The sequence below is a fragment of the Sminthopsis crassicaudata genome, chromosome 1 (genome assembly GCF_048593235.1).
Source record: "Sminthopsis crassicaudata isolate SCR6 chromosome 1, ASM4859323v1, whole genome shotgun sequence".
Taxonomy (NCBI): Eukaryota; Metazoa; Chordata; class Mammalia; order Dasyuromorphia; family Dasyuridae; genus Sminthopsis; species Sminthopsis crassicaudata.
Window position 1 is genome coordinate 122,556,421 of NC_133617.1, and position 72,089 is coordinate 122,628,509.

The 72,089-nt window shown below is 32.3% G+C and overlaps 1 pseudogene; it reads left to right on the forward strand.

The window, feature by feature from the left end:
- The first annotated feature begins 38,756 nt into the window (after positions 1-38,756).
- On the forward strand, positions 38,757-44,461 carry LOC141552189 (very-long-chain enoyl-CoA reductase pseudogene; annotated as a pseudogene).
- Positions 44,462-72,089: the final 27,628 nt, after the last annotated feature.

Genomic DNA, 72,089 nt, shown 5'->3' on the forward strand with positions numbered 1-72,089 from the left:
ATTTTGCTGCTAAACAAGGCCATATAGAGGAAGATTTGTCTAAATATATCTGAGGGTCCATAATAGACATTCCAAGTCCTTGGAAATTAATTAACCTAAATGGGTTCCAGATCATCTAAGTTTAATATTGTACCAGAATACAGATATCAGGAGGCAGAAGTGACCCAACAATAGTCCATCTAGAATTAGCAATGAAAATTGTATAAAAATTACCACAAGCCCTCAAGGAAATAAGACATCTAATGGCACATATAGTGGCCATTTCTTGGCTCAACTTTGAATACCATAATCTTAAAGTAAGCTTTGTAAAGCCTTGACAATCTATGTGGTATTAATTTCTTTTGATGTATGATTTTCTTTTTTTTTATTATAGCTTTTTATTTACAAGATATATGCATGGGTAATTTTTCAGCACTGACAGTTCTAAATCCTTTTCTTTCAATTTTTCCCCTCTTTCCCCCCATCCCCGCCCCAAGATGGCAGGTAGACCAACACATTTTAAATATGTTAATGTATATATTAAATACAATATATGCATACATGTCCATACAGTTATTTTGCTGCATAAGAAGAATCAGACTTTGAAATAGTGGACGAAATTAACCTGTGAAGGAAAGCAAAAATGCAGGCAGACAAAAAATAGAGGGATTGGGAATTCTATATAGTGGTTCACACTCATTTCACTTTTTTTTTTCACTGAATATAGCTGGTTCACTTCATTATTGCTCTATTGGAGCTGATTTGTTTCATCTCATTGTTGAACAGGACAATGTCCATAAGAATTGATCATCATATAGTATTGTTGTTGAAGTATAATGATCTTCTGGTCCTGCTCATTTCATTCAGCATCAGTTCATGTAAGTCTCTCCAGGCCCTTCTGAAATAATCCGGCTGATCATTTCTTACAGAACAATAATATTTTATAACATTCATATACAACAATTTATTCAGCCATTCTCCAATTGGTGGATATCCACTTAGTTTCCAGTTTCTGGCCACTACAAAGAGGGCTGCTACAAACATTCTTGCACATACAGGTCCCTTTCCCTTTTTTAAGCTCTCTTTGGGGTATAACACTGCTGGATCAAAGAGTGTGCACAGTTTGATAACTTTCTGGGCATAGTTCCAAATTGCTCTCCAGAATGGCTGGATGTGTTCACGATTCCAACAACAATGCATCAGTGTCCCAGTTTTCCCACATCCCCTCCAATATTGAGCATTATCTTTTCCTGTCATCCTAGACAATATGACAGGTGTTTAGTGGTATCTCAGAGTTGTCTTAATTTGCATTTCTCTGATTTGATGCATGCTTTTCAATAGGATTTCTACAAATAAACTTGGTGGGAACACAAATAGTGTGAAAGTGAGAAGTAAATGAAACTCATCTTCACGTCAAAAAAATTATAAGCTCATTCATATATATATTTTTTTACATACACATACCCACAAATAAATTTACATGTAAATGTGGCAATGTGGATATGGACTTGGAATATGAGAGACTCATCATCATGTTTTGAAATTCTGTCTTAGACATTTATGAACTATAAATCCTAAGCAAATGACTGAACCCTTTTACTTCAGTTCCTCATATGAATAATTAACTAAAGAAGGCAATAACAAACCACTCCAATATCTTTTCCAAGAAAGCTTCAAATGGGGTCATGGCAGAGGAAGTTGGAAACTACTAAAGTGACTACACTATAAAAATATGTGTGTGTGTGTGTGTGTGTGTGTGTGTATGTGTGTGTGTGTGTGTGTACATGTGTATATACCAGTTTCTGCTGTCCCAGAAGCAGGTATTATAAGTATATACCAACAAACCTGTAGGGAAGCTAGTGGAACAATGAATGTAGTGTCAAGCTTGGAGTCATGAAGAATCATCTTTATAATTTCAAATCAGTCTTCCAATACTAGCTGAGAGACTTTAAGTGACCCAGTTTGCCTCAGTATCCTCATCTGTAAAATGAGCTGGAGAAGGAAATGGCAAATTACTGCATTATTTTTGCCAAGAAAACCTCAAATGGGGACATAAAGAGTCAAACAACTAAACATTATTGAATCTTCTTTATCATGAGATGCTTCAGGCTTGTAAGACCTCAGTATTTTCCTGATATAAATTTCCCCAAATATCTCATAACCTGACTTTGACTAGTTCTATTTCTCTTATTAAGAGGTGCTTTGTTAATGTTTTGAGTATGCTTTTAACCTCCAAGCTCATGATTATTCAGGTTCTTTTGCAGTCTGGTCAGAAACTGACACATGAACAACATTTGGAAGTTTTCCAATTTTCCTTTTAGCAACAGGCTAACTTTATTATTTTCTCCCCTCAGGTTTTTTACAAAACTTCCTTTTCTTCTTTCCACCTCAGTTTCTCTGAGCTCTGGTCTTATTATTTAAGTAGATGGCCTGTGGTAGGAAATTCCAAGGGCATCCTTTCTTTCTCCCATCTGTGAAGCTTCTTCTAGTAAAGCAAACCATATGGCCAGGAAATGAAGCAAGTGAAACTTGACTTATGTTAATTATTTTGATATAGAAGACACCATTGTAATGTCTTTAGAGAAAATAGATAATGGGCAGGAAATGAATTCAATTCAATTCAACAATATAAATTAAGGGTTTACCATTTAAGCTATGAGGGATGCCACATAGTTATGATCTTCAGCAGGGAGACTGCAGCTGGTATTTTAATGAGCTCAGGAGTTCTGAGTTATAGAAGCCAGTATTGATTTATTTGATCAACAAATCTAAGTATCTTATTTTCTATTGGTAAGAAATGAAATGTACATGAATAAGTTAAAAGCAGATAATTTGTGGAGAGAAGAAACACTAAGAATTTATATTATAAATAAATGTTTTCTGCAAGAGACAGCTGCTGATCTGAGCCTTGAACAAAGCTGGAAGATAACTAGGAAGTGCACCATACATATGTAGGATAGATTTATACAAAATGTAAATTAAACTTATAGTGATTATATTATTATAAATGCAAGGAATTTGTACTTATCTTTCCTTTGAATTGTTCTGATCAGTTGAGACTTGGCTACAATTTTCAGTATGCTTAATATGAACACTATCGTTTTAAAAATGTAACTGGAAAAGATTAGTTTTGTTTAATAGCTGGATTACACATATAGTAACCTGTAGCTGGATAGAACTCTGAAAGGGTGTACTTGAATGGAAGACAGCAGGGTGCTTGTAGTTAAGTACCTACTTGATGTGAGATGGTGGTTCTCTAAGCACATACTTGAAGTAAGATAATGATGTGGTCAATCAAGTTGCCATATACTTAGGGTAATGTGGTGATGTGATGTTCTACAGCTCTGCATGCCCAGTGTGGTGTCTAATGTAGTCATGCTGGGGTATTTAAGGGAGTCTCAGGGACAGAGTGTTTTCTTGGCCATAGCAATCTCAGCCACAGAGAAGACTTAAGGCTCTAGACTCCAGAGTCTAGACGCCATCTTTGACCAGCCACATGGTGGCAGTTCTCTTGCCTCCTTCACTTCACTCCCCCACTTAGCCCAAGGTCTCAGGATGATCTCCAAGGCTCACCAGCGAGCTGGCCCGGACATTACAGTAACCTCAGAACAAGTCTTCTAAATCTATTTCTGACTGCCTTCTATAATTCAATTACTTTAAAAGCTCAGATTTTTAGTAAATTTGCTTTATGATATATTCACAACAATCATTTAAAATAGATGAACTATTAATTCTTGGCTACATCCCATGAAAATCTCAAAGTATTTTCAAACAGCAGTGATTTAAAAAAAAAAAATGACCAATTATTATCACTTTCCTGTCAGAAACAACTTGGTAAATAATAGGAAAAACTGGAGAGGTCCTAATTTTCTCCAAATACTTCAAGTTAGCAGTTTATTTCATAATTAAATGAGCCCTGGGGAAAAAAAAAAACATAATGAATGCTATACTCCACTAAGTAGAACTATACTTTTATCTTCAATGTGTAGTTAATAAGCCCATATGAATATGATTATGCACTGCTCTGGGTGTTTTAGATAAAAAAGGGACTGTATAAGTACTAATTACAGATGTGCAGATTGCTATAAATTTCTAAACCTAGCAATCCTTTTAAAAATGTAATGAAATCAGTGATTCTTCTTCCACAATTGTGCAGTCTCCCATATCACAACTGCAATTGAAATTACATTAGCATATTCATTTAAGTCATCCTTTTTGAAGAGTTGATAACTTGATTTTATAAACTTGGAGGTTAAAATGTGTTATGACCATGCATAATTTGAAGAAATTGTATCTTTTTAGAATTCAGTTTTAAAGTATTTTCAACCGGAAAAAAAGATTTAAAAATTAAATATTTAGACTGGCATGTTATTTTGCCAACTTTGTAGAATAATTTCATTATCATTTTGTAGGTGTTGCATAGCTCAGTGACATTTTAAAACAGACACACGTATACATACAATTGCATTCATCTCTATGGAACATATTTTGAAGTGATGAGAGCATTTTACATTATTACTAATATGTAATGACATTTGCAAACACTGTTACTAAGCTGTACTACTAATGTAACTCATAAAATGATACTGAAGAATTATCAAATAATTATGATAATTTATAGTACTCATCATCATTCCATTTTAAATTCTCATTGATTTTACAGGAATCATTTGAGTAACATTGTAAGAAAGTGATTAAAAGCTTTGGAAATATGACAAAATTGTTCATAGTGAACGTTTAAAAAGTAAATTTGGCATAGATTTCTCACCCTTGAATAAACATATGCAAACCCCTTTTGCTTAGAATATTAGAACTCTAAATATCAGAGTTCAAATGAATCTTAGAGATCATCTAATTCATTCCCCTCATCCTCTACCTTACTTCAAACTAAGCTTGAGAGGTACCTTTGAACAGGAATTGAAGAGATCATCTTATAGCCAGGGAACGTGCATTTCTGTCTAGAATATGTCACATCTTGCCTAAGGAACCAAGGGCAAGTCAGTTAAATTCTCCCAGTCATATCCAACTCTAATGGAAGGAAATGGAATTAGCATTTATTGAGTGCTCACCTTATGTCTGGTTGGGTAGTGAGATGACACAGTGGATAGATAACTGAAATTGGAAAAAGGAAAATCCATCTTCCTATGCTCAAATGTGGACTCAGACACATTTATTTGTGATCCTGGAGAAATCATTTAACTCTGTTTGCCTCAGTTCCTCATCTGCAAAATGAACTGGAGAAGAAAATGACAAATTACTCCAATGTCTTTGCCAAGAAAACACCAAATGAGGACATCAAGAGTCAGACATGACTAACACAACTGAAAAACAACAATAAGAACACTTCACAGGCCCTATATAAAAAGTGAAATTTCACTCAGTACCTTGAGTCATACAACAGCCATATTTTGTTAATTTATAATTACCCTTACTTAAATTTGAGGAAACTGAGGCAAACAAGTTAAGTGCCTTTCGTAAGGTAACACAGCTGGTAAGTGTCTGAAGTTCAGATATGAATTCAGATCTTCCTGATTCTAGGTCTAGTGTTCCATCCACTATGCCAGCTAGCTGTCATCATTTGAAGACTTTAGGCTGTATATCTAAAGAGTATTTACAAAATTGTAATGTTTCATCCTCCAAGGAGTTCTCTATGGCACTGTAAATATATTTGGGAGGAAAAAGCATGAGGCTTGATGACTTGAGAGTGACTTGCCTGAGATCACACAACTGTTTAAAGATGGTCCTTTGAAACAGAAGCATGGACAATATGTCATGAATTATTTTTTTTCCTCTTGTTCAATTGCAGCTTTTCTCAAAATGATATTTCCTAATGGTCTTTTTCAAAGTATTATTATTTTCTTTTAGTATCTTAATAATGTTAATTCAGAAAGTTATTTACTCTAATAGCATGTCAGCAGATATTTTCCTAGTAAAATTCCCTTGTGATTTATAGCTACTTCTATTAACATTTATCTTTTTTTGAAAGGAAAATCTTTGGTGTTGTGATAGCCTGCCCCCCTTTTTTTTCTTTTGTTATGTTTTGGTTTGTTTTCTTTGTCTCATAGGTCAGTCATCTTTTTCTTTCTTTTCTTTAAATGCTGGCTCTTACAAAGGGAATTATCGCTTACTTTATACATTAGTTATTCTCAAAGGGTAAGTTATGCCTTGCTAGTTCAAGTTTTCTGTATAGACCACTAAATATGGTTTATGTAACAGGAACATGTAGCTTATTTCTCCAAAAAATGAAAAACATTTCATAAGATCTAGAAGAGAGTTAAAATTGTAGATGAAGAAAGCAAGACTCAGAAGAATTAAGTGATTTTAAATTAGTTGTGGTAGATTGGAGATTGTAACTGAAGTCCAGTGATTTTATGTTTAACACATTTTTCATGAGAAGCATAATTTATTAAATTGTATATGTCTTGATAGTATGCATCTATATGATAACCTATCATAATAGAAGTTTCCCCATGTCAGTTAAAGCAAAGATTATAATTTTTAAATGAGTGAGGAACAATAAGAATCATTCACAAAGTATATTATACAAAGTAATCATAAGCAAATGTATACTATTTCTAGCCAAGAAGATGAGGAAATCATTTGAGAAAAAGAAATATTGGTAAGATTTATAGGTTGTTAATTGGGATTCTAGGTTAAGGAAACATAAATGATAATGATGATGATGATAGTGAGTCAGGATGGAGTGCATAGTAGAGATGTGCAAATATATTTTGGGCAAAATTTCCTGGAAACCTTATTTTTAATTAAGAACAGCAAAGCAATGTAGTCTAAAAAGGAAGGGGCAAGAACCAAGTTGATGGAATAAAGTCAGGAACTTGCCCAATGTCTCTGTGAAACTGCTCAAATTCCTTTAAATAATGGCTCTAAACAAATTTAAGAGCATCAGAACACCCAGAAAGATGGAGTAGAACATTTTACAGACAAAAGCAACTTAGAAGCTCAGCAGAAAATGTCTGTGACACTAGGATGGGAATCCAAGGAGTAGCAAGTACAAGGAGCACCAGAGCATTCCCACACCCAATTCGAGCCCAAGAAAGTCAGAAAAGTCTATGGAACCTGGATGCAAGTCTAACATGCAGTCCCAATGAAGCCCTAGCCCCACAACAAATCCCAATCAGTCCCAGACCCAGACCCCACCAGACACCAGCATAGAGATATGGGATCTCTGAGTCAGCAACTGTGCTGGAGGCTTCTGAAACTCTCAGCCCAGGGACACTAGGGAAATCTTGGAAATTCAGCAGAGAGGTGGAATTCTGGTGTGCAGTCCCAGCCCTAGTCAATGAAGTCCCAGCTCTAGCCAGCATACTAAATGTTATAGCTACAGTGGATAGGTAACTCCTAAGAATTCCACAACAGAATACAATGCTTGTGGTCAGATTCCTAGAAGGATCTCTGAAATTGTACAAAACTCTGAAGCTTAGGATAGTGGGCCATAGAAAACATTATTACAGGGGGTAAAAGCAAAAATATAGATAAAGAAAATGAGCATATAGCAACAAAATAAATTTCTGACCATTAAAAATTATTGTAGTGATAAAGAAGATCAAAACAAATGAGAAAATAACAAAATCAATAATCCTACATCCAAAGTCTGCAAGAAAAATAAGAGATATAGAAGAAAAATTAGGGAAAGAATTGAGAGAAGTGCAAAAATTTTATTAAAACACACACACACACAAAAAAAAACAAAAAAAACAAAAACAAAAACTAATGAGATGAATGCCTTAAATACCTTAAATACCAAAAACTCTGTGAGTAAAATAATTCCTTAAAAATAGAATTGAGCACATGGAAACTAGTGATTTTGTGAGAAATTAAGATACAATTAATCAAAACAAAAATGAAAAAAATAGAAAAAAAAGTGGAATACCTCATTGGGAAAAAAATTGAACTGGAAAATAGTTCTAGGAAAGATAATTTAAAATTTTTTTGTCTACCTGAAAGTCATAATCAAAAAAAGGAGCCTGGACATCATCTTTCAAGAAATTATCAAGGAAAACTATCCTGATATGCTAGAAAAAGAGATTAAAATAGAAATAGAAAAAATTCACTTTCACCTTCTGAATGATTCCAAAATAAAAACTCCAAGAAATATTAGAGCCAAATTCTGGAACTCCCAAGTCAAGAAGAAAATATTGCAAGCATTCAGAAAGAAACAATTCAAATAGTGAAGCCACAGTTAGGATAGCATATGATTTAGCAACTTCACTTTAAAGGGCCAGAAAGCTTAGAATACGATATTCCCAGAAAGCAATGGAAATAGAGGATTTTCAAGCATTCATGATGAAAAGATTAGAGCTGAATAGAAATTTGATTTGAAAATACAGAATTCTAGAGAAACAGAAGAGGGAATGTGGAAAGTAACATCATAAGGGACTTAATAATGTTTATGTGTATATGTTCCAACATGGGAGGATGATATTTATAACTCATTAGAAATTTTTTTATTATTAGGGCAATTAGAAGAACTATATATATAGATAGAGGGCATGAGTTTGAGTTGAATAAGAAATGATATCTTTTTTTAATTATGAAATTAAGGGATGAGAGGAATGTACTAGGAGAAAGGGAAAGGAAAAATGCAATGGTGCACATTATATGACATTAAATAGAGTCAGGAAAAGACTTTTATAGTAGAGGGAAGAGTGGGATGAGAGGGAGAGTGAGTGAACCTTCCTTTCATCAGAATTGTTTCAAATAGGGAATAACATACATCCTCAATAGGAGTATAGAAATCAATGTTAACCTGCAGGAAAATAGGAGGGGAATATGGTATGGGAAGGGGGGATGATAAAAGGAAGAGCATATTGGGGGAATTGGTCAGTAGGAAAACATTTTTGATGAGAGACAGGGTGAAAGGAGAAAGAGAATAAATAGGAGAAAATAAAATAGTATTTATATTAGTAATTAGCAATTAATATAGCTAATTATTATTATTAATAGTAATTGAAAAAATTATCAAAGTACATTTATCTGATAAGGGCACATTTCTCAGAAAGAGGAAAATGAGTCAGATTAATAAAAACTAAGAATCATGCCCCAATTGATAAATGATAAAACAGATGATATGTGCCCAAGTGGCTGTAAATTTATGCATATTCTTTGAACTAACAACACCACTACTACACATAAATACCAAAAGAGATTTAGAAAAACAAACAAACAAAAATGGAAAATTACATGAATGTACAAAAAAGTAGCTCTTTTCTTAGGGTAAAAAAAAATGGAAATTGAGAGGATTTCCATCAATTGGGGGGTGTCTCAATAAACTGGAGTATGTCCTTATAATGGAATATTATCATTTCTTGGAAAATGTTGAGCATAATGCTATCAGGGAAAAAAATTCTTGTAAAGTCCTCTATGAACCAAGAACAATATACTTTATACAAAATAATAGCAATGTTATGGAATGATGAAAGCTAATAAAGGACTTTATTATTCTCAGTAGTATAATCACCCAACAGTACTTTGAATAACATATAATGACAAATCCTACATATACTCAAAGAAGGAACTGATTGTATCTGAATACACATTTAAGCACTCTCTCTTTGTCTTTTTTTCTTATTAATTTATTTTTTCTTTATGGTTCTTATTTTCCTTAGAGTGAGAGATCTGTTTGCTTTCACAACTTGGCTTTTATGGAAAAGTTTTACACAAGTTTAAATGCTTTTTTTTAAAATTGCGGGTAGATATAAGTGAGAGAACCTAGAACTCATAAATCTTAAAAAGAAATGTAAAAAATTGTTTTGAATGTTACTAGGAGAAATATGAAATTAAGAAAGAAAAAAAGAAAGGAACAAAGGAAGGAAGGAAGATAGACAGAAAGATAAAAAGAAAGGCCCTTCATAGTATTGGATGATTGTACTTCTGAGAATAATAATGTCCTTTAGAGTTTGTCATTCCAGAGCAATGAATATAGTATAATGCAAATATCTTATACATACTCCAATATGGTGCTAGTTGGGAAAGGAATAACAAAAATGACAACCAAGACTCAACAACTCAGCAAAACTGAGCATAATCTTCAAAGAATAAAAATGGATATTCAAGGAAATAGGGGACTTTCAATAATTTCTGATGAAAAGACCAAAGCTGAACAGAAAATATGATCTTCAAAATGAAGACTCAAGAAAACCATAGAAGGTAAACAGGAAAGAAAAAAAATGTTATTTAAAAGTGAAACTGCTTAAGCCCCTATTCAAGAAGATGAAACAATTTTTGACAACTCTATCTTTGTTAGGGCTTTTAAAAGGAATATACATAAATAGAGGGAGAGAGTAGAAGTTTACTTTGATTTGATGATATAAAAAATTAAATTTAAATGGTGAGAAAGGGATGATACTTAGATGTAGAGGACTGGGACTCTGAAAAGATGTACTTGAATCTAACACAGAAGAGCACTTAAGGGTAATTACCTATTTAATGTGAAATAATGATTCAATAAACATATACTTAGATGATACGGTGATGTGATGGCTCTTCTCATGATTGTTGCTTTCTGAATGTGTTATGGTGAGGTAATTGGAGGCAAGGTTTGGAGGGTTGAGGGAGAGGATCTTAGTCTCTCTGCTGTAGCATGCTAAGGAGAGAAGACTTCAGACTCCACACTCCAGAGTCCAGGATTCATCTTTGATAAGCTACATTGCCAAGACTAACAGAACAGGGAATAAAATACTTTAATAATGTAACTTTAGAAAAAAAAAAAAACAAAAGAAAAGAAATGGGCAATGATTGATCACCATTTTAAAAAATGTACAGTCCAGAATGAATTTGCAAGTTCATTTTATCAAACATTTAAAGAAAAAAATAATTTCTATACTATGTAAACTATTTTGAAATATAGGCAAAAAAGGAGTGCTACCAAATTCCTTTTATGAATCCTATATGATGCTGAAATCAAATCCAGGAAGAAACAAAAGTAAGAAAGAAAATTTTATACCAACTTCTGTAATGAATAATGATGCAAAAATCCTATATAAAATTATTAATAAAAATATTAGAGCAGCTTATCCACAGAATAATACACTATAATTAGGAATGCAAGACTGATTATCAGGAAACCTGATGGCATAATTGACTGTATAAATAATCAAACTAACAGTAGGTGTAGAAAAATTATTTGACAGGAGCAGCAGTGGATAGAGTTCAAATCTAGCCTCAGACACTTAACACATCCTGGCTGTGTGACCTCAGTAAAAACAAACAAACAAAAAAAAAAAGACAAAAAGACAAAATAATTATTCCTAATTTTTAAAAAATACACTAGAGAACATAGGTATCAGCGGAATTTCCTTAAAATGATAAGTAGCATTTATCTCAAAATATAAGTAAGAAACATATGCAAATGGTATAAGCTAAGATCATTTCCAATAATATCAGGGGAGAAACAAAGATGCTCATTATCACAACTCTTATTCAATGTTGTACTAGAAATATTAGCTTCAGCAATGAGAGAAGAAAAAAAGAAATTGATTGAATTAGGTGATGAGGAAGCAAAACGATCACTCTTTGAAGATTATATGATACTATATTTAGGGAACCCTAGAGAATGAATTAAAAATAATAATATTTGAAATAATTAAGAACTTTAGCAAAGTTCATAAATCTATAAATATCATCTTCATTGGGGCAGCTAAGTGGCACAGTGGATAGAGCACCAGCTTTGAATTCAGGAGGACCCGAGTTCAAATCTGGTCTCAGACACTTCCTAGCTGTGTGACCCTGGGCAAGTCCCTTAACCCCTGGCTCCAAAAAAAAAAAAATCATCTTCATTTCTATATATCACTGAAAATTCTTGCAGGAAGAGCAAAAAAGAGAAATTCTACTTAAAATAACTCTAAATAATGGAATATTCTGAGAATACCTACCAAGACAAACTCAGAAACTATATGAACACAGAACAAAACACTCTTCACATGAAGTCAGATCAAAGCAATTGGAAAATATCAATTACTCGTGGTTAGATTGAGATAACATAATAAAAATGAAAATTCTGCATAGATTTATGAATGTATTAATTTGCATAACAATAAAACTGCCAAAAATCACTTCATACAGAAAGAAAATTAATTGTAAAATTCATTTGCAAGAACAAATGTCAAGAATATTAAGGGAGGGGGCAGAGCCAAGATGGTGGAGTGTAGACATGTTTTTATCTGTCCTTCTTGGACTTCTCTCAAATCAACAGAAGATTAAGTCTCTGAAGTGATTTTGGAGTCACAGAACCACCAAATGTTTGGAGTACAGCACATTTCCAGAAGAAGATACTTTGGAAGAACTCCAGAACAGGTCTGTTTCAATCAGACAGGGGGACAGCCTGTTGTACCCTGGCTGCAGTGTAGGGATCTGGAGCAATAATCTGGGGCAGGGAGCCAGAGTGTTGCTGCTTCAGCTCATCAGGGAATTTACTGTGAAGCTCATAGCTTATTCTGTCCTGGTTGCAAGCAGGTGGTTTAGCAGATTTTATGTAAGATACCCAAAAGCAAATACAAAAGGCAAATTGTAGGCCACTGAGCCTTGGAAGACCCCAGGACATAATTTTTCAGTACTAGAAGTCAGTCAGCAGAACTGCCCCAGAGCACATTAAAGCAGCTGTTGCTCCTTTGCCCTAGAAGCAGAACTCAAACCTTAAATTGAACAAAAAAGCAAAAATATATCTGACCAAAGATAGCTTATATGGAGAGAGAGAAAAATAGACCTCAAACCCTAAGATCAATTCCAGATGAGACCCCAAAGGATGATATGAACTGGTCCCCATTTCACAGGGATATCTTGGAAATTTTCTAAAAAGAATCTTAAAAGAGAATTAGAAGAAAAATATAGAAAAGTAATGAGGTCTTTACAAGAGGTTATGGAAAAGGAAAAACAAATTATCTAAAGAAAAATGCTTAAATATAGATATGATAAAATGTGAAAATTATATAGCTCCCTACAAAATAGATTTGATGAAATAGAAAAACATACAAGTTTTTACAAAATAAATATGAAAAAAGAAACCAATTCATTGAAAAACAGAATTTGTGAAATGGGAAAAAATGCAATGAACAAAATTTATTTAAAAATTTAATTGGCCAAATATAGAAGGAGCTCAAAAAGGTAATTGAAGAAAATAATACACTAAAAATTAAAATTGAACAAATGGAAGTGAATGATTTAATAAGACTTCAAGAATAATTCAAACAAAACCAAAAAGAAAAAAAAAAGAAGAAAATAGAAGAAAATGTGAAATAACTCCCTGGAAAAACAACTGACCTGGAAAACAGATCTAGGATAGACAATCAAAGGAGGAAGGAAGGAAGAAATGAAAGAAAAAAACAATGAAGCTCCCCCAAACCGAAAACAAAATAACAAATCACATCCCTCTTCAGGAGTTCAGTCTAATGGAGGAAACAACATGTGAATAATTATGAAATTTTAAAGGGAAATTGGTGATAATTTCAGATGAAAGGCAGCTGTAATGAGCCAGAACTCTGGAGAAATACACTTGAGGCAAGGATTCTTACAACAAAGTTTTAACTCAGTGGAATTGATAAGACAATGGTTATCTAGTTTTGTATAGTGATTAATAGTTCAGTATGATTGATTTAATCTTACAACAAATAATGGTTCCCTAGTGATATAATGATTGGCTTATACTCAGTATGATGAATTGATTTAATTGTAAGAGACTATAGAAACTGGGGACAAATTCAGCCACAGAGGGAAGACTTGACCAGCCTCATGGTGGCTCTCCTGCCTTCATCACTTCTCCACTAAGACTAAGGACTCAGGCTTATCCTGAGATCCTCCAGAGAGCTAGTCTGGACACTATATTTTAATACATCCTGGTGTTGGGGAGTCTAGAAAGCAATGGTATGTTTTGTCATCCCAACTTGGAGGCTCTAGAAAGCAGGACTTTACATTGAGATGTGCAGACTACTGACTAGCTGACTGGCTGAAACTGCTAATTCAGACTGGGGGACTGAAGGAGACAATAAAGACTTTGGACTTAATCCCTGGCTATTCTTGTGGTGATTATTCTACTGAAATCAGGGCCCATTCAGAGGCCCTGCAGAAAGCTAACCAGAACATTACAGGAAGCAATATTAAGTGTGATTGGGAAAAGCATATTTTTGGAGGTGATATTTGAAGGAAGTCAAAGAAGTTAGAGACAAATAATCTTGAGGGAGAGAGTTCCAAGTATATATTAAAATCCTGATTTAAAACTGCTGCCATTCCTAGATTCAAGTCCAAGTCACAATAAGCCTTTCTAGGAATAAGTTTAACTTTTCTAAACTCACCACCATGTCGTTAACTCAATTTGTAATTGAATCTTCTTTTCTTAGTGTGTTTCCTTTTTTCTTGAAAGAGTGAAAGGTAGAATACAAACTCCTTCCAATATCTTTCTTTATGAAGGGCAGAAACTGAAATTTAGGCTCCTTCTTTCTTACATTTATCACCATACATGGTTTTAACTCCATGGAGCAAGAAGCATCATTTCCTGCTTTCTAGTCTCCATTTTTATATTTTCTTTACCTTTATTCTGTAACCTACTTAAGGGAATGGATTTTTTTTAAATTGTATCCCAACTACTTTGTACAGTACCTGTCACATGTTAGACACTTAATAAATTATTAGATCGATTTTAATTGGATAGGAAAATGACCAGAATAAAGAGATGGACTGTCTTGTGAAATAAATAGTAAGAAAACATGTCTCTGGACCCTAGAAAATGTGATGGGAGAAAGGTAATAAACAAGAAGGTTATGAGAAGATTGAAAAGAAGTGAAAGGAGAAAAGTATGCATGTCATTAAAAATTCAAATAAAAAGCCAAACAGATAATTTTATATTTCATCTTAGAAACACATGGAAGCCTCTAGTATTGGCTGAATAGGAGTAACGAGGGTAGCATGACCAGAGTTCAGTTTAGAAATATCACTTTGATAGAATAGAGAATGAAATAGAGGGAGCATTTGAGTTAAGGAGACTGGCCATCACATTATTTCAACAATCCAACTGCAGTGTGATACATAATCTCATATCACTGTGGTGACAGTGATGTTATAAAGGTACAGTCATTTGAATAGGAACAGAATAATAATATAGAATATACAACTCTTACATAACCTCAAGGACTAGAAATAGACTCTAAATGTCTAATAGAGTGGAGAGGAAATTTTGTGATTATGAAATGGCTATATTATGTTATGTATTATTAATATTATTACTACTTGAGTAATATACACTAAATATTAAAAGCAGTTTTCTGTAAGGGCCTTCTCATATTCAGAAATCAGTTGCTCCTAACAGACATTATTATGGAAGAAGAAGGTGTTATTCAAGGGAAATTACAGTCTTGTGTGACCAGACTTATGAGATCTAGGGATTACAGAAGGGTATAAGACCTTTCATAGTGTTCTATATATCAAGTATAATGGGGAAGACTCAAAGACTTAGTAATTAATACTGATTCAGCTTTTCGTTGTATCTCTTCCAATTCAGATTAAAGCTAAATAACAGAACTATTTTTGCATTCTTTTCTTCTTTCATTGTAAGAATTCCGGAAGTTCATATACACTCAAGTCCAGAAATGCACAAATAGCTTTACAAGTGATAGCCCACTGTTATATCCGTTACAGGGAAAAAAAAATGCATGTGACATGCATTCAGCATTATTGCAATGAACTCACCCTCAATTACAATTCTGACATTGTATTTAAGGATGAAAAAAACACCAGAGTGGACCAGCTGACGACTCAGGTAGAAACCCATCCATCCATGTGTGGCATTTAATGTGTGTGTGTGTTTTGTTTTGTTTTTTTTCTTTTTTGAAAGGCAAGGAAACCATGTAAGGAAGAACTCAGGAGCCTCTGTCCTTTATTTTTCCTTCTCGATTTTAAGATAATATCCCTTTTTCTCCTCACTTACCTACCCCATCACCCTTCCCCTTTCTCAAAGAACCCATATTACCAGTACAGCTAAAGAAATTTGGGGCTAAGGATTATGGTGGGGAGAGTGGAAGTTGAAGTCAGGTTTTAGGTCATTGATTTGCTATTATATTCCCATAAGCTTTTGTTTTACATTAGATGAATGAATTAGAAATTAGAAATTCCATCTCTAGGGAAAAAAAAAAAACAAACACATTATGTTGTTATTAGGCAATTTGTATTTTATTTCAAAGAATACCAAGATGCAAGTTTAAATTAACTTAAATAGAAAAGTGGTACAACTATAAAATAGGATCAATTTCATGTAACAGATATTGAAAGACTTAACAAATTAAATCACTTTCTATAACTGAAAACCTGGAGTGATTTTTTGTTGTTAAGTTTTCTCATTTCACTGCCAAAGACTTTGGAACTTGTAATAACCCAATTTGAAATGATCATGGCTATAAATAAACACCAAAGAGAGATGGTGCCATTAACTTCTCATACTCATCACACACATAAATTTTTAAATAGAAAGCAATAGAGATGATTTATAAATATGTCTCTTAAACAGAATGCTTTATGATAGTTTACAGTAGCAGAATGATTCTCTTCATTTAAGATCATGAATTTTATTGAAATGATAGGTTCTCTCATTAGTCCAGATCCTACTGGCCCACATCTGGAAGAAATTAGTACACTTTAAGAAAAGGCTCAATTCAATTATGAATTTTAAGATTCCAAGTCCAGGATACTCCAACTCCTAAATAAAAGAAGCTTTGACATGTTAAAAGAAAAACCCAATGAATTATCATCATCCCTTTGTAAATGTCAAAGGCCACCTCAAGGTTTTGAGCTGTAACATTTTTTATTTTTATTCCAAATAGGAAAAAAAATCATGTTTTCTTATAGATAGACCCAAAACTCAAACTTCTTCGATATAGAAATCAAAATTGAGCCTGGTGCTTCCCTTTTGAGATGATTTCAATGAGGTGATAATATATTCCCATTTTTTCTCATCATTGTGAATGTTTTATCCAAAGATTCTTATCATACTTCAACCATATCTATACACTCTATTGTCTACATCCCACTTTAATTCACCAGAGATATTTGTGTAATATTCTGGAATACTTTCTTCTAATGGTGTGAGGCTACCAGTAGATCACAAAGATCATCCATTGTTTCACTTTTTACTCTATCTATATGATAACAACATTTTAAATTTGACCACAGAATTTTTTCAGGAGGAGAGGGAGAGCAGAATCATGTTATTTTCAAGAGTTGGAGTCAGTGTAGTAAACATCATATAAGTAAAATTTCAAATTCAAGGAATGAGAATTTAACAGTTATGGACAGTTTATCATATACAAGACAATTTTCAAGATGCTGAGATAAAGGCAGTAAAAAGAAGAGTTCTTGCTCTCAAGCAATTTACATTCTCCTGAGATTAAAAATCTTTGGGGGGCGGAGCCAAGATGGCAGAAAAGATACATGTGATTTTGTAACCTCCCTTCTTCCCTCATTATCAATTAGTTAAATCAGCCTCAAAAATAACACTGGACTGATAGAAACCACAAGGACTGGAAGCACAACTTACCAGCTGAAGAGAATCTGGAGTTTCAACAGAAAAGGTCAGTCCCTGGGGAGGAAGAAAAAAGGCCAGCGCACACAGGGTTAGGTGCTAGCACACGGGGCCGATCCAGCTGGGGAGAACTCTGGGATCAGAGAAGCCATTGAGATAGAAGAATCTGGCACAGGCTGTTAGCTCTTCTCTGCTTATAAAACAGTAGTTCAGAAGAGAAATCAAGCTACTTTAAAATATAAAGCCAGATACCAAAACCACTCCAATCCAGAAGTGACCTAACAGATCTCAGCACGGCTGTGCAGCCGCTTTCTGCTGTCCTGGCTTCACCTTAGGGTAGTTAAGACCTTGAAAAGTGGGGACACAGCACAAGGGAACATCTAATTCACACAGTGCCTGGCTTGGCTGGAGGCTGTGGAACTCAGCCTCGGAAGTCCCAGAGAAGCAAAACCTTTGAAATACAGACTGCAGTTTCTGGGCAGACACTTCCAGTTTGAGCACAGCGGCTTTTCACATCAGCTGCTGACATCAACGCCCCATGGGACACATTGGCTGGGCTTTTTGTCGCCTTTACTGTTCAGTCTTAAACCTCAGGGAAGTCTCTAAGACACAAAGCTGGGTCCTTCACTGGGCAACCCTCACAGCGCAGTTGTACTAATCACCTCTGAGGCACTTCCAGGGAGGGGGAGGGGAGCTCTCTCCCAGAGCTATCTCTTAGAAATCAGGCACATGGGCATTAGCATCCATCAAGTCTGGGAGGAATCTGGTAAAGAAATAAATAAATAAACTTCTTACCCCAAGGACAGACCCCAAAAGATTTTTTAACCATGAGTAAAAAGCTAACGAGTACTATGGATTCCTTCTACACAGAGAAAGAGCGGGTTTCCATCCCCAAGGAAGTTAATAGCAGAGAGTCAGCAGATAACAACCTAAAGGGAAATGATACCTGCCCCCCATCACATAACTCTCTCCTAGAAGAGACTATTAAAAATTAAGAGAGTTTGAAGAAAAATGGGGAAAGGAAAGAGAAGCTATGACAGAGAATAACAATATTCTGAAATTTGAGTTGGAAAAATAAAGAATTCACAGGAGATTCAGGGAAACAACATTTGTGAATTAGAAAAGGTTAAAAAAAATCACAGGAGAGCAGGATGTCTGAATTGGAAAAGATAAAAAAGTCTCAAGAAAGTAGACTTTCTGAATTGGAAAAGATAAAAAAGTCTCAAGAAAGTAGGATTTCTGAATTGGAAAAATAAAATAATTCTTTAAAAAAATTAGGCAAATGGAAAAAAAAATTCAATAGAGCAAAATGATTAATTTAAAAACTCAATTGGGCATATACAAAAAGAACTAAAAAATGTGAATGGAGAAAATAACTCATTAAAAATCAGGACAGAACGAATAGAAATGAATGATTCATTGAGAACCCAAGAATCAGTCAAACAAAACAAAACAAAAATAAATAAATAAATAAATAAATAAATAAATAAATAAATGAATGAATAAATAAATAAATAAATAAATAAAAGCTGGAGAATAATGGCAAATACTTACTGGGAATGTCTATAGAAATGGAAAATAGATCTAGGAGAGATAATCTGAGGATCATTGGACTTCCCAAAAACTATGACCAAAAAAAGAGCCTAGATTCTATATTACAGGAAATCATCAAAGAGAACTGTCCAGAGATAATAGAAACAGAAGGGAAAATAGGCATTGAAAAAATTCATCGAACACCTTCTGAAAAAGATCCTAAAAAAAGAACTCCAAGGAATATTGTGGCTAATCTACAGAATTACCACAGAAAGGAAAAAAATATTGCAAGCAGCTAGAAAAAAAACAATTCAAATATCAAGGGGCCACTCAAGATCTGGCTGCCTCCACATTAAAAGATAGAAGGGCCTGGAACCTGATATTCCGAAAGGCAAAAGATCAAGGATTGTACCAAGAATAAACTACCCAACTAAGTTTAACATTTTCTTCCATGGAAGAAGATGGTCATTTAATGAAACAGAGGAATTCCATTTGTTTCTAAGAAAAAAAAAAAACAGACTTAAACAAAAAATTTGATCTACATCCACAAGACTGAAGAGAAACAAGAAAAAGGTAAAAAGAACTCTTGAGAACTGTATCTCTGTTGTGGATATATAGAAAGTCTGCATGGATAATTTGATTTTACTGATATGAAAAAAAGGGAGGAAGTAGTAAAGGGAAGGGGATAGTATCAGAAAAAGGGGAAGGAGTGATAAAAAGAGGGAAACTACATCCCAGGAAGAGGCATAGAAAATATACCATATCTGAGGGAATTTAGAGAGGGGGAGAAACATTGTGTGAACCTTACTCTCATCAGAATAGGCTCAAAGAGTAAATAATTGACATATTTGTTTTTCAGAGAATTCTCTCTCACATCATTAAAAGGGGGGAAGGAAAAGGAAAAAGGAAAAGGGGAATAAGGGAAAGGATTTGGAAAGAGGGGGGAGGGATACTAAAAAGAGAGGGCTGCACATCACAAGTGGGGCCTATAAATGAAATATTGGGGGATGGGTTCAGGGGGGTCAAGGGAAAAAGCATAATCTGGGGATAATATGATGGCAGGAAATACAGAATTAGTAATTTTAATTGTAAAAGTGAATGGGATGAATGCTCCCATCAAATGGAGACAGATAGCAGACTGGATCAAAGGTCAGAACCCTACAATATGTTGTTTACAGGAAACACACGTAAAGCAGAGAGATACATACAGAGTAAAGGTAAAAGGTTGGAGCAGAATCTATTATACTTCATGTAAAGCCAAAAAAGCAGGGGTAGACATCATTATCTCAGATCAAGCAAAAGCAGAAGTTGATTTAATTAAAAGAGATAAGGAAGGAAACTATATCCTGCTAAAAAGTAGCATAAAATATGAAGTTATATCAATACTTAACATATATGCATGAAGTGGTATAGCATCTAATTTTCTAAAGGAAAAGTTTAGAGAGTTGCAAGAAGGAATAGACAGTAAAACTATAATAGTGTGAGTTTTCAACCTTGCACTCTCAGATTTAGACAAATCAAACCACAAAACAAATAAGAAAGAAATTTAAAAAGTAAATAGAACATTAGAAAAAGTAGGTGTGATAGACCTTTGGAGAAGACTGAATGGCTATAGAAAGGAATATACTTTCTTCTCAGCAGTTCATGGAACCTATACAAAAATTGACCATATATTAGGACATAAAGATCTCAAAATTAAATGCAGGAAGGCCGAAATAATGAATGCCTTCTTCTCAGATCACAATGCAATAAAAGGTACATTCAATAAGAAGTCCTAACTTCTTACCCCTAGGTAAATAGACCAAAAAGTAATTGGAAACTGAATAACCTCATCTTAAAGAATGACTAGGTGAAACAGGAAAATATAGAAACAATTAATAATTTCACCCAAGATAATGACAATGATGAGACATCATACCAAAATCTGTGGGATGCAGCTAAAGCGGTAATAAGGGGAAATTTTATATCATTAGAGGCTTATTTGAACAAAATAGAGAAAGAGAACATTAATGGATTGGGCCTGCAACTTTAAAAGCTAGAAAAAGACCAAATTAACAACCCCCAACCAAAAATCAAACTTGAAATACAAAAATTAAAAGGAGAAATCAATAATATTGAAAGTAAAAAAAAGAAAAAAAAAACTATTGAATTAATAAATAAAACCAAGAGTTGGTTTTATGAAAATCCAATAAAAGAGATAAACCTTTGGTAAATCTGATCAGAAAAAGGAAAGAGGAAAATCAAATTGTTAGTCTTACAAATGAAAAGGGGGATATTTCCATCAATGAAGAGGAAATTAGAGAAATAATAAGGAATTACTTTGCCCAACTTTATGCCAATAAATTTGATAACTTAAGTGAAATGGATGACTTCCTCCAAAAATATAGGCTTCCTAGATTAACAGAGGAGGAGATAAATTGCTTAAATAGTCCCATTCCAGAAAAAGAAATAGAATAAGCTATTAATCAACTCCCCAGGAAAAAATCCCCAGCACCAGATGGATTTACATGTGAATTCTACCAAAAATTTAAAGAACAATTAGCCCCAATGTTATATAAACTATTTGAAAAAATAGGAGATGAAGGAGTCCTACCAAACTCCTTTTATGACACAGACATGGTACTGATACATAAACCAGATAGATTGAAAACGGAGAAAGAAACCTATAGACCAATTTCCTTAATGAATATTGATGCTAAAATTTTAAATAAGATATTAGCAAAAAGACTTCAGAAAATCATCCCCAGGATAATACACTATGATCAAGTAGGATTTATACCAGGAATGCAGGGCTGGCTTAATATAAGGAAAACTATTAGTATAATTGACCATATTAATAATCAAATTAAAAAAACCATATGATCATCTCAATAGATGCAGAAAAAGCATTTGATAAAATCCAACATCCATTCCTACTAAAAACACTTGAGAGTATATGAATAAATTGACTGTTCCTTAGAATAATCAGGACCATATATTTATGACGGTCAGTAAGCATAATATGCAATAGAAATAAACTGCAACCTTTCCCAGTAAGATCAGGAGTGAAACAAGGTTGCCCACTATCACCATTACTATTCAATATGGTACTAGAATTGCTATCCTCGGCAATAAGAGCCGAGAAAGAGATTCAAAGAATTAGAGTAGGAAATGTGGAAATCAAACTATCACTCTTTGCAGATGACATGATGGTATACTTAGAGAACCCCAAAGACTCTGCTAAAAAGCTATTAGAAATAATTCAGAATTTTGGCAAAGTGGCAGGATATAAAATAAATCCACATAAATCCTCAGCATTTTTATATATCACCAACAAAATGCAACAGCAAGAGATACAAAGAGAAATTCCATTCCAAACAAATGTTGAGAGTATAAAATATTTGGGAATCCATCTACCAACGAATAGTCAGGAATTATATGAGCAAAATTACAAAACACTTTCCAAAAAATAAAGTCAGATTTCAATAATTGGAAAGACATTTGGTGCTCTTGGATAGGCTGAGCGAATATAATAAAGATGACAATACTCCCCAAACTAATCTATTTATTTAGTGCAATACCAATTAGACTCCCAAGGAACTATTTTAATGACCTAGAAAAAATAACAACAAAATTCATATGGAAGAATAAAAGGTCGAGAATTGCAAGGGAACTAATGAAAAAAAAAGTCAGATGAAGGTGGTCTAGGTGTACCTGATCTAAAGCTACATTATATAGCAGCAGTCACCAAAACCATTTGGTATTGGCTAAAAAATAGACCAGTCGATCAGTGGAACAAATGAGGTACAAAGTACAAAAAAGGGTATATCTATATCAATCTAGTCTTTGATAAAACCAAAGATACCAACATTAGGGATAAAAATTCATTATTTAAAAAAAACATGTTGGGAAAACTGGAAATTAGTATGGCAGAAATTAGATATGGATCCACACTTAACACCATATACCAAGATAAGATCAAAATGGGTCCATGATTTAGGCATAAAGAATGAGATCATAAATAGATTAGAGGAACCGAGAATAGTCTATCTCTCAGACCTGTGGAGGAGGAAGGAATTTATGACCAGAGGAGCACTAGAGATTATTATTGATCACAAAATAGAAGATTTTGATTACATCAAACTAAAAAGTTTCTGTGCAAACAATACTAATGGAAACAAGATTAGAAGGGAAGTAACATATTGCGAAAATATTTTTACAGTTAAAGGTTCCGATAAAGGTCTCATTTCCAAAATATATAGAGAACTGACCCTAATTTATAAAAAATCAAACCATTCTCCAATTTATAAATGGTCAGATGATATGAACAGACACTTCTCAGATGATGATATTGAAATTATATTCACTCATATGAAAAAGTGTTCCAAATCACTACTGATCAGAGAAATGCAAATTAAAACAACTCTGAGATACCACTACACACCTGTCACATTGGCTAAGATGACAGGAACAAATAATGATGAATGTTGGAGAGGATGTGGGAAAACTGGGACACTAATACATTGTTTTGGAGTTGTGAAAGAATCCAACCATTCTGGAGAGCAATGTGCAGCTATGCCCAAAAAGTTATCAAACTGTGCATACCCTTTGATCCAGCATTGCTGCTATTGGGCTTATATCCCAAAGAAATACTGAGGAGGGGAAAGGGACCTGTATGTGCCAAAGTGTTTGTGGAAGCTCTTTTCATAATGGCTAGAAACTGGAAGATGAATGGATGTCCATCAATTGGAGAATGGTTGGGTAAATTATGGTATATAAGGGTTATGGAATAGTATTGCTCTGTAATAAATGACCAGTAGGAAGAACACAGAGAGGCTTGGAGAGACTTACATCAACTGATGCTGAGTGAAATGAGCATAACCAGGAGATCATTATCCACTTCAACAATGATACTGGATGAAGATATATTCTGATTTAAGTGGATATCTTCAACACAAAGAAGATCTAATTCATTTCCTGTCAATCAATGATGGACAGAAATAGTTACACTCAGAGAAGGAACACTGGGAATTGAGTGTAAAATGTCTGCACTTTTGTCTATCTACCCAAGTTACTTACACCTTCGGAATCTAATATTTAATGTGCAACAAGAAAATGGTATTTACACACATATATTGTATCTAGGTTATATTGTAACACATGTAAAATGTATGGGATTGCCTGTCATCTAGGGGAGGGAGTACAGGGAGGGAGGGGATAATTTGGAAAAATGAATACAAGGGATAATGTTTTAAAAAAAATTACTCATGCATAAATACTGTCAAAAAATTTATAATTATAAAAAAAAAGAAAAAATGTATGAAATCTGTGTATATGAGATTGTTTGAAAAATAAGAGACAATATTAGCAATCACAAACTTACTGTGGAGTATTTCTTGTTTGAGCAAAAACAATTGAATAGTTGCATCTAGAACAATTCAATTCTATGTTTATTTGACCCCAATAAAAATGTGATTAAATTAGGAAGAGACCAGAATTTCATTGTGTAGAGTACAGGCTAACTCCTTGGAGAACTTCAGGGTCAGTCAGAATCAGGATGAATTAAAGTCCTTAGTCTTTAGGGGGAGAAGTGAAGGAAGCAGTCAAGCAAAATTCTGAATCCTAGAGTCTAGTCACCAGCCTCTCTCCTCCTTGTCCTGCCCCCAAGTGCCTCTGCCTCCCTCCCTCCACTCTCCAGTCCTTGCTTTTCATTATCTTAACAACAAACATTCAGCAAGCACCAACAGTGAAAAGAGCCATTTATCCAAATATATGCTAATAGAGTCATTGTCCCACATTCAATTGGTAATGAGCCTTAAGTGGTCTGCTGTCTGATTCAAGTATTCCTTTTTGGGGTTTCAGCTCTATACAAAATAGCTAGAGTACTGAGTAGTTATATATATATATATATGTTTTACATATATATATTTTTTTCAGGCTCACACACCACTATTATATGTTATAATTAGACATATTTCATTATTAATCAGAAAAATGCAAATTAAGATAACTCTGAGATACTACTACATATTTGTCAGATTGGCTAGAATGACAGGGAAAGATAATGCAAAATGTTGGAGGGGATGTGAGAAAACAAGGACACTGATACATTGTTGGTGGAATTGTTAATACATCCAAATATTCTAGAGAACAATTTGGAACTATGCTCAAAAAATTATCAAAATCTGCATACCCTTTGATCCAGCAGTGTTACTACTGGGCTTATATCTCAAAGAGATTTTAAAGATGGACAAGAGACCTGTATGTACAAGAATGTTTGTGGTAGCCCTCTTTGTAGTAGCCAGAAACTGGAAACTGAGTGGATTTCCATCAATTGGAGAATGGCTGAATAAATTGTGGTATATGAATATTATGGAATATTATTGTTCTGTTAGAAATGATCAACAGGATGATTTCAGAAAGGTCCAGAGAGACTTACATGAACTGATGCTGAGTGAAATGAGTAGGACCAGGAGATTGTTATATACTTCAACAACAATACCATATGATGATCCATTCTGATGGATGTGGCCATTTTCAACAATGAGATGAACCAAATCAGTTCCAATAGAGCAGTAATAAACTGAACTAGCTACATCTAGCAAAAAAACTCTGGGAGATGACTATGAACCACTACATAGAATTCCCAATTGCTCTAAGTTTGTCTCCCTGCATTTTGGATTTCCTTCACAGGTTAATTTTACACTATTTCAAAGTCTAATTCTTTTTGTACAGCAAAACAACTGTTTGGACATGTATACATATATTGTATTTACTTTATACTTTAACATGTTTAACATGTATTGGTCAACCTGCCATCTGGGGTGGGTGGGGGAGGGGAAAAATTAGAACAAAAGGTTTGGCAATTGTCAGTGTTGTAAAATTACCCGTGCATATATCTGGTAAATAAAAACTATTAAAATTATATAAAAAAATAATTAGACATATTTCTCCAACAATATTTTTCAGAATTGTTTTGACTTTTGAAGGACATAAATACAAGTTAAATTGATGGTTAAATAGTTATTCAGGTATAATATAATAAAATTTTGGTAATTGGAATGAAAAAGGAAGAGCACCTATCTCAAGTTTTAGAATAGTGTTTGTGATTCTGGATATTTTGTTATTGTTAATATGTGTATGTGCAGTACAGCTAGGTGGCACAGTGGATAGAGCACCAGCCTTGAATTCAGGAGGACCCGAGTTCAAATCTGGTCTCAGACACTTAACACTTCCTAGCTGTGTGACCCTGGGCAAATCACTTAACCTCAGCCTCAAAAAAAAAAAAAAAAATATGTGTATGTGCAAAATATGTATATATATATTACACATATGTGTATGTAATATATGTATTATATGCATAGTTTTATGTATTCATATATATGTAAATTATTTGTGTATATATTAAATATATATCAATTTTTTTTGAAGACCAAGTAATGTTCACTATTTTTTGAAGAATAGTATGAGATAAAATTCATATAATTCAGTTGTTTGCAAGGCAAAATAAGCTGTGTGTTTGATGATGTTCTATTAAAATCTTAGGAAAACGGGAATGATTAGAAAATATTTATTTTTGTGTATTCATTTTATCTTTCTGTTTATCTATTTCTATGTAATTTTGTTGTTGTTTTGCTTATTAATTTACTTATTTTTGATTGTCAGTCCCATAATTATGCGTCTTGTCCTCAAATAGTCATTCTTGTCCTAGAACATTTTCTGGTGTCAATAGCTTACAATTTCAGAGAGCAACATTCTGTTCTCAATATTATTCCTTCAAAGGTGCCAATTTTATGAAAATTTTCAAAATGGTTAGGTTAGGATAAATAGGACTTTTACTTCTCCCTGTTATCCTTAGACCAATGATTGGCATTAGGTAACTATGCCATTTGAATTGTTACCAGCGACATTCCTATGTACTTCACTCATTACTTTGTTTCTCAGTTATGTCCTACTCAAATATTTTAAGCAACTCTGAGATAAACAGTATAAAAAGATCATAGTGCTTCCATTGCTCATAGCCTTCCTCAGATGTGAATTTTTCCCTAAAATGTAAGCTTTAAAAAGGAAATCATAGGATCCTGTAGCTTTTCTTCACTATCTTCTTTTTAGATTTGACTCAAAGATTTGTAATTCAGATTTCCAACAGTCTCAATAGTGATAAAATAATACCATTCTAATCCTTTCAATAAGAAATAGTATTAACAGTCCTACCAGAAGTGGAGATTTCAGATATGACTCCCTACAGTTAGACAAAAAAAAAAAAAAACTCTATCATTGATGAAAAATGCATTTTTTCTGATTCCATATGCCAGTAGGTATTATCAATTTGGCTTATATATAATTCAGAAGGAAAAAAAATAGACTAAAAAGTATTTGCCTTATGAGAGGTTTTTCTCCTAGGGGCTTGAAGGACATCAAACATTTATGTGATAAGACCTTCTTTGTTCTTTTTGTTTTTAGTTTAAATAACATTTTTTTTTTCCAGTTAGGTGTCTATTAGATCATTCAGGACACTAGTTCTCACTAATAGGCTTCAGACTGCCTGTTGTGTTGAAAGATGATTTATGAATCGTAATCTGTTGGAGAATAGAATACTCAGGATTGTTTAGACATTGACTGTATACTGAGCTCCACAACACAAAAACATAATTAGGTTTGTGTAAAATAAATATTTGATAGGAAACAAAACATTTTGGATCAGAGGAAAATATTTATTTAATGTTAAACATACAAATCTTCCAAAATAATTTATATATAATGAAAACAATTATAACCAATACATACATATATGTATATGTATGTGTGTGTGCATAGATAGATACATATACACCCAATGTGTGTATGTATGCTTGTGTGTGTACACAAATGATATACTAATTTTCCTGAAAAGAATGACAATGGAGAAAACTTCTAACCTAACTTTGACCCATAAACTGCACTTGGATAGAAAGCTATGTGGAATCAACAATGAGAGACACACACAGAAAGAAAGAGAGTGACAAAAAGATAGAGACAGAGAAGAAGGAAGAAGGGAGATAGACTGAAACAGACAATGATAGGCACATTTAGAAAGAAAAGGACATACAGAAAATGTCAGACAACATAAAGGATCATAAGATGCAGGAAGAAAAGATAAACTTTCTCTTTTTTTACCTACCAGAAAAAAAATAGTATCTAAATCACTAAAACTCTAAACCACTCATAAGTTGAGTGAATCATATAATTTTTATTGCTTTATTTGCCAATAAATAAAAGAGGTGATAGAAAAAGACATGTAGAGAGAAACATCTCTCTTTCCTAACCATATTTGAAAGAGAAAAGGGTAAACATCAAGGACCAAAATAATGTCCAGAATATTTAAGTTTTAGATTCTTTCTTACTACTACTCATGAAGTTCTGTCATTATTGTTGTTCCTTTTTTTCTGGGATGAAAGACTGATTCTCAGATCAGCTCCAAAGCTGAAGAAATTTATTTTGCTTATATTTGAAGGTTTGCCAATTCGGAACATCAATGGATATGATGTCCACTTTTCTAAGAAAGAATTCTATTTTGAATCATATTCTATTCTATTCAAAATTAAAAATAATCCTTCCATTCCAAAAGACTAATTTCATTTGAATCTTTCTTCTGTACTACCTGTAGCGAATTAAGATACAATTGGGTGGTTTTATATCCCTCACCTCTATTTTAAATAGCTAATAGGTAATTTGTTATATTTTTTTATGAAATTTCAATGATGGATATGCTGCAGAGTTCTTGGAATACTAGTCTACACAGAAACCAGATTTCTGGTAACTTAGATCAGTTTCTATTTTGTGAAAAAGTTAACTGCTAGTGTGGCTAATTAAATTATTTCAACTTAACTAATTTATCACTCCTCTTTGCAAAAATATTGATACTCTCATCAGTCAGTTTTACCACCTTAAATGTAATTTTTATATCCATTTCCTACTAAGTTCCACCACTTATAGATAACCTGATGTATACTATTTATTACTTCTGTTCATCATAGTCTCAAATTAGAGCTATCCACAGAAATTAAAGAATTACTAAGTCTTCCAATGTTTAAATGGAAGTGATGAGACTCCTAATTTGTTTATATATTATTTTTTCTAATTTTGTGTGATTTTTTTACTAAATTAAAAAAATTAACACAAAAAAATTGAAATCCCAATTTCTTCCTTTTTTACACATTTTGCAAGCAATTTGATAAAGCATATAAATATGAAGTTATGTAAAACATATTTCCATATTAGTCATACTGTAAAAGAAAATAGACCTTTGCAAAAAAAAAAAAAAAAAAAAAAAGAAAAATCAAGAAAAGTATGCATTCATATGCACTCAGACTCCAGTTCTTTCTCTACAAGTAGATCACATTTTTTTTTTTTTTGTCTTAAATCCTTTGGATTGCTTTGGATCATTTTTTTTTTTTTTGCTGAGAATAGGTAATTCACAGTTGATGAGTATAGAATGTTGCTGTTCTTCAAATATAAATTTTTCTGGGTTCTACTCACTTCCTTTTGCATATATTATAGAAGTCCTAACCTAGGTTTTTCTAAAAATCATCCTGTTTATCATTGTGTATAGCACAATAGTATTCTATTACATTCATAAACTACAATTTGTTCATCCATTCTCTAAGTAATGGGTATCAATGCAATTTACATTTCTTTGCCACCACAAAAAGACCACAATAAATTGTTTTGAATAAATAACCTCTCTTGCTTGCTAGCTTTCTTCCTTTTGCATACAGTTCTCACAGTGAGATTTTGGTTCAAAGGGTTTGAATGTTTTAAAGCCCTTTTCCTATGCTTCTAAATTCCTCTCCAGAATTGTTGGATCAGTTCACAACTCCATCAAAGGGGCTTCAGTGTTTCAATTTTCCCACACCTTCTCTAATATCATTTTCCTTTTCTATAATTTTAGCTAATCTGACAGATATGAAATAGTTTATATCGAGGTTAGTTGTATTTTATTTTCTAAAAAATATTTTTGCTATTATTATTTTATTTCTTCTGGTTATATGGGTACATTCGTTTTTTAAAATAATACATTTCTTTATAAATCATGTTGGAATGCAAAACTCAGAACAAAAGGGGAAAACATGAGAGAGACAAAACAAAAGAAAAAGAAAAAAATATATATATAGCATTGTTGATTTATATTTAGCCTCAATAACACTGTCTTTGTATCTAAGTAGAATTTTCCATCAAAAATATATCGGAATTGCCTTGCATCACTGAACTGCTGAAGAAAAACAAATCTTCCATAGTTGATCACACACAATTGATGCACAATCTTACTATTATTATATCCAATGTATTCTGGTTCTATGAATTCCTGGTTCTACTTGATTCACTCAGCATCAGTTTTTGTAAATTTTTCCAGGACCTTCGAAAGTCAACTTTTTCATCATTTTTATAGAATGAAAATATTTCATTATTTTCATATACCATATCTTATTCAATCATTGCCAAATTGATAGGCCTCTCCTCATTTCCAATTCTTTGCCACAACAACAAAAACAACAACAAAAAAATTTCTTCAAGTGTTTTTGCCCACAAGTCCTTTTCCTTCTTTCATGATTTCCTTGGGACACAGATCCAGTATTGAGGATTCTGGGTTAAAGGGTATGTTCAGTTTGATTGGCCTTAGGTATAGTGACAATTTTTTCTTTAGAAAGGTTTCATCATTAAACAACTCCACAAAATTTGTGTCCCAGTTTTCCCACATCCCACTTAACATTTATCATTTTCTTTTCCTTCCATAGCCAATCTGAAAGATGTGGTACCTCAGAATTCTTTGAATTGACATTTCTCTAATCAATAGGATAGCTTTAATTATATCATCTGAAAATTGTCCATATAATTTAACCATTTATCAATAGGAGAATTATTTATATTCTTATAAATTTGACACAATTCTTTATCCTTTACACCCAAATCATGTACCCATTTTGCAGAAAGTTTTATTTTCAATAAAGTATTTTACACTAATTTCTATCACTCTTTCAATTTTGTTTCATTGTCTCTTTATGTTTCATTGAATCATTAGTGTTCACTTTTCCAATTATCATTTTTAAGAAATTATTTTTGAGACCATTTTTATAACTCCTTTTTCATTTGGCAAATTCTACTTTTTTAACTTTTTAGTAAATATTAATGTGAATGTATCTTTTCCCATTTCTCTTTTTTAATTAGTTTTATTTATAATGACTTTTTAATATATTTTTTGCATTTGACTTATGTTGATTTTTAAGGTGTTATTTTCTTCAATTTATTTCTGTCTTCCTTAGCTAGTTTTCCACTCATTTTTCAAAATTATTTTCTTTTGCAATTATTCCCCTATCACTCCCATTTTAACTTAAAAACCACTTTTATGATTGTCCAAGAATTTGTTTTTAAGCTTGAGACCAATTCATATTTTTTTCTTTGAAGCTTTGAAGCAGTAGTAATTGATTTTGATTTTGTATTCTGTAATTTAATCTTTCATGTCACCTCAGGACCTTTCTGTGGTCAGAATATTTTACTTTTATCATTCCTTGCTCATTGTTCCAGCCTATTTCAATTTTTCAACTCTTACAAGGTGGTATGATATAAGGAGATATGTGCTCACTACTTCCTCACCTGTTTTTGATTTGTGAGTGACCATCAGCACTCTTTTCTATCCTGAAATTGTAATCAGGGTCTGTTCTGTTTAGGGCAGATCTTCCCTCTCACATGGTTACTTTAAGCCTTGCATGGACAATGCAACTTATTCCTATTGCCAGTGTCAGCAAAGAATCCCCTCTAATATCTTTCTAACTGGTTATCCATCCCCTTTACCCTCTGTAGGCTACAAGATGCCAAAGCTTTGATCCCTTTTATGCATGACATCAATGCCTGCTCTTGGTTAATTGGGTGAAGCCAGTGTTGGATTTTGCTCCACTCCCACCCCAGTGGAAAAAAATATTTCCTGTCAAACTTCTAAGTTTTCTTGGGCAGGTACACTGCTTCACTCTATCTTTTTGTTGCCCGTGCTTTCCATACTTAATTTTTAGGTGTTATTTTGAAGTTGTTTGGAGAAAAATATGGGAGATCTAAAATGAGTCCCTAGCTTTAATCCACCATCTTGCTACAATTTTTTAATGAGTTTGCCTATGAATAATTGATTCATCCTCTTTTTGATGCTTGACAACATTTGGATCCAAGAGATACTTCAATGAATCTAATAAAACAAATGAATACAACCATTGATTTACTTCTAATATATGAAAATGTAAAGAGGCAGGAAGATGGTGGAATAGATAGAGAACCAGCCCTGAAGTCAGGAGGACCTGAGTTCAAATCTGGCTTCAGGCACTTAACAATTCCTACCTGTGTGAACCTAGGCAAGTCACTTAATCCCAATTGCCTCAGGAAAAAAAAAAAGAAAGAAAAGAAAAGAAAAGAAAAGAAAAGAAAAGAAAAGAAAAGAAAAGAAAAGAAAAGAAAAGAAAAGAAAAGAAAAGAAAAGAAAAGAAAAGAAAAGAAAAGAAAAGAAAAGAAAAGAAAAAAGAAAATACCAAACAATATTCTAAATGCCATCAAACTTATTTTACATATTCAATACCTTGTCAATTTCTACTTTAACCCTTCTATAAAAACTCTAGCTGATTGAAATCTGCATTCCCTTTCTTTATGTAGGAATCATAATCTATAATACAAGATATTACAAAATTAGTGGATAAAGAAATAAAGCCAAAAAGTACAAAAAAACTGATAATGAATTATGACATTTGTTCATGGAAAAAAACATACCAGAAAGATAATGATTCCATGCAAGTAAACAAATATATGAGCTTAAAAAGTGCCCAGAAAATTTTTGCACAATAACTTTCATTTGCTACATTTTTTCTTAATATTAGTTAAATCACTAACAAATATGCATAAATGGTTTCTCCACTCAGTATAAATGTTAGCAATCAGTATAAATCAGAAGAAATTAATTTAAAATGTTTAATTACTCCTTATTTTCAAACTTACTTCTTCACTCTTCCTTTTTAGAAGAATGCTGGACTTTGGTTTCAGTTAATTATTAAATGCAAAAAATGAAAATACTAAAATCTGTGCAAGTAGACTTTATAACACAACTCAAAATTAAGAAAGAATTATCTGTACTGGGAAACATAGCAATATCATATCATCATGAGGCTGTAAGTTATCCAAGATCATCTTCCCAAAACCTAAATTTCTCATTTATTTATATTATTTTATTTGTTTTAATTTATGCACAACCCAAAAGATGGATCAAAGAAACAATTGGCAACTTTGCTTTGCTTTATTTTTGACAAACAAAACATTGTAAATTAAACAAAATTAAAATAGGAGACCTATAAAAGTTATTTTATGGGAATCTTTTCACCCTTTTCGAAAATTGTGGTGATATGTTATATAGGGGCCAGTAAACTGCCAGATTATTAAAAAAAATTGATAAATAGGGCAGTTTAACATGAGTAATAGTCTACTCTAGTGTGCTTTCTAGAGCCCCCACACCAAAATATTCTGTATGGACTAGCTCACTGAAGAATCTTGGGAACAGCATGAGTTCTTGGTTTTAGTGAAGAAGTGATGAATCAGGAGACCAAAGAGTCTGGTCAAAGATGTAGTCCATTTATTTCCAGTCTTCTCAGCCCCTAATTATATTAGTACAATTACATCACTACAGAACACTAAGCATGTACAACTATAGAACCATTACATCACCACATCAGCATAGCACATTGTGCAAGTGCTAAGTATAAGCACCCTACTATTGATATATAAATACATCTTTACAGTAAGTATCTCTTGCTTCAAGTAGAGCACAGATGTCACACCCCCCATTGACTTCTCAGGAAAGGAGAGATGCACCAAGAAGAGATGGATGGGGAACCAAAACAGACATTGTCAGCAGGTTCCCTCTGGGCTGAAGGGTCTTATACCTTACCCAGAGTTGTCAAAACAAACAAACAAACAAACAAAAAACAAACAAAAAAAAAAACACACGCAAAAAAAAAAAAAAAAAACAAACAAAAAAATAAAAACAAAAAAAAAAAAAACAAGCTTTCTAGGGAAGATCGAAGATGACAAAAAGTAAATAAGTCTTTATCTGAAGCTCTTCCTAGTTGCCCTCAGATCAAAACAAAATCAAGCCTGTGAACTGGTCTTGGAGCGATAGAACCCACAAATATTTGGAGTATAACAAATTTCTAGCAGAAAATATTTTGGAAGGACCTCAGAAAAGATCTGTTTTAATCAGGCATAGAGAAAGCAGCAAATCTCTGGCTCAGTGCAAAGATCCAGAGTGGTGTGGTATCCACATATGGACAATTTACCAGGAAGTTCAACATATATACACTCCTAGTCTGGAAGCCAGTGAATCTGGATCAGCAGATTAGCTGTGACACATCCAAAGCAAATAAAAGGTCAGATTGTGAGCCTCTGAACCCCAGAATTATGCAGAACTTGGTCATACACACCCAGTCCAGGAACGAAGTCAGCAGCATTGACCCGGTCAGCCAGTCTTGCTTGTAGAGGAAACATGGAGAAATTTCCCCTTTTTCTTAAGAGCAGACTTCAACACTTAAGAAATGAGGGGGAAAAAAAAAAAAAAAAAAAAAAAAAAAAAAAACTCTGACAATACTGACAATATTATGGAGAAAGAAACTCACAAACCCTGAGATCACTAAAGGCAAATCATCTCTAGATGAAGCCCCAAAGGATGAGATAATATAAGTTGGTTTCTATTTCACAAGATGTTCTTAGAAGAAGTCAAAAGGAATCAACAAGGAGTTTTGGAAGAAAAAATGGGGAAAGCAAATGAGAACATTGCAGGAGAGTTTGGAAAAGGAAACAAAAATGATCTAAAGAAAACTGCTTACAAAATAGATTCAATGAAATGGAAAAAGCATATAACTCCTTATAAAATAGTTTTAACAATATGGAAAAACAAAAACAATTCCATGAAAAACAAAATTTCTTGAACGGAAAAAAAAATCTATTGAAAAAAATAATTCATATAAAACTTAATTAGCCTAATGGAAAAAGAACTAAAAAAATAACTGAAAAAATAATTCACTAAAAATTAGAATTGAATAAATGAATCAGTCAAACAAACCTAAGGAAATTAAAAAAAAATAAAAGAAACTATAAAATATTTCATTGTAAAAACATCTAACTTGGAAAATGGATCTAGGAGAGACAATCTAAGAATTATTGGACTTCCTGAAAACCAGGATGAAAAAAAGGAATCTAGACATAATCTTTCAGGAAATCATCAAGAAAAACTGCCCTGATGTCCTAGCATCAGAATATAAAGTACTCTTTGAAAGAAAGAATTTCACCAGTCGTCTTCTGAAAGAGATCACAGATTGAAGACATCAACAAATATCTTATTCAAATTTCATAATTATCAGATCAAGGAGAAAATATTGCAAGCAGCCAGAAAGAAGCAATTCCAATATCTAGGAACCACAATTAGGATTACCCAGCAACTAAAAGCTTCCACTTTAAAGGATTGAAGGGCCTGGAATATGATATTCTGAAAGAAGAAGGAACTTGGATTATAGCCAAAAATCAATTAACCAGAAAAATTAAATATTATTTTTCATGGAAAAGTTAAACATTCAATAATACAGGTTATTTTCATTTATTTTTTTATGAAAAGACCAGAACTGAACAGAAACTTTTCTCTTCAAGTACAGAACTTAAGAGAAGCACAAAAAGGTAAAAAAGAAAGAAAAAAATCGCTTCTTTTAAAAGTTAAAAAGCTTGCATCCCTATAAGGAAATATGATATGTTTAACACTTGAAAATAGTTTCTCTGTTATGTGTATACTTACATGATGCAGGCATAATTAGATTTATTGTAATAATGTTAAAAAAAAAAAAGAACTAGAAGTGAAAAGTGGATTGTTCTGGAAGAATAGGAAAATGGAAGTAAAAGGAGATAAATTACAACTCATGAAGAGGCAAAAAAGACCCATTAAAATTGAAGAAAAGAAGGAAGAGTGATGAACATTGAGAGAATCTTACTCTCATCATATTTGGCTCAAAAAGAAAATATCAGAAATATTTAGTTTCATAGAGAAACTTGTTTCACCATATATGGAAGTAAGAGGAGAAAGGTGAAAAGAAAGGGGGAGGTTAATAGAAGGGAAAATAGAAGGAGAAGGGGAAATGTATAAAAAAGAGGGAGGAGCTGTAAAAGGTAAAGGGTGCTTGAGAGAGGAGGTGGTCAGAAACAAAAAAGTGGGGAGGAGGGAGAAGGGGCAAATAAAAATAAAATGTAACTTGGGGAAAATAAGATAATGGGAAATAGAGAATTAGTCATTTTAACTGTGAAAGTGAATGGTATAAATCATCCCATTCATTATTCTTCCATAAAAAGCAACAGATATCTGACTGGATTAAAATCCAGAATTCTACAAAATATTGTTATCGCATTAAAAGCAGAGTGATACATACAGAGTAAAGGTTAATGGATAGTGCAGAATCTATTTTACTTCATCTGAAATTAAAAAGAAAAAAGCAAGAGTGGCAATTCTGATCTCAGATAAAACAAAAGTAAAAATAGATGTAATTAAAAGAGATAAAGAAGGAAAATACATTTTGCTGAAAGGTACCATAGATAATGAAGTAATATTAATACTAAACTTTTATGCACCAAATCCTAATTCCTAGAGGAGAAGTTAAGAGAGTTGCAAGAAAATTAGACAGCAAAACAATACAAGTGGGTGATCTGAACTTTGCTCTTTCAGAACTAGATAAATCAAACCACAAAATAAATTAGAACGAAGCTAAGGAGGTAGAATTTTAGAAAAGTTAGTTATGATAAATACTTGGAGAAAATGGAATGGAGACAGAAAGGAGTAGACTGTTTTGTTTTTTTTTTTTTTCTTGGCAGTTCATGGAATCTATAGAAAATATGACCATATATCAGGGCATAAAAATCTGAGGATTAAATGTAGAAATGAAGAAATAGTAAATGTATTTTTTTCTCAGATCATGATGCAATAAAATTACATGTAATAAAGGTCCATCAATAAAAGTAAAAAATGATTGGAACTAAATAACCTGATGCATATAAAAGAATGGGTGAAGCAACAATTGATATACAAAAATTGATAATTTCATCCAAGACAATAACAATAATGAGACAACATACCAAAATTTATGAGAGGCAGCAATTCTAAGAGGAAATTGTATAAATCTTGATGCTTTCTTGTATAAAACAGGAAAAAGAAGATCAATGAATTGGGCTTGAAACTAAAAAAAAGCTAGAAAAAAATACAAACTAAAACCCCTCAATTAAATAATAAATATGAAATTTTGAAAATAAAAGGAGAGATTAATAAAATTGAAAGTAAAAAAATCTACCCAACCAATAAACAAAACTAAGAGCTGGTTTTATGCAAAAATAACAAAACAGATAAATCTTCAGTTAATTTGATTAGAAAAAAGGAAAGAAGACAATCAAATTGTTAGTATCAGAAACAAAAAAAATGAGCCTTCCACCAATGATGAGGAAATTGGAGCAATAAATAGGAGCTATTTTGCCCAATTATACATCAAATAATATTTTAAAATATTTTTACATTTAAGGGTTCTGGTAAAGCTCACATTTTCAAAATAGAGCTTTGACTCAAATTTATAATAATTCAAGCCATTGTTCAATTGATAAATGGTCAAAGGATATGAACAGACAAATTTCAGAAGAAAAAATTTTAACTATTTCTAGTCATATGAAAAGATGCTCTAAATCACTATTGATCAGAGAAATGCAAATTAAGACAACTTTGAGGTACCAGTACACAAATCTCAGATGGGGCTAAGATGACAAGAAAAGACAATGTTGAATGTTGGAGGAGATGTGGGGAAACTGGGACACTAATACATCTCTTTGTGGAGTTGTGAACTGATTCAACCATTCTGCAATGCAATTTGAAACTGTGCCCACAGGCTATCAAATTGTGCTTACCCTTTGATCTAGCAATGTTCTTACTGGGATTATATCCCAAAGAGATAATAAAGAAAGGAAAGGGACCTGCATATGAAAAATGTTTCTGGCAGTCATTTTTGTAGCAGCAAGAAACTGAAAACTGATTGGAGAATAGTTGAATAAGTTATGGTATATGGATGTTATGGGATATTATCGTTCTATAAGAAGCGATCAGCAGGTTGATTTCAGAGAGGTCTGGAGAGACTAACATGAACAGATGCTAAGATGCTAAGTGAAGTGAGCAGAACCAGGAGATCACTGGACATGAAGACAAGATTATGCAATGATCACTTCTAATGGACTTGGCTCTTTTCAATAATGAGATGATTCATATACTATAAGATATTTAATATGTATGGAAATGCTTGCCATCTAGGGGAGGGGGTGGAGGGAAGGAGGAGAAAAACTTGGAACAGAAGGGAGTAGAAGGGATGTTGTAAAAAAAAAATTACCTATGCATATGTACTATCAAAGAAAATGTTATAATTATAAAAATTAATAAAAAAATGAGATGATTAAGGACAGTTTCAATGTCTTAAGATGAAGAGAGGTATCTGCAAACAGAGAGAGGACTTTGGGGACTGAGTCTGGATTATTGTTGTGATAGAGGAGCCTCATGTGGTCAAAGATGAGCCTGGTCAAAGATAGAATATTTATTTCAAGTCCTCTCAGACCCTAAATACCTTAGTATGATTATATCAAACTACATCATATTACGCCAACAAAAGAAAGTGGAACATGTAGAATGCCGCAGATAATGAGGGAACTCTGGGTAAGATATAAGACCCTTCAGCCCAGAGGGAACCTGCTGACAATGTGTAGTTTGGCTCCCCAGCTCCCTTTGGTGCTCTCATCTTTCCTTAGAAGTCAGGGAGGGTGTGACCCCCTTTATTATACTTGAAGCAAGTGATACTTACAGTAAAGTTGCATTTACATATCAATAGTAGGGTGCTTTTAGTTAGCACTTGCACAATGTTCTGTGGTAATATAATGCTACTATAGTTAGCACTTGACCAGTATGATGTTATGATGTAATGCTTCTCTAGTTGACACATGCTTAGTGTGCTGTAATGATGTAATCATACTAAAGTATTTAATGGTTGATAGGACTTGAAATAAGGACTCCAACTTTGGCAGGACTTCAGTTTTGGCCATCCTCCTGAGTCTCCTGCCTCCTTTACTTCACTAAGACCAAAGCTAGTGCTGAGATCCTCCAAAGAGCTAATCCAAACAGTATATTTTGGCACCCCAGAATGGGGGCTCTAGAAAGCACACAACAGATCACAACATAATATAATATTTTCACTCTTTCTGTTGTTGTTTGCTTGCATTGTGTTTTCTATTTTTTTTCCTTTTTGATCTGATTTTTCTTGTGCAGCATGATAATTATTGAAATATGCATAGAAGAATTGCACATGTTTAAGATATATTGGAATAATGGCCATCTAAGTAAGGGAGGGAAAAATTTTGGAACACAATGTTTTGAAAGGGTGAATGTTGAAACTTATTCGTGCATATGTTTTGAAAATAATATTAAAAACTATAATTAAAAAAAAAAAGCTTTTTTATAGTTACAGACCTAGTACTGATACTACTTTCTCAAAGGATATACATAGTGTTACAAGGATTTTGGAATGGTTTTACTTTGCTCTCTAGAATAGTTGGATCAATATATAACTTCATCAATGATTACTTATTAGTATTTGAATTTTCAAACATTCCCTTCAACATTTGTAATTTTTATTATTTTTTTCTGTGTATATGGTAATAGCTCTGAATTGTTTTAATTTGAATTTATGTGAATTCTTCTTTCTCATCCCTTAATTTATTGATTGATTGATTGATTGATTGATTTTTTATTCATTTTTCCAAATTATCCCCTCAGTCCCTCCATTCCCTCCCCCTGATGACAGGTAATCCCATTCATTTTACATGTGTTACAATATAACCTAGATACAATATATGTGTGCAAATACCATTTTCTTGTTGCACATTAATTATTAGCTTCCGAAGGTATAAGTAACCTGGGTAGATAGACAGTAGTGCTAACAATTTACATTCACTTCCCAGTGTTCCTACTCTGGGTGTAGTTATTTCTGTCCATCATTGATCAACTGGAAGTGAGTTAGATCTTCTTTATGTTGAAGATTTCCACTTCCATCAGAATACATCCTCATACAGTATTGTTGTTGAACTGTATAGAGATCTTCTGGTTCTGCTCATTTCACTCAGCATCAGTTGATGTAAGTCTCTCCAAGCCTCTCTGTATTCCTCCTGCTGGTCATTTCTTACAGAGCAATAATATTCCATAACCTTCATATACCACAATTTACCCAACCATTCTCCAGTTGATGGACATCCATTCAACTTCCACTTTCTAGCTACAACAAAAAGAGCTGCCACAAACATTTTGGCACATACAGGTCGCTTTCTGCTCTTTAGTATTTCTTTGGGATATAAGAATAGTAGTACTACTGCTGGGTCAAAGGGTATGCACAGTTTGATAACTTTTTGGGCATAATTCCGGATTGCTCTCCAGAATGGCTGGATTCTTTCACAACTCCACCAGCAATGTATTAGTGTCCCAGTTTCCCCACATCCCCTCCAACATTCATCATTATTTGTTCCTGTCATCTTAGCCAATCTGACAGGTGTGTAGTGGTATCTCAGAGTTGTCTTAATTTGCATTTCTCTGATCAGTAGTGATTTGGAACACTCTTTCATATGAGTGAAAATAATTTCAATTTCATCATCTGAGAATTGTCTGTTCATATCCCTTGACCATTTATCAATTGGAGAATGGTTTGGTTTCCTATAAATCAGGGTCAGTTCTCTATATATTTTGGAAATGAGACCTTTGTCAGAACCTTTCCTTTTAAAAATATTTTCCCAATTTGTTACTTCCCTTCTAATCTTGTTTGCATTAGTATTGTTTGTACAGAAACTTTTTAGTTTGATGTAATCAAAATCTTCTATTTTGTGATCAATAATGATCTCTAGTTCTCCTCTGGTCATAAATTCCTTCCTCCTCCACAGGTCTGAGAGGTAGACTATTCTCTGTTCCTCTAATCTATTTATGATCTCATTCTTTATGCCTAAATCTTGGACCCATTTTGATATTATCTTGGTATATGGTGTTAAGTGTGGATCCATATCTAATTTCTGCCATACTAATTTCCAGTTTTCCCAACAGTTTTTTTCCGAATAATGAATTTTTGTCGCTAATGTTGGTATCTTTGGGTTTGTCAATGATTAGATTGCTATAGATGTACCCTTTTTTGTACTTTGTATCTAATCTGTTCCACTGATCTACCGTTCTATTTCTTAGCCAGTACCAAATGGTTTTGGTATATAATATATATATAGCTTTAGATCAGGTACACTTAGACCACCTTCCTCTGAGTTTTTTTTTTTTCATTAGTTCCCTTGCAATTCTCGACCTTTTATTCTTCCATATGAATTTTGTTGTTATTTTTTCTAGGTCATTGAAATAGTTTCTTGGGAGTCTGATTGGTATAGCACTAAATAAATAGATTAGTTTAGGGAGTATTGTCATCTTTATTATATTCACTCGGCCTATCCAAGAGCACTGAATGTCTTTCCAATTATTTAAATCTGACTTCATTTTTATGGCAAGTGTTTTGTAATTTTTCTCATATAATTCCTGACTATTCTTTGGTAAATGGATTCTCAAATAATTTATACTCTCAACATTTGTTTGGAATGGAATTTCTCTTTGTATTTCTTGCTGTTGCATTTTGTTGGTGATATATAAGAATGCTGAGGATTTATGTGGATTTATTTTGTATCCTGCCACTTTGCTAAAATTATGAATTATTTCTAATAGCTTTTTAGTAGAGTCTTTGGGGTTCTCTAAATATACCATCATGTCATCTGCAAAGAGTGATAGTTTGATTTCCTCAATTCCGACTCTAATTCCTTGAATCTCTTTCTCGGCTCTTATTGCTGAGGCTAGCATTTCTAGTACTATGTTGAATAGTAATGGTGATAGTGGGCAAACTTGTTTCACTCCTTATCTTACTGGGAAAGGTTGCAGTTTATTGCATATTATGCTTACTGACAGTCTTAAATATATGCTCCTGATTATTCTAAGGAATAATCCATTTATTCCTATACTCTCAAGAGTTTTTAGTAGGAATAGATGTTGGATTTTGTCAAATGCTTTTTCTGCATCTATTGAGATGATCATATGGTTTTTATTAATTTGATTATTAATATGGTCAATCATACTAATAGTTTTCCTAATATTAAACCAGCACTGCATTCCAGGTATGAATCCTACTTGATCATAGTGTATTATCCTGGGGATGATTTTCTGAAGTCTTTTTGCTAATATCTTATTTAAGATTTTAGGATCAATATTCATTAAGGAAATTGGTCTATAATTTTCTTTCTCAGTTTTCGATCGACCTGGTTTAGGTATCAGTACCATGTCTGTGTCATAAAAGGAGTTTGGTAGGACTCCTTCATCCCCTATTTTTTCAAACAGTTTATATAGCATTGGGGCTAATTGTTCTTTAAATGTTTGGTAGAATTCACATGTAAATCCATCTGGTCCTGGGGAGTTGATTAATAGCTTGTTCTATTTCTTTTTCTGAAATGGGACTATTTAAGCAATTTATTTCCTCCTCTGTTAATCTAGGAACCCTACATTTTTGGAGGAAGTCATCCATTTCACTTAAGTTATCAAATTTATTGGCATAAAGTTGGGCAAAGTAACTCCTTATTATTTCACTAATTTCCTCTTCATTGGTGGAAAGATCCCCCTTTTCATTTGATTTTCCTCTTTCTTTTTTCTGATCAGATTTACCAAAGGTTTATCTATTTTATTGGCTTTTTCTTAAAACCAACACTTGGTTTTATTTATTAATTCAATAGTTTTTTTTACTTTCAATATTATTGATTTCTCCTTTTAATTTTTGTATTTCAAGTTTAATTTTTGGTTGGAGGTTTTTAATTTGGTCTTTTTCTAGCCTTTTAAGTTGCAAGCCCATTTTTTTTTTTGTGTGTGTAAATATCATTTTCTTGTTGCACAATAAACTTTAGATTCCGAAGGTACATGTAAACTGGGCAGACAGATATTAGTGCTAACAATTTACATTCACTTCCCAGTGTTTCTTCTCTGGGTGTAGCTACCTCTGTCCATCATTGATCAACTGGAAGTGAGTTGGTTTTTCTTTATGTTGAAGTTTTCCACTTCCATCAGAATACATCCTCATACAGTATTGTTGTTGAAGTGTATAGTGATCTTCTGGTTCTGCTCATTTCACTCAGCAACAGTTGATTTAAGTTTCTCCAAGCCTCTCTGTATTCCTCCTGCTGGTCATTTCTTACAGAGCAATAATATTCCATAACCTTCATATACCATAATTTACCCAACCATTCTCCAATTGATGGACATCCATTCAACTTCCAGTTTCTAGCTACAACAAAAAGAGCTGCCACAAACATTTTGGCACATACAGGTCCCTTTCCCTTCTTTAGTATTTCTTTGGGATATAATCCCAATAACAGCAATGCTGGGTCAAAGGGTACGCACAGTTTGACAACTTTTTGGGCATAGTTCCAAATTGCTCTCCAGAATGGCTGGATTCTTTCACAACTCCACCAACAATGTATCAGTGTCCCAGTTTTCCCACATCCCCTCCAACATTCATCATTATTTGTTCCTGTCATCTTAGCCAATCTGACAGGTGTGTAGTGGTGTCTCAGAGTTGTCTTAATTTGCATTTCTCTGATCAGTAGTGATTTGGAACACTCTTTCATATGAGTGGAAATAGTTTCACCTGCAGCTGTATCTTAAAGGCGAGTCCTTGGAGAGTGAGGACATTTTGTAAAACCTACCTGTGGGGACTATAGTCTATTGGGAGCCAGAATCAGCTGGATGACAATATTCCTGACAAATTATGCTGGCCCTCTCCTCATTTATCTATTCTACTTCCAGGTGCCCTTCATCTATAGTCACAAATATGACTTCACATCTAGCTGGCACACTGTGGTTCATCTTGCCTGTATTTGTTACTCATTCTGCTACAACAAACCCTTACTGGAGACACTGTTCATAGTTTCTCTCCCAGGATAATGCTCCTGTGTAAGCATATTTAAAAATTGTACCTACTTCTGGGGGTTTACTGCCTGGATGGCCTTTTATATCAACCACCCTCTCAAAACTTGCCAAACATATGGTGGTCAGCAGGTGAAACTAGTACTTGGCATTTTTGTGTTCTGCCAGCTCAGAAACTTCTTCATTCACAATGCTCTGAGGAATCTGCACCACCAGGTTCCAAAACCCAGAAGATACTTTATGCAATCAAGAATCACTTTACATGACTTTTTCTGCTAGAGGCATGTCCCAATTACACATCTGAGGTGGGATCCTAGATTGGGTTTGCCATCGTGACGCAGTTCGTGACGCAGTGCCTCCCCTGACTTTGCTGTCCCATAATCCTCTTTCTTCTCTAAACTGCCTCCCTGGAGTGACCTCTCCCTTTTGTAATTATTATTGGGCAGCTTCTCAGCCCCTGATTCTATGCCCAGGGTGGTAGAGGGGCCCCGGATTCCTATCCTCTCTTCCTGCCTCCTTCCCTGACCCTGGGGACCAGTTCTGCTGTTGCCTGGTCTCAGTCCTCCCCCTTTTCGTGACTGGAACATAACATGAGCTCTGCAGTAGGGATACTAGTCTTAGAAGGTCTTGTTTTCTGGCTACAGAATAAAATATATTCTAATCCCCGCGCCCTCACTGAACAAAAAAAAAAAAAAAAAAAAAAAAAGGAATTTTATTATTGATGTCAAGAAAAATTTATTAATACAGCTATCCAAAAGTGGGATGGACTATTTGCACTTCCAGCAAATTTTGTCTCATTTAAATTTTTCATGCAGTGGTTGCTTTATCATTAGTTTTCTATGATTTTTAGGAGAGTAATTTGTGAGGTAAGTATTAAGCTAGATAATTGTTAATTTCCTTTTCATTTCTAATATTTGGAGATTATTTGATATTGTGAATATATTGTTTCTCAAGTCCCTTCCAAATAGAAATCATTCTCTGATATTGTGATAGATTAAATCAATTTTCCTGTCTTTTTTTTTTTTTTTTGTATAGCTATTGTCCCACTCAAAGATCTAATCTCATTTTTAAATGAGTTTCTAGTTCAAGAGAGACAACTTGAGTTTTACTTAAGTCGAGTTGGCCACTCTCCCCTTGATTGTCATTGGAAAGCTAACATTACCATACATTTGAATATACATACTGCAGTGCAATCAATCAAGGCATAAATATGTATTGATCTTCTCTTATACATCAACCAGTCTTCCAAGATTGGGATTCTTGTATTGTCTTTCCAGATAATTACCAAGTGATATTTTCGCCATCCTTTTTAATGAGGGACAAAGAAAGAGAGATAGATAGAAATGGAGCCAGAAAGAGAGAGAGAGAGAGAGAGAGAGAGAGAGAGAGAGAGAGAGAGAGAGAGAGAGAGAGAGAGAGAGACAGAGAGAGACAGAGAGAGAGAGAGAGAGAGAGAGAGAGAGAGAGAGAGAGAGAGAGAGAGAGAGACAGAGAGAGAGACAGAGAGACAGAGAGAGACAGAGACAGAGACAGAGACAGAGATTCATCCACCAATGAAGATTAGTATCTTCCTGAAACTTTTAGTCTTACAAATTTGGCTAGAGCACTATAAGGTTAAAAGATCTAAGATCATACAGTAAATTTATGCAGGCTGAAGGATTTGAATCTAGGTCATTCTATGTACTATGTTATCCATTATATATTGTAGCTTTTCTTTAAAATAAAGAAATTGTATATCTAGTACTGTTTTCTTTCCTTTTTTTTTTTAATTTGGAGGAGGATTATTAGAGAAACTGAAAGCACAAATTTATTCATTTAATGAAAAAACTAAAAAACAACAAAACCTCCTAGATTTTGAGGTAAAGGACCTGATTTAAAATTTTGAGTGCAGCTACTTTCTACCTGTTTGACTGGGGATAAATCATTTAAATCCTCTGACCATCAGTTTTCTTATGTATGTCCTCTAATGTCTTATCCATATGATTCTATGATATTTCATAAAGGTTAATCTACAATGAGGTATAGAATATGATAAATAATTTTTTGGGTAAAACTATAAGAAAATTGTGCTTTTGAAATTTAGGGCAGATGCAATCAAATGAAATTTCCCCAACTCCAGTGAAGTGCATTACTCCATGAGGATGGCCATCTCTACTGCCTGCAGCTGAAAGAGATTGAAATGCTCTTTCTGGAAGGATGATTTCTTGTGCTCTCAGGTGAGTGATTTTCTCTTATTAAAAGAAGACTCAGGACACAGAATTAAATGGGAAAAACTCCTAGACATTAAATTAATCTAGATCCATTATGCATGTCACATTGAATCTACCTAAATTTTTTGGGGGGAAGGAATCCTAAAAGAAATGATAGTTGGGGAATTTAGAAGAGATGGAATTTTATAAAAGTGGTGGATTGTCTATGACAATTATACTACTCCAAAAATCAAAATATTATGCAGTCACAACAAGGAAAATTTTAAATTAACCAAAGGAACAATGTGACCATATGGCTTATCAGCACATTTATTTTGGATAGATCCTACATGTTCAGTCACTGACGTTGTCATCAAGAAATGAACTAAATTGTGTGGGAAGATGTGTGGGTGTCAGAGACAAACCAAGAAACTGAGAAAGTCATTTGAAGAAAATGTGCCTGTGGTTTCAATATTCTGCAATTTTCCAGATTTTTAAGGTTTTATACCGTGAAAATAAAACTAAGTTTATACTCAACTAAAGGTAGCAAACTTTCCATGTTGCTGAAAAGTGACAGTACTAAAACATGATATATAAAATATACCCAAGCAAATAAACTACTAGTCATATTTAAAAAATCATAAACAAAGCTGTATTGTGAAATATCAACAATTTTTATTCTCAAAATTATCACATTTTAAAACTATGCCCACTATCTAGGAAAGAGACTATTTTTTTCCTCATAAATATATCTAGATACATCTTCATTGTCTGTTTCTGTTGATACTCTCAGTTAACTATGTGATTGGATGACAAATATGGAAGTACTTGTCTGTTAACAAATTAATGAGGCAGTATTATTATGATATACATTTATTTAGTTACTTGTACTAAATGGATCTGTAACTGTATTAATGTAAGTACTTTCTTCTAGGGTATATATTGTACTTCATCTGTGTTTGCCCATCCTGAGAGAATTTTGTCCATTTCTTAAACTATTATTTATGATATTTGTAAAGGGCCTGGCATATGATAGCGTTTGATAAATGTTTTTCCATTCCTTCCCCTTTTTAGTAAATGATTCATGGGAGTTTCACTCAGTGCATTGGGAGACCTATCTCTAGATCTCTTGACAACAAGTGAATATCAGTTATACTTATATAACATTTCAAATAAGTGTAAGCAACCCTAGGATCATTGTCAGTGCTATAGTCAGTGACCTTAAATAATTATAAATCAGATTAAGGTAAACATGGTTACCTATCCATCTCCCTCTTCTACACTACTTTCTAAGTCCCTTCTCTACATTGCCCTCTGAGTCCAGTATCCTTTTTTGCTATTTAATGATTCTCAGTTTTCAGTCTAATCTTAATGCACCATATTCACCAATAGCTCTCACTGCAATAAACTCTACCATTACTAGAAAATATTACTTAAAGGGAAAGTCATTTGGTGCATCTAACCCCCAAATGTTTATCAAGTGCTTCTATGGACAAGGCACTGTACCAATCACTAGAAATTGAAAGCAAGACAAAAGAAATTTCCTGCTCTCAAACAGCTCAGTCTACTGAGGGAGACAACTTGAAAAAATAACTGTCTGCAAACAAGATATATACAGGATAAATAGGAAATAATCAATGGAATAAAAACATTAGAAAAAAAGAGAATTTTGGGCATAGCTAAATAGTGTTGTAGATATAATCCTGTAGTCAGGAGGACGTGAATTCAAATTTAGTTCAGACATTTATTAGTTATGTTTTATTGAGCAAGTCCAAGATACTAATTGTCTTCAAATAAAAATAAATAGAAGAAGTAAGAAATATTTGGAAAGATTTAGGAGTTTGTTGTAGAGAATCTATTTAGGTTTAGTGGGTTTTTCCCATTCTTTCCTTAATAAAGAAAGCAATTTTGTGTAGGTTATACAAGTGCAATTAAGCAAAACATTTTTATATTAGTCATTTGTAAAAGAAAACCAAACCAAACAACAATAATAATTTTTAAAAATATGCTTTTATCTGCATTTAGACTCCATAAGTTCATTTTTTGGAGGTTGATAATAATTTTTTTAAATCATAAATGTTTCAAAATTGTTTTGTATTATTATGTTGCTGAGAGTAGTTAAAATATTCACAGCTGATCACTGTAAAATATTGCTATTAATAGGTACCCTATTTTTTCTGGTTCTGGTTATGTTACTTTGCATCAGTTCACATCCTTCTAGATTTTCCATAGAGTCCTGCTTTTTATTCTTATAGCACAATAGTATTTCATTACAACCATATATAACTTTTTCAAACATTCTTCAATTGATAGATATATTTTTAATTTCTAATTATTGGCCACCACACAAAGAGCTAGCTAATACATATATGTGGATATGTGTATCTATCTGTCTGTCTATCTTATCTATCTATCTATCTATCTATCTATCTATCTATCTATCTGGATCACTGGTCCAATCCCTTATCCATGAGTCCATGCAATTAATAATACAGATCTTCATGAAATTTATGCAATATTATCCATAAAACAGAACATTTGGAAGGCCTCATTGCCTGATGGGAAAGAGACTCATAAGTCCACTTGGAATATTCACTGAATCTCCTTTATGATTATAGCAAGTATTCTTGGTTAGCAAACATTTCTCTATTTGAAACCTTACCTGATATTTATGACTATTGAATATAATATTGTCTTTTGCATCTTTGAATGAGTTTTTAAAGTTGACATTGATACATATATGAGATATTGATAAAAGATGTCTTTACAAAAGAATTTTAATTCACCAAATAAAAGTTCTTTTTTGAGTCAATAAAAAATAAGGTGAATGTATTCTGAAATACTTTCTGTCCAGATGTGGTTGTTGTTAGTGGTAATCATTCATTCTCAAAGATGGGTAAGTTATAAAGTGTGAAATAATATTACTTGTAAGCTCTATACAAACCCTTATTGAGGACAATAATTTATTTGTGTGGGTTTATCATAATATACTTTAATGGATAAGATAGTAAGGATATAGTTAACAATTTTAATTCTTTCTCTGTTGCTTTTTTGGGTAATAATTGGGTCCAAGAATTTATGCCTTAGCATTTTCACTTCTTTTTGTGTTGTTTGCTTCAATTTATTTTCTCTCTCATTTTTTCTTTTGTAATTTGATTCATCTTGTGCAGAAAAATAACTGTATAAATATATATGCCTATATTGGATTTACATATTTTATGATGTTTAACATATATTAGATTACTTGCCATAGGGTGGGGAGAAGAGTGGGAAATTGGAAGACAAGGTTTTGCAAGGGTTAATGGTAAAAAATTATCTTTGCATATGTTTTGAAAATAGAAAACTTCAATAAAAAAAGAGTTTAGACCTTTGGCTACTTGAAATAATTTACCCTAAATATCCTCATAATTATTTAACCTCTAGCATAGGTCCCCTTTTTGTAAACATGATTGAATCTGACTTCTTATGGTTTTCTCATCATTGCCATATAAGATCTATTATAACTATACCTGTAAATATGTTTCAATGCAGTGTTAAACACCTTTCTTGAGAATTAAAAACAAGTCAATTAATTAATATTTGTTAATTATCTATTCTATGCTCATCATTGCACTAGCTGCTTTGGATACAAAATATGTAAAAGAAATACAGTCTCTACACTCAAGGATTTCACAATTGAGTGGAGGAAGAAAAAAAAAAAAAGAGGAATATGGAGAAAGAGGAAGGAAACATTATCTGGCTCAGAAACATAATGAATTATAAGCCAAAATCTTACATCCAGAAGAAAAATGAAAGGAGAAAATTTTAAAGGGAGGGTATATTATGGTCTTTATTAATATCTTTTGTTCTACTTATAATTCATTTATTTCTAGCTTAAATATGCCAAGGTAGCATTGATTTAATTACACTATTTTCCTCCTCATTCTGATTTTTCTATCTGTATACTATGATTTCACTCTTTGCTCTATTAAATCTTATTCAATAGTATGACCAATACACATAACTTATTCAAGAAAGAATAAAATACTACAATATGTTGGTAACTTTTTGTTAAAATATAATTAGTTGTCTATATCTAGTAACTAAAATAGTTTTCTCAAAGAAAAAACTCATGATATATAAACTGTTTAAAGCAAATAAGTCTTTCTAATTGTTATTCCTGTTGTGTGTGTGTATATCTATATATCTATATATCTATATCTATATCTATATCTATCTATATATATCAACAAATCTCATACTACTGGACCAATTTTCAGCTTTGGATTGATACTACTGAATGCCTAAAGGATATGTTTATATTTTTTGAATGTTTGAGTTCTTCATAGAAATTCTCTACTTCTTCATCTTTATCTAAAAATATTAGTGTAAAATCTGCAATAATTTTAAAATCTTTTTTGAATATTTTTCATAAGCACTACATTAAGAAATGACAAAATTCCCCATCAAAGTATTTATTACCTATTATTAGTAGAAATAGTACTCCTAATGCTATTATAATTATTAAAGTATTTCAGAAGAAAGATTGAGGCTGAATTATATATGAAGAGGTCATTCCAAAATAAATTTTGTAGGAAAAAGTTAAAATAAGAAATTATTTCATGAAAACAGGGAATGAAAGAAAAAAGTAATATAGAAGAAGTAGGTGGGGTGATATATTGGTAACATTGGAACTTTATTATATTTGGGCTGAAGAGGAAACAATATGTTCATATGAAGAGATACAAAACTATTCTGAACCCTAAATATTTGAGAAATTTAGCGAGAAACTTTTAGAGGAGTATATAGATTAAGATTAGAACAGAGATTGAATACATAGAACAGAGATCTAATACATGAGGGATTATTTTTATAGGGATGGTTAAACTAAAGAACAAGAGAGTAAGATGAGAAGATAAGGTGCAGGGATAGAGTGAAAAGCAGGTGACATGGAAAAAAGTGGGCAAAATAAGATGGTAAAAATCATAAACAGTAATTATAAATTTAAATGTGAATTAGAAAAAAATAAGAAAATTCATTTTAGGAAAAAAGGCAAGGATATGAAAAGAAAAAATGGGGAAAATGTGTAAAGGAAGGAGATTTAGTAAGACCATATCTTAAACTGTATTATTAAATTGATAATTATCAAAACTATCTGGTCCTTGCTAAGACATAGTAAAGCAGAATAATGCAATAGAGTACACATAAAATATACAAGAGCAAATAAACAATAATTTTGGACTTGAATGTAAAGGTCCTGTCGTCTCTCAGTTGTAATCCTTCTCTGGGAGAAGGTTTTTTTTCTGTATAATCTTTTCTTCTGTGAGCAGGTTTCTAGGGAGGCTTCTGGAGCCTTCCCCTCCAAAAGTGTGGGATTGTTGGACTTGATAATCCACAGGAGTTCTTTTCTTTGACTCAATTCAGACTGCTTGTCCAGCCCCTAAATTGTCTTCTTTTATCCTAGCAGAGACTGTGCTAGTGAGAACTCCCAGGCGCTTGTGGGAACTCCTACAGCCAATGAACTTGCTCCCTTTAAAGGTGAAAACTCCTTCAAATGTGTAAACTCTTTTCCAGAAGTCTAAAGGTGTAAACTCCTTTTAAAAGTTTGAACTAAAGGTTTGAATTCTGAGCTAGAGAATTGTTTAGACAATCTGAGTTATCACCTTGTAATCCTAACATTTGACAACTGTAAAGACTTTGGATTTAGGGATAAGAATAAATTCTTATTATGCGGTAAAAATTGTTGGGAAAAGTGGAAAGCACTAATGCAGAAACTGGGCTTAGACCAATATTTTACACAATTTGTCAAGATAAGGTTAAAATGGATACATGATGTAGATATAAAAATAGATTTTACAAGAAAATCAGGATATGGAGCATCTTAAAATATCAGACTTATGAATGGAAGAACAACTTATGAATAAAGAAGAGATGTCAAAGTTAGAAAATGCCTCATTTAAATTGCATTAAAATGTTTAAGTATTTTTGGTAAAAAAAAATGAGTTTAGTAAAGTTTCATGATATAAAATAAATACACATAAATCATCAGCATTTTTATATATTGCAAACAAAGCCAAGCAAAAAGAGAAATTCCATTTAAAATAACTGTAGATAATATAAAATAGTTGAGAATTTATCTACCAAGACAATGTCAGGAACTGTGAACACAATTATAAAATACTTTCCATACAAATAAAGTCAGATCTAATCAACTGGAAGAATTTCAAGTGCCCATGGGTAGGCTAAACTAATACAATAAAAATGACAATACAAACTAAATTAATATACTTATTCAGTAATAAGCCAATCAAATTCCCAAGAAATCATTTTACAGAACTACAAAAAAATAATAATAATTAAAACGTTTATCTGGAAGAACAAAGTTCAAAAATTTCAAGGGAATTGCTGAAAACATTGCAAATGAAGATCACTTAGCTATACCAGATTTAAAACTATATTATAAAATAGCAGTCATAAAAACCATTTGATACTAAGAAATAGAGTAATTGATCAGTGGAATAGGATAAGATCACAGACACAATATTCAATAACTATAATAATCTATTATTTTATAAACTCAAAGATTCCAGCTTCTGGGATAAAAACTTATATTTCAGAATGGCCTGGAGATGCTTACATGAACTGAACCTTAGTGAAGTGAGTAGAACTAACAAAACATTCCACACAGCAATAAGATCAATACAATGATCAATTCTAAAAGAAGTACCTATTTTCAACAGCAAGTCAGTTCCAATAGACTTCTGTTGTAAAGAGCCATCTGCTCCTAAAGAAAGACCTGTGGGGACTGAGTGTAAATTTCAATGTGACACTTTCCATTTTTTTGTTATTGGTTTATTTGTTTTTGTTTTCATTCTGATTTTTTCCCCTTGTGGATCAGATTTTTCTTTTGCAGCATGATAATTACAAAAATATGTATAGAATAACTGTACATTTTTAACACAGATTGATTAGTTGCTATTTGAGGGAGAAGGTGGGAAAAAGAAGGAAGAAAAAAGAATGGAATACAAGATTTTGCAAAGGTGAATGTTGAAAACTATACATGTATTTTGAAAATAAAAAGCTTAAAAAAAAACTTTCTAACCATAAAAAATAAATAAATGAATGCGGACAAGATAAAAAAGAAAGCAAAAAATTGGGGAAATTTATATAGATAATTTTACCAAATAAAGGTCTCAAATTAAAAACAAACTTAAAAAATACAAAATTTAAAAATACATTTGTCAATTGCATCAGTATATGTGTTATTCTCCAATTGGTAAATGAATAAAGGATATTAACAGGCAATTTTATAATAAAGTAATAAAAATAATTTAACAATGAAGAAATGCTTTAAAATGTTATTAGTTGGAAAAATGCAAATTAAAACTTTGAGATGGAATTTTACTCCTACAAGTTTGGCTAAAATAATAAAAGGGAAAAAATCATAAATATTGTAGGAGATGTTGAAAAATTGGAACACTAATTGCTCATTTCTGAAATTGTTCCATAATCCAACCATTTTGGAGAGTGACCTAGAAATTATATCCAAAGAGTAGTGAAATTCTTTATACTCTTTGACCCAGCAATACCATTACTTTCCCAACTTCAGAAAATAATTAGGGAAAAAGGAAAATAACTTAGATTTTCTAAAATGTTTATAACAGCTGTCTTTGTGGTGGCAAAGGATTGGAAATTTTAGGGATACACATCAATTGGGGAATGGCTGGACAAATTGTAGCTTATAATTGTGGTGAAATACTACTATGTTATAAGAAATGATGAACTCAATGATTTTTTAAAAGTTAAAAGATTTGAATTAAATAATGAAGAATTAAATGATCAAAAGCTAGAGAAATTTTATATGGTGCTATCAGTATAGGTTTAAGAACAACTTGTGGTTTATAAGTTATTTTGACTTATAAATACCAAAGTTAACTATAAAGGATGAAGGAAGAAAGAGGCTATTTGCATTCAGAGAAAAGACTGATAAATATTAGTATGTATAGCATAATTTCATACACACACACATACACACATATATATATATACATTTATATATATATATATATATATATATGTATATATATGTACACTCATACACACAAACACATAAGCCTATTTCTGTCTAATGATAACAATCTCAACAGCAATAAGTCAAAGGAAGAGAAGAAAAAATAATTTACAAGATAACATTGCTGTATGTTTGAAAGGAATAGTAAATGGCACATATAAATTATCTATGTTATGAAAATATTAACTTTTATTATAGAAATTAAAAACAAAATTTTAAAAAAATTTCCTTGCTTCCAGATCACAGTTAAAACCAACTCTTGTATTTGCCTCTCAAAAGATAATCTGTGAATTCTATTTTTTTCATTTAGCAGGAAATTCCCTTTTCTTTCCTTTCCATCTTAACATAATATCAACTAATAAATATTTACTATGTACCTAATAGTGTCAACTACTGTGCTATATCTCAGTCGTACAAAAAAGTGGTTTAAAAAAAATCAATGTACACAGGTCCTCACAGTCCAATGGAAAGTCAATAATAATGTGATTTTGTTCTCTCCTTACTCTGCTCCTTGTCTTGTTTTCTTTGCACTCTGGGTATGCCTTTATTTTCATAGTTTCCTCCTCCTAACAGTGAGTTTCTACTCAAAACCTCCATTTGAGTAATTGCCTATGTCAATTTTGGTTCTTATTTCTCTCAGGTCACATCCTCATAATTTTCCCCTTTTATCTTTCACATGGATAACTTTTTTTTTCCTAAACCCTGATTTTCAGTTCCTTTTTATGCATACATTTTCATGTTATATAAATAAATAAATAAGAATCCTGGATGGCAGAAAGAAGCCAGAAACTTGCCTAAGATCTCCCCAGTTTCCATTAGAAACAATGTTAAATCAAAACTCTAAATAGGAAGATGGCAAATTAACATCAGGAAGCTACTTGAGCTTTCCCAGTTTTCCTGGAAAATCACACGAAACTGTGCAGAGTGGAGAGATAAGGTGAAGAATTTACAGGAATGTTTAAATTCTCTTTCTGTATTTTTTATTATTTCTGTGTCTTTGTGACCTACATAAGTATGGTGTGTGCAAGCCAATATTTATTTAAAACTTTAGATATATTTACTTAACCAGAGATTATGACATTTATTATTGTTCAATGTTATCAATATTTAGAATATTAGTTTAAATTATGTCAGCTCAGTAATCTGAAGTTTGAAGGTCTGATTGATGATTCCTCTTGGAACCAGGGAAACAAACATTCCATTCTAATCTGGCTTTCACACCAATGTTTAACATTCAATTAGGGTAAAGGGCACCTATTTCTCAATACGCCCCAATTTATGATGTAATCCTTTGTAACAGAACTTTTAAAAGCTGTATATCTTTACTAATTATTTAGCCCTCCTATCACAAGCTTTCTCTTTCTTAACTTGTGATGGGAGAGGTAATCCTCTGGATATTTTAATAAACAACCTTTCTGCTTTCTACTGAGTGATCTCTGAGTAGTCATTTTGGATAAGGGTCTTCTACTCCCTCACACAACTAAGCCTCTGAACAGAGTCTGATGGAAGGAAACCATTCTCCAGCTCCAGATAGGCTGAAAAAAATTCAAGAAAGGTCAAACTCACTGTTGTGAAAAGGATGTCCAGTCCAGGTTAGATAGACTCTGGAAAGGCTGATGAGACAGTTTTAAGCACAGCAAATTAGCAGCTAAGACCCTCAGTCCTGATTCAATAGAGCAGATCAGTGGGGCAGGTTCTAGTACCAGCTTACAATGCAAACTTTGAGAAATCAGTCTGTTTCCTGAAAAGAACAAGTAAAGTTATCCTCTGCAAACATTTCTCAAAGTTAAGGCACAGAGTTGCACAGGAAGCTTGGGACAGTATTCCCTTTACCCCAAGACAAGAGTTCTACCATAAAAGTAAAAAAAAAAAAAAAAAAAAAAGGGGGGGGGGAAATAACAAGAGAAAAGTAAAGAAAAGCAGCAAGAAAAGAGAAAAACATCTTGACCATAGTGACAGGGCAGACCAAAACACAAAATCAGAGAAGTACTGAATGTCCATAGAGGAAATCTCAAAGAGTGAGATAAATTGGTCTGAAGCCCAAAGAGGTTTCTTGGAAATGCTCATAAAAGACTTTAAAAGGCTAATAAGAGAAGTGGAATAAACAGAGGGGGAAATACTCATTGAAAAATCCATCTAGATGACATCAAAGAAAAAAATGCATTAATAGGCAGAAACTGTTTGTAATAGAAAAGAGTAAATGTGATCATTAACTCACACTAAGAGGCTCAAAAGACTTATTACAATTGAGGGGGGAAAAGAGAGGGGGAAGAGTATTGTCTGAAGCTTGATCTCATCAGTTTTGACTTTAAGAGGGAATAATTTAATCATTCAGTTGAATATAGACATTGACTTAATCCTATAAAGAAGTAGGAGGAGAAAGAGGAAAAGAAAAGGGAGGAATAAAATAGAAGGGAGGAAAAAACAAAATACTACTAAGAGAAGTTAGGAGGTATAATAGGAGATAAGGTAATAAGTGGCATGGGTTAAAAAAACACTAGTAAGAGAAAAGGGAGGGGTGATAGGAGATAAAGTAGTGGGTGGGGTAACTTAAAAAAAAAAAAAGCACAACTAATAGGGTGCAAAAAGAAAACAAAAGTATACACCAGGGAGAAAAATAGGATGGAGGAAAATAAAGGACTGGAAATCTCAACTGTTAATGTGAATGGGAGGAACTCTTCCATAAAACAGGAGCAAAAGAGTGAATTAAGAAAAACAAAACAAAACAAAACAAAACAAAACAAAACAAAACAAAACAAAACAAAACAAAACAAAACAAAACAAAAAAACAAAACAAAAACAAAAACAAAAAAAACCAGAATCCTTGGGACAGGTAAGTGGTAATAGAGCATTCAAATTCCTAGAGAAAAATTTAAGCCACTTACTGGATGAAATGGAAAACAATCCTAATGGGGCATCTCAGCTTTCCTTCTCACAATCAGACAAATCTAACCCAATGGGTAGAAAAAGGTTTGTAATAGAAAAGAGTAACTGTGACCATTAACTCACACTAAATAAACAAGAAAGAAACTAGGAGGAGGTTAATAAATTCCTAGAAAAGCCACATATTATAAACCTACAGAGAAAATTGAATAGGGACAGAAAAAAATATACATTTTTTCTTGGTAACATGGCAACTTTACAAAAATTGACCAAAACCTCACAATCAAATATAAAAAAGGAAGAAATAGCAAATCATTCAGTTTCAGACAACAATACAATAAAAATCATATTCATTAAAGGGCCAGAGAAAAATAGACTAAAAACCAATTGGAAATTAAATAATCTAATTTTGAAGTATGAGTGGGTCAATAACAAATCACAGAAACAATCCATAAGTTTATTCAAAAAAATGACAATAATGAGACAACATACCAAAACCTATGGGATACAGCCAAAGCAGTTCTCAGGGCAAATTGTATATCTCTAAGTGGCTACATAAATAAAATAGAACAAAAATTGATTAATAAAACAACTTATTAAAATATGTATGTGACAAAATAGAAAAAAAAAATCCACTGAAGAAAACAACTTTCAAAGAAGAATTGACACAATGGAAGAGGTAAAAAAGCTAATTGAAGAAAACAATTCATTGGAAATTAAAATTGGACAAATGGAAGTTAATGACTCAGTGAGACATCAAAAAAAAAAATCAAACAAAATAAAAAATAGAAGAATATGTAAAATATTTAATTGGAATAACAAGTAACCTAGAAAATAGAACCAGGAGAATTATTAGACTACCTGAATGCAATAAGAGAGAGAGAGAGAGAGAGAGAGAGAGAGAGAGAGAGAGAGAGAGAGAGAGGGTCAGAGTCTAGACAAAATCTGTTAAGAAATCATCAAGAAAACTTTCCCTGATATTCAGAAATCAGAGGATAAAATAGTCATTGAAAAAATCCAGATTCTGATCTCCAGAAAGAGACCCTTAAATAAAAACTTTGAGGAATATTGTAGGTAAAATACAGAATTATCAAATCAAGGAAAAACTACTACAAATAGACAGTAAGAAAAAAAGCCAAATATAGAATAGCTTTAGAGAAAATTACCCAGGACTTAGCAACTTGAAATTGAAGGATAAGACGACTTGGAATATGATATTCCAGAAAGCAAATTAGCTAGGCCTACAACCATACAAGAGTCAACTACTCAGCAATGTTGAGAATAATTTTTCAGGGGAAAAATGAATATTTCAATGAAATAGAGAATTTTCTATCCTTTACTGAGAAAAAAGACCAGAGCTGAATAGAAAATATGATATTCAAATGTAAGACCCAAGTAAAGAGAAAAAAGTATCAAGGAAAGAACATAATGTTTTTTTAAAGATTAAACTACTATATCCCTACATGGAAAGATAATACTTATAATTCTTAAGAACAGTATCTGTATTTTGGTAAATAAAATGGTTATACATAGACAGGGAATGTGGGATAATGATCAAAAAAAGGAGTAGGAAAATGACTGTCTTGAGAAAAGAGGAAATGGGAAGCAAAATGGAGAAAATTATATCACACAAAATATAAAATCTATATTTAATAAGGGAGAGTTATGAACATTCATTGAAAATTTATATCATATTTGGCTCAGAGAAATAATATACACACTTAGTTGGGTAGAGAAACTTATCTAACCCTTCAGCAAAGTAGGAGCAAAAGAGACAGAGAAGACAGAAATGGAAGGGGAAAGAAAAGGGGAGGTTGGTAGAAGATTAAGTTAGAATGAGGGAGGTGAGAGTCAGAAGTAAACCACTGGGAGAAAGGAAAGGGTGGAAGGAGAGAGAAAATTATAAACAAGGAAAAATAGGATGGAGGAAAGTATGAAGTTAGTAATCATAACTGTGAATGTCAATAAAATTAATTATCCCAAAAAAAACAGAAATGGCTAATAGAGTGCATTAAAAGCTTGAACCCAACAATGTTTTTTTTTTTTTTTTACAAGAAACATATTTGAAGCAGAGAAATATGCACAGAATAAAGGTAAAAAGTTAGAGCAGAATATGTCATGCTTTAGTTGAAGCACTAAAAGAAAAAAGTCAGGACAGAAACTATGATCTCAGATAAGACAAAATGGATCTAATTAAAAGAATTAAGGAAGGAAATTATATCTTGCAATTGAGTACCATGGATAATGAAAAAGTATGAATACTAAACATATATACAAATTCTGAAACTCAAAGGAGATATTAACATAATTAAAAATAAAAATATTGATCTAATAAATAAGATTAAGAGTAGTTTTTATGAAAAAGTATCAAAAATAGATACAACTTTGGTTAATTTCATTAGAAAAAGAAAAGAAAAAATAATAAACCACCAGTATTAAAAGTGAAAAAGGTGAACTCACCACCAATGAAAGTGAAATTAAGAAATCATTAGGAGCTCTTTTGTCTAACTGTATGTCAACAAATACAACATTCCAACCAAAATAGATGAATATTTACAAAAATATCAATTGCCCAGATTAATAGGAGAGAAAATAAATTAGTTAAGTAATCCCTCTTTAGAAAAATAAATTTAACAAACCATTAATGAATTACCTAGAAAAAAAAAAATCTTCAAGACCAAATGGATTCACAAGTGAATTGTACCAAATATTTAAAGAAAAATTAATTCCAATACTATTTAAATTATTTGGGGAAAAAAAATAGGTAAAGAATGATCCCTGCCAAATTCCTTCTTTAACAAAAATATAGTACTGACAACTGACTCAGGAAGAGCCAAAATAGAGAAAGAAAATTATAGACCAATCTCTTTAATGAATATTAATGCAAAAAATTTTAAATAAACTATTAGAAAAGAGATTACAGAAGCTTATCAGCAGGATAATACACTATGACCAAGTGAGATTTATGCAAGACTCTTTCACAATGAGGAAAAATAACTACTACCATAATTGACCAGATCGATAACAAAACCAAGAAAAATCATAAAATAATTTAATAGATGCAGAAAAAAACTTCTGACAAAATACAGCACCCATTCCTATTAAAAACATTAGAAATGTTGGCTATAAAAAAGAATAAGAAAGTAAAACAATTAGAATAGGCAATGATGAAATAACACTAACATCTCTACAAATGATATGATGATATACTTAGAGAATTTTTGAAAATTATCCAAAAACTTACTCAAAACAATTTGTAGCTTTATGAAAGTTATAAATAAACCCACACAAGTCATACACATTTTTTTATATTACTGACAAAACCCATCAGCAAGAGAAAGAAAGAGAAATTCCATTTAAAATAACTGTAGATAAAATAAAATATTTGAGGGTCTACCTGCCAAGACAAACCAGAGAACTATATGAATACAATTACAAAACACTTCTCACATAAATAAAGTCAGACCTAAACAATTGGAAAAATAACAATTGCTCATGTGTAGGCCTAGCTAATATAATAAAAATTTTGCCTAAATTGGTGTACTTGTTCAATGCCATGCCAATCAAACAATACCTAATCAAAAATATTTTATAGAGCTAGAAGAAATAATAACAAAAGTTATTTGGAAGAATTAAAGTCATGAATTAAAAAGGAATTAATTTAAAAGTGCAAAGGAAAGCAGCCTGGTCATGCCAGATGTGAAACTTTATTATAAAGTGGCATTCATCAAACCCACTTGGCACTGACTTAGAATTAAATTTTGAATGATTAGAATAGTTTAAATACACAATAATCAATGCATATTATAATATACTGTCTAACTCCTAATGATAAGAACTCACCTTTTGACAAAAATTACTAGGAAACCTAGAAAATTATATGGGAAAAGCCAAGTATAGACCAACATCTCACGCCTTATACCAAGATGTCAAAATAGGTTCATGACTTATAAGAACTGGTATTATAAGCAAGTTGGAAGAATAAAGAATACTTCACTTGTCAGATTTTTGGAGAGAGGAAGAATTTATGATCAAAAAAGAAGTAAAGGATATAATGAAATTCAATATGTATATTTTTGATTAAATCAAATATAAAAAAAAATTGTACAGACAAAATAAATGCAGCTAAGATTAGAAGGGAAGTAGAAAGTTGGGGGAAAAAATTTACAGCCAATGTTTCTGATAAAGATCTCATTTTAAAAACATAGAGAAGTGAGTCAAATGTAAAATAACACAAATCATTCCCAAATTGATAAATAAATGATCAAAATATATGAACAAAAATTTTTCAGATGAAGAAATCAAAGTCACTTTTATTCATATAAAATGTTTTCTATATCATAAGGATCAGAGAAATGCAAATTAAAACAACTCAGAGGTATTACCTCATTCCTCTTAGATTAGCTAAGGTCACATGATAAATGTTGGAAGGGATGTGGGAAAACTGAGAATTCTAATTCATTGTTGTTGGAGTGGTAAAGTGATCCAACTGTTCTGAAGAGCAATTTGGAACTATTCCAAAAACTCTATGAAACTGCAACTGGGCAAGTAACTTAACCCCAATTGCCTCAATGAAAAAAGAAAAAAAAATCCAATTACTACTTGAAAATGTATAGAAATCCAAAGAATCATTTAATTATTTGCATTTCCCCTGCCCTACCTTTATTCTTTCTTGTCATTATGTTACTAGTTCTACCAATGTAGAAATGAGGGTTGTGGTCCATTCTTAATTTTCCTTTTTGTCTCAGGTTTCCATGGATAAGTATTTAGTCTAATTAGCATCCACTCTTCTCTCGGTAGAGCCCCCATCTTCATGATATCTCCCATACATGCAGTCTCATTTCTAGGCTGATGACCTTCAAATATAAATATTTTATTATAATCTCTTTCCTGAATTCTTGAGTTGAAATGGATTTCTATGGAGATGCTCTTTACAGATTTCAAACCATTTTCAAAGAGATCTTGTTTTCTTCCCTGTATCTTTTCTAATATTACATAAAATTTCACTAACTTTAACAAATTTAACAGACAAGAATAATTAAAAATGAATTATCTTCTATATATTTTCTAATTTTTTGGAGGGAAAAACATGAGAAATGGTATTGTATTAAGTATAGGATTCATCCTCACATATGGGAAGAATTAGACTGAAGTCTTGCCTTTGAAATAAGCTTGTTATGTTAGGCTTGGATAGATATTTAATGTATTAGGATCTCAGGCAACTAAACTTCTCAATCTCATATGTGCTGCAAAACTGCATCAGTAGAGGGAGTTTCTGAATCAGGTGTTTGAAAAAAAAAAAAAGATGAAATCATAAATTTGGGAGTCTGTGGGGAGAAAAGAAGAGGCCATAGATATTTTGGGGCAAGAATTTTCAAATCATTCTGATTATTTCAGAGTAATCTATTTGATCAGAACCAATCATTCAATTTCCATCTGTTCAGTTTGTTCTGTCTACAAAAGGCCATTTCAGCAGAAATTGGAACTCTGATATTTCTGGGAATGCTGACCACTTAGATAAAACTGAAGGGCTGGACTTGGAAAGCTGTTGCCTCCAGGGCAGATCGCCATTGTGCATCTCTTTAGTGTCATGTATCCTCAGAGGAAAAAGGTCAGAGAACTTACTTTTCATTTGAAATATTCTGTCTGGAACAATGATTCAAAAAGAAATAAAATCTTAAAAGAGAAAGAATCATCTGGCCAGAGTTGTTGTGGATGATAACTAAAAACCAGTAGAGTAGTTTTGCTAACAAAAATGCCTTTTATATTTCTCAGAATTGGAATATGATTGAGCCAAATTAAGGAAATAAATTTAACAACTTCTTTTTAAAATCTTGTTCAACTCATCAGGGTGAATGTTGCTCAAACAATCTTGTTTTTTTCAGCTATTTCAGTCATGTGCAACTCCTTATGACTGCATTATGAAGGTTTCTCAGCAAAGGTACTAACATGGTTTGTCAATTCTTTCTCCAGCTGTTTTTTATAGATAAGAAAATTGTGGCAAATAGAATTAAGTGACTTTTCCAGGATCACTTAGCTAGTAAGTGTCTGAGCTCAAATACAAATTTAGATCTTCCTGACTCCTGGCTCATCATAACACACAAATACATTTACAAAGGCTTTTAGTATAGTTTTATGATCCCAGTGACAGACTATATTCTGTTGTCTTAGAACAAGTCCAAATAAGTTCAAAAATATGTTTCCCAAGATTGGATGCAAAGATTTATTTTTGAGGAGCACTATAGCTTTGCAACTTCAAAGCTCTGAAGTCTTTAGTTCAAGTATCTATTGTATGGCAATAATTGCAGAGTTGGATCAATGGAATTGTAGTCTACTGAAATGAATATATATAATTTTTTTCCTTTCTGCCCCTTTATCTTTCTCTGTGTCTCTTATCTTTACCTTTCTGTTTCTATGTCAGACTTTGTGCTGAATATTTTAATATACATCCTCTTTTTAAATTGTCACAACTGTGGAGGTAGAAATTAATATTATATCCCTTGTACATTGTGGAAACCAAAGTTAAAAGAGATTAATTGATTTGCCCATTACCACAGAGCTAATATGGTTGTTCTTCATTTCAAACCTAATATTCTATTTATTGTGCCACACACTGCCTCTAATACAATATATTGCAATACAATTTGGCATCATGTAATGCAATGCAACACAATATAATAAAATGCACATATATAAAATCAATTGGACCTTAGGAAACATTTGCTAATAAGGTTAGTGTGACAAAACTAAAAAAAAAGTTTTTTTGTTCTTAATAATATGTTTATTATATTTTATTTTCCTCCATTAAATTTAAAGGCAATTTTAACATTCATTTTTAAAAATGTTAAGTTTCAAATTTCTTTTTCTCCCTTAAATTCTCTTTATTTGAATCAGTAAGCAATTTGAAATAAGTTATTCATCTTCAATCATTCAAAATGTTGAGGTTGAGAAGGGGGACCTCAAAAGTTTTGGGTTCCAGACTGGTGTTGTGAGGTATCTCAAAAGAATTTGCAGGCTTAAAACCATCTACTAGTCTGGAGCAAAGATTTATTGCAGTAGCAATTTGCCTTTACAAGAGCACACAGGAATTCTAAGGGAATTCTAGCAGAGAAACAGAAGAAAAGAGATACATTTATACAGCTTTCATCTATAGGTATGCTAAATCTGTGGTTCACAGATAGAAAGGAGTGGTCTCTGGAAGGATTGGTTCTCTGTTGACCAGATTATTACTGACAAGATTACCAGTCAGCAGTGAATTGAGGAAGTAGTCTCAAGCACCACAAGACTGCATTGAAGAATTAAAAAATATGTTAGAGAAAAAAAAAATGGGGAAAAATTACTATGATGCAAAAGAATTATTAAAAACAAACAAAAAACAAAAACAAACAAACAAAACAGTCAATAGCTTGGAAAAAGAAAACAATTGCCTAAAAAGTAGATCTGGCCAAATGGAAATGCAAAAATTCACTGAATAAAACAACTCCTTAATAAGTCCAATTGGCTGAATAGAAAAGAAAATACAAAAGGTAATTGAGGAAAACAATTCCTTAAATTTAGAATGGGGCAAGTGAAAGCTAATGAATTTATGAGACATAAAGAATCAAACAAATCCAAAATAAGGACTGACAGAGAAAGGTCATTACATAATGCTTGGTCAGATTAGTTTAGGGATTTATATGATTCATTTAATTGTGGATAGAAAGCAGTTTTTGACAGTACAACAGATGTCTATACAGGTATTTCCTTATTAAAACTATATCTTTGGGAGCTGCCTGAGTCTGTCCTTCCCTTTGTCAATATGAAGATTTACTCTCTTGTGCTCAATTGCTCTCAAATAATGAGAAGCTATCATACCCAACAAACTAGCAAATCTCTAAAATAAATAAATGTATATTTAATGAACTGCAGACTTTCTGGATTTTGTTGCAAAAAGACCTGAGCTTAATAAAATAATTAACAATCAAAATCCAGTATAAATATAAGGTAAACATCAAAGACTAATTACAAGGAATTCAATAACAAATTGTTTACTTTTTATATGAGGAAATGTAAAACAAATGCTTAACATTATAATATACATAAGAAATATATAACTAATTAGGTAGTTAGAAAAAAATTGGGGGTAGAGGTGAATATAACATGATTCCAAAATGCAAAACCATGTGGGAAAAGGCAAGAAGAGTTGTTATACAAAAGAGATGCAGGAGAAAGAACTAATACAGAGGAATTAGTTGGAGGAGGAGGAGGACTGTTAAATATGGAAGCTTATTCTCTTACATTGGGTTAAAAAAGTAACAATAGGTTTGAATCTATTTGTGTGTGTGCGTGTGTGTATATATATATATATATATATATATATATATATATATATATATATATACATATATATATATACATACATACATACATATATTATATATACACATGCATATATATATATATATATTATATGACTATATGTATATCAATGTATGTGTATATAAAAGTCTTCTAAATTCAGAAAAAGGAGAGTAAGGGGATGGGGGGAATTAAAGAGAGAATATTTAGAAGGAACCATACTCACATCAGAGAGAACACCAATATATTTAGATGGGAAGAAAAATCTTCTAAATTTATAAGAAATAAGGTGAGGGAATAGGATAAAGATGGGGTATAGAATAGTGTGTATAGTAATAGGAATGGGAAAAAAGAAAGGTAAATATATACACACATATATGTATATGTGAATATATATAATATAGGTATGTGTACATATATAATATATATGTGCATATATATACATATATACATATACATATACATATACATATATATATATATATATATATATATATAAAATTTGTAAGGGTATAGACATCTTCTAAATTTGGACAGAAATATGAAGGAATGGGGCTGGGATTAAAGAGAGCATAAGGAAGAGATCCCTGAGTGAAGTATGGCAAGTAAGAGGAGTGCAAAGTAACAATTTGAACTAAGATAGAAGGGTAAGAAGTGATAGAAATTGAATAAGAAGAGTAGGAAAATAAAGAGGATAATAAAGAACAAGTACATATAACTTATAATGTCAATTTGATAAATTCATAAAATGGAAATAGTAGATTAAACATTTAAACTCAACAATATGTGGCTTTCAGGAAATGTAAAAATGAAAGATAATCACAAACAAAATAAAGACCAGGCATAGTATTTGCAATGTAACCAAAAGGCAGGGATAGTAGATTAGGATTAATAAAATTAGGATCTTAGACAAAGGTAAAGCTAAAATATATATTTAATCAAAAGAAAAAAATAAGGAAACCACACTAAATTTCAATCATATTAATTGATATTGTTTTATATTATTTAAAATAACTAGAGATTTTAAGATTGGGATTTTAATGTGATATAGGAAATAATGAACTGATGGATTTTGAAAATAATATAGAAAAACTTTAATTTTTTAAAAGAAAATGTTGTCCACCTCAGAGAAACAGGATAAATGGAAATAAGCATAAGGCAATTTTACATAAATGTGTATGAATGCATGTGTATATATGTGTATAATTTAGATATCTAAATGTATATGTGTGTGTTTGTGTGTGTGTGTGTGCTTAACTTCTAGTTGTAGGAGAAGAAGGGAAGAAAATAAAATAAAAGTACACTGCACAGAACAGAAGAAAATCTATAAAGAAGCAAAGAAAAGATGGTCATCTGTATTTAAGTATAAAATAAAGTTTTTGAAAAGTAAAAAAAAATAAAATAAAGTTGAGCTCTACTCCTGTGGCTCAGTGGGCATTTTCGTATGCTTCTTGCACAGAGGGATAGAGACCTGGCCTATGGTGTAAAATACTGATCTCTGGGCCTGGATGCTCACTTATTGAACCATGGGGCCTTCAGACCTGGTAGTTTACTTGATATGTCAGGCTTCCAAGTGTGGCTGCTTGCTTGCAGTGCTCAGGCCACTGAGTCTTGCTAATCACCTATTACACCTGAGGCTTAAGGTAGCTGGCCCACTATGTGGGAAGAGAGTATAAAAGGTGGTATAATATTTAACATTTGAAAGGAAAAAAAAACTATGATTATGATACATAGTCTCATCATTCCCTGGTAAATGGAGAAAAATTATAAATGATGTCAAATGTTATGTTCTTGCATTCAATGATCATTGCAGTTGGTGACTGTAGCCCTGAATTAAAATATACATGTTTCTTGGAAAGAAAGCTATGAAAAACCTGGACAGCATATTAAAAAGCAGAAATATCACTTTGCTGACAAAATTATGTATAGTTAAAGCTGTTTTGTTTGTTTTTTTTCAATAGCAATGTGTGGTTCCAAGCGTTGAACTATAAGGAAAACTGAGTACTGAGTATAATTTCAAATCTTGGTGCTTTTAAAAGATTTATGAGTCCCTTAGAAAGCAAGAAAGCCAAATCAGTCAATACTTAAAGATAATAACTTCAACTATTCATTAAAAGAACAAATACTAAAGTCAAAGTTTAAATATTTTGGCCACATGATGAGAAGATAGGATTCATTGAAAAAGACTGATGCTGGGAAAGATTGAATACAAAGGGAGAGGAGGATGGCAGAGGATGAGATGAATAGATAATTAGTGTTATAGAAGCAATGTGAACTTGGACTGACTTCAGAGCATAATAGAGGACAAAAGGGTCTGACAATGCTCTAGTCCATAAACTAAAATAGACTAAAATACTAAACAACATGAGCTACTATTCATTTTTAATACCTATAAATCAACCAATCTATGAATGTTTATTACTTGAATTACCATATGCTAGGCCCTATACCTTAATACAGGGGATTTAAGTTGAGGCACATAAACAAATAGGTTCTGCGGTCAAGGAACTTGCAATCTAAAGGGGGAGAAAATGTAAACCCCAATAAATATACAAGATCCCTTAATTTCAACTCACCAATTTTACACATGAGGAAATCAAGGCTCAAAGGGTAAAGTTTTGTCATAGATGCAGTAGCTAAGAAGTACCTTTGGAATTCAATACAGGTCTTTTGATTCCAAACCCCAATATTGTTTCATTATGCTAGATGGCAAATTAACTTGGCTATAGGGTATTATAAAATATACTAGTAGATTAATGAAGACAAAATTAAAATTATTTTAACTAGAAAAGTATATCTGTTTAATAATAAGAATCACTTGTAGGCTCAGGTGCCTGAGGTATTACAATGTGTCTCACTTCATCAGTAGATCTTTCTCAGTTCTAGCTTCTTGTATTAAGACCAGTTTTAGTCCTGGGACAGATTGACCACCTATGATAAAAAATTCTTGGCTGGTTATACCTTAATCTTAGATCTCTAGGGAAAATTTCTTAAAGCTTAGTTTTAATTCATGTCTTGAATCTTTCCATGTCAGAGAATAGAAAAGGCCTCAATGCATAATGTATAAAATATATGGAATAGCTATTCAATTCTCCTTAAAAATAAATGCTAAATACAAAATTCTTTCTTGACAAGACCAAATTAACAATGAATTAAAACAAACATCATCAGCTATAATACAAGTGCTTTTATACTGCCCTTGGAGAATGAAACTTAAAAATCAGAACATGAAAAAGTTTATGGGAATGCTGAATACATATTTTATATTTCTCCTCAGTACTATACTACCTAAAGAATTCCCTGAAGATTCATGTTTCCTGGCAAGTCAGGCCAGAATTTAGCCTCATAATCTGGCTGACATTTGTCTTCCCTTTCAGGAAATGCTATAGAGGATCTACTGAGATCCAGGAGGTCTAGATTTTTTGAACCCAAAAGTCAGCTTTGAAGGCTTTAATGATTAGGTAAAGAAAAGAAAAACAGAAAAGCCACTAAGAATTTTTCACTGCAGTCATACATTTGTCCAGGTAAGACATGCATGCACTTTAACTGCTCACAGTGTTATGCAACAGGGTTGCAGAGAAGACAGTCTTCCTTCCATCTCTCACAGCACAGTATTGCCCACATGTCCTAGAAATCTGAAGTTATAAAGTTCATAGTTACTTCCTCCTTAAGGTCCAATGAGTGGCCTACTCCTCCTGACTTAATAATCTAATATCTAATGGATCTATCTCCCTCTACAACAGTAACATGATAAGAAAGCAAGGCTTCCTGGAATTTGCTGCAATCGTTTAAAGTGACAAATCCTTCAAAGGTTAATATTTCTCCAGAGGGGACTAGGGAAACAATCCCCTAAAACCCAACTCTATGCATTCTCCATAAAGTGTTTTATATTTACATAACAAACAATGCACCAACTCTTTATTAAATAAATTATATTGATTAGTAATGGAAGAAATGTTGAAAAACAACTAATCAGATCATCATCCTTAAATCATTTCAAATGTGAAAAATGAAGGAACTTGGCAAGTTATGTGAAGTATAAATATTATTAGATTCTGTTCCATATAGAATGAAACATAGAACTAAATTTAACTTTAAAAGCCTGTAAAAAAAAAAAAAAAGAATTTGCTTTAATCTGCATTCAGACACTCTGTGAATGGACAGCATTTTTCATTATAAGTCCTTCATATTTGTCTTAGATCATTGTATGCTGAGAATAATTAAGTCATTCAAACCTGATCATCTTATATATTATCATTATAGTTATTTTGTACATACTGCGTTTCACTTTGCATCAATTTATGGGAATTTTTCAAGTTTTTATGAGAACATCCTGCTCTTCATTTCTTGTAGCACAATACTATTCCATCATAATCACAAGCCAGAATTTGTTCAAACATTCCTCAAATGATGGACATCCTCTCATTTTCTAATGCTTTGCCCTTAAAATATTTTTTACACATATATCCTTTTCCTTTTATAAAAATCTCTTTTGGATTACACACCTAGTGGTACTTTTAAGTAAAATGGTATGCATGGTTATATAGACCTTAATGTATAATTCCAAATTGTTCTATAGAATATGGTTGAATCAGTTCATAACTCCATCAGCAATGTATTAATGTTTCATTTGCCCACAACCCTTCCAGCTTCTGCCTTTTTCTTTTCTGTCCTATCAGCCAATCTAATAGAAATTACCTCAGAATTATTTTTATTTGCATTTATCCAACCAACAGTGAGTTAGAGCTTTTTTTTTTTTAATTTTTTTTTTCTTCAGGTGGCATATACATTGCTCTTGAAAACTGATAAATCTTTTGATCTTCTATGAATTGGAGAATGGCTTGTGTTTTTATATATTTCATTCAGTTCTCCATATGTTTGAGAAATGAGGTCTTTATCAGAAAAAACAAACAAACAAACAAACAAAAAAAACCCTTGCTTCAATTCCCCTACAATTATAATTGCTAACTGTATCCCCTCCCCCAGTAAATCCATTCTTTCTCTGAGTCTGCCTGTCAGATTCTCTGTTTTTCCATCCTGACCTTCCTCAAAAAAGATTTGTCTCCTCTCTCAATCTGTCCTTTCTATTATACTCCTCTTTCTCTTTTCTCCTTCCTCTCTTAATTTACTGTAAAGATAAATCCATTTCTATATTCATATTGAGTGTATATGTTATTCGATCTTGAGTCAATTGTGATGAGAGTAAGCTTTCTATTTCCCTTCTTCCCCTCTACTGTAAAAATGATTTGTTTGCCTCTTTTATGGCAGAAAATATACCCCGTTCTTCTTTCCCTTTTGCCTTTCTCCTAGTATATTCTTATCTCCCCTCTTAATTTTATTTTTAGATATTATCTCTTCATATTGAACACACACCTATATCTTATGTTTAATATATATGTATATATAAATGTATATATATATATATACATATATATATATATATATATATATAAAATCTTTCAAACTGCCCTAAAAATGAGAAAATTCCTATGAGTTACAAGTTATTATCTTTACATATAAGAATGTGAATAGTTTGACCTTATTGAGTCTCTTATGATTTCCTTTTCATGTTTACCTTTTTATGTTTATCTTTAGACTTGTACAAAGAAAGTCAAATTTTCTATTCATTCTCTGGTTTTTTCATCAAGAATACTTAAAAGTCTTGAATATCTGTTTTTTTCCACTTATGTTTATATTCAGCTTTACTAGGCAAGTGATTCTTGGTTGTAATGTTAGCTTCTTTACCCTCCAGAATATCATATTCCAACATTGCAGACCCTTTAATGTAGAAGCTGATAAAACTTGTTCTATCTTGACTGTGACTCCACTATACTTGCATTGTTTCTTACTGTTTGAATATTTTCAACTTGACCAGGAACTCAGAAATTTTCTATAATATTCCTGGGATTTTTCATTTTGTAATTCAGGATGTGATTGGTGAAATCTTTCAATTTCCATTTTACTCTCTGGTCATATAATATTAGTTAATTTCTTGATTATTTCTTTTTTTGTTTTTGTTTTATTTAATATTTTCCTTACATACATTCAAAACCACATTTTATATTTGTTTTTAAAATATTTGAGTTCTTGTTTCTCTCCCTTATTCCAATTCACAATTAAGACACTATGTGTGAAGTTACAAAAAATATTTCCGTAGAAATATAGATGTGAAAGAAAACAGATCTCTCACTCTAACGAAAATGAAAACTTTCTAAAATAACAAGAAGAGATAAAATGCTTCAATCTATATCCAGACAATCAGTTCCTCTTCTGAGTTGATAATTTCTTGAAAGGTGTTGTCTAGGCATTTTTTGATCATGGCTTTCAGGTAGTCCACTCATTTTAAATTGTCTCTCCTGGATTTATTTTCCAGATCAGCTTCCCCCCCCCCCCCAACAAGATGCTTCACTTTCTTCTCTTTTGTCTCTCATTCTTTTATTTTGGTTTTATTGTTGTTTGGTTGCTCATAAACTCATTAGTTTCTATTTGCTAAATTCCAATTTTTAAAAATAATTTTCTTTGTGTGATTTTGGA